Source organism: Dermacentor andersoni, chromosome 6 (assembly GCF_023375885.2).
Source record: "Dermacentor andersoni chromosome 6, qqDerAnde1_hic_scaffold, whole genome shotgun sequence".
Lineage (NCBI taxonomy): Eukaryota > Metazoa > Arthropoda > Arachnida > Ixodida > Ixodidae > Dermacentor > Dermacentor andersoni.
Genome location: NC_092819.1, coordinates 75,057,692 through 75,129,780, shown reverse-complemented (window position 1 = coordinate 75,129,780; position 72,089 = coordinate 75,057,692). Strand labels below are relative to the sequence as shown.

General features: G+C 45.8%; 2 protein-coding genes, 1 long non-coding RNA gene and 1 other non-coding gene across 4 annotated transcripts; 2 read left to right on the top strand and 2 right to left on the bottom strand.

Moving 5' to 3' along the window:
• The first annotated feature begins 2,647 nt into the window (after positions 1-2,647).
• LOC129382520 (putative deoxyribonuclease TATDN2) lies at positions 2,648-6,333 on the top strand. The gene is made up of 4 exons (XM_055066631.1): positions 2,648-3,238; positions 4,537-4,706; positions 5,221-5,350; positions 6,148-6,333. The coding sequence occupies exons 1-4, from the start codon at positions 3,032-3,034 to the stop codon at positions 6,331-6,333; spliced, it is 693 nt and encodes a 230-aa protein (XP_054922606.1). The 5' UTR covers positions 2,648-3,031.
• Positions 6,334-25,902: 19,569 nt separating this feature from the next.
• On the bottom strand, positions 25,903-32,519 carry LOC129382370 (uncharacterized). The gene is made up of 3 exons (XR_008610440.1): positions 32,431-32,519; positions 28,323-28,463; positions 25,903-25,970 (listed from the first exon to the last, which is right to left on the bottom strand). It is a non-coding gene; the product is annotated as an uncharacterized lncRNA (long non-coding RNA).
• A 547-nt stretch (positions 32,520-33,066) lies between these two features.
• Positions 33,067-48,330, bottom strand: LOC126522968 (lipase member M-like). The gene is made up of 5 exons (XM_055066630.1): positions 48,223-48,330; positions 44,348-44,573; positions 35,655-35,769; positions 33,150-33,300; positions 33,067-33,072 (listed from the first exon to the last, which is right to left on the bottom strand). Exons 1-5 carry the CDS (start codon positions 48,328-48,330, stop codon positions 33,067-33,069), a joined length of 606 nt encoding a protein of 201 aa, XP_054922605.1.
• An 8,712-nt stretch (positions 48,331-57,042) lies between these two features.
• TRNAM-CAU (transfer RNA methionine (anticodon CAU)) lies at positions 57,043-57,114 on the top strand. Its single transcript has one exon. It is a non-coding gene; the product is annotated as a tRNA-Met (tRNA).
• The last annotated feature ends 14,975 nt before the right edge of the window (positions 57,115-72,089 follow it).

Below are 72,089 nucleotides of genomic sequence, written 5' to 3'. Positions count from 1 at the left end.
GAGGAGGTATACTGCACTTGAGTTAGGTTATACGCATGTCCCTCTTACTTATTACTGGTCAAGAAGCATGCTAACCATCAAGTGTCATCAGAGCGTGGTATTGAGTTCACTGAGAATGCTTCGGCTACAATTAACACAAAGCAGATAGAAAATTCCCCACTACGGTAGCAGGCTTGGTATCCCTTTTCAGTTTCCTGACGCATATTTGTGAATCACTTATTACAGCGAAGCTCTTTATGATAATCAATATCATATTCGGTTTTTATTCAGATGATTAGAAAGTTCACAAGTTGTTAATATAAAGAAGGAGGCCACGAAGTCAAACACGGCAATGGGACCATTTTTAGAATGTAAGCGTATTAAAACATAAATTACAGCAGTTTCAACAAATCGTTAGCATGGAAGAATTACAGGTTTTATAGTATGATTAGCATGACTGAAGAACTACATGCGCATAAATGTCATGAAACAAAGCAATGTAACATAATCTCGCCGACTACTAAAAAAAGTAACAGCGTAAGTGACGTGACGAACACAGTGGTTCATACAACCACTCTTTCAGGGTGCCTTCATTTGATTTTAATTGTCGTGCCATTAGGTTCCTGTTTGATGTCCTTGCCTTGCATATACGTTGGAGTTAGCGAATTATACTGCGTTCGTGTGTAATCTTCTATGGTTGTTTATTGAATTCGTGAATTTGAAAGTGTTTTTACATCTAATGGTAGTGCGTTCCAGAATGCGACAGATGAAAAATGGACGCTCTGCCTGCCATAATTAGTAGGTATTTTGGGTAAAATGAAATTCCTATTTATTGCAAACCTGGTGATATTAGTATTTATTAGAGAACATTGTGGTATCAAGCTGTCGCATCGTGCCTAATTGATTTGACGGAACAAAAGGGCACCTAGGTTATATTTAACGGGTTGTGTGACTGAAAGAATGTAATTAGATGGTAAAAGATACGAGGCGTTGTGGTTATATGGGCTAAATGTTTTATCCTAATAGCCTGATTTATGGCCAGCGTTCCGTGGATTTCCCGTGTCCGTCAACAAATATTTGTGTGCAAGAACACAGCTCCCAAATTTGATTAACATCGCTGCCTTCAATGAAAAAGCTTGTACGTCTCATCACTTGGATAAGTATTTTCAGTGGATTAGTTATTAATCGGCATTCTCTTCAATATCAGAGTACTTTGTGCAATATATTTTTTTTCTTGCTTACGGGGGTATGAGCCATTAATTATCTTACGTGACGGACACATTTCTCGTTGCGCAGGCATATAATAAGAGCGCTGCTGCGAGAATGTGTGTGTGTACTATAGTCACGATGACACACCGATCAGGGCAATAAATGAATATCCAAGTGATATCACGTATAAGCTTCAGCATAGAATGAAGCAACTGACACGAACATGGTGCTGATAAGACCATCGACTAAGGCACAGTGATAAAAAAAATGTGTGTTCGTTCGTGTTCCGCCGATCCAGAATAAATTTCTACGTGTGGTTCTGTCGTTATTCGGGACGTCCGTTGGTACCGCTCAATAGAAATAAATTTGCTTATACCTTTGATCTAAATGTGTGTCAACTTTATGTCGTGCGCAAAACAGTTTGACTGGTAATCCACCTTCAGAGCCGCCCTATGGCAGGGGTCAGTTTTTAGCACTTTGCTTGAAGTAAATAGCATGTTTGTTAGAGTCGTTTTCTGGTAGCCTACACATCAAAGTTTCCAATTATTGGCCTCGAAATATCACTGAAATGTAAGGGGCCCTTGAATCGGGCCCGCCGTAACGTTTGATCAAACTATGAGATGTATCCAACCATACCCCGTCACACTGTAACCAATCACCTGTCATATATATGATTTTATATTGGCTTCATGGGCGCCGCAATCTTGGAATGTTAGGCAAACTATTTCTATGTTTTGTTAGAAGTGACGTAACATGGTCATGAAACGGTGAAGGCATTTGTACTACTATGCTCGAACTTGCGAATTGACTGTAGCAACGTACACTTCGTCGTTAAAAGACAGAAAACAGCAGCGTAAATAGCCCAAGATGGCGGCTCCTCAATGCTTCCGTAAAACAGTCCATACTTTCTCAAGAAACATTCCACTGCAAGACTCATTGGGCTTACCTCTTTTTATTTTTCTGAGGACCCTCCATGGATTCCCTGCCTTTTTTGTTACCCCACCATTAGTTCCCGGTACCGTGTTCAGAAAGGAACAAGCAGTTCGTGCCTGCTTTCTCCTCTCCACTTTCGAGGTTTACTATTGGCTGTTGTCCCCCCGGCGTAAAGAAATGCGAGGAGGGGAAACCCCTAAAGCGCCACCTCCTCTCCCCCTTCGAACCTCTCTCTTTCCTGCCTATATATTCGCGGTCATCTGCACGAAGGAACATTCGCTACCAGATCTTTGGATTAGCCTTGTCGACAGTGCACGTCCTTCGACCACGTGTTTTTGTACACTGAACCGACTCGTAGTGGTGCTATCTTACGACGCAGCAGAGACGCCGTTGGAGACTGTTGCTCAGTTATTCACAGGTTAGTTTCACCTTACTCATTACCCTTTCTTGCTCCAATGCATTCTTTCAAAAGATGCAAATGTTTGATAGTCAAGTGACGCGAAGGTATAGCACCGGAGTAAATTAATTTGTTGAAGCAAGCCTTTTATTTCAGATTTACCTTTCTATTTCGATAGGCAACTGATTATCGCATTCTGAATTTTAGTGCCATGAGGTTAGAACATCGCTACCCAGCGCTAAGCGGTCTTAATTGTATCGGTAATCGGGAACATATGGGGAAGTCCTTTCTTTTTTGCAATAGCCCATTTATAGGAAACGTCCGCGCTTGTGAAGTAATGATTTTTGACGGCTTTCTTTTTCACATTGATTTATGCTTTCTTGTTTATGAGTGAGTAACAAGAGTAAGTTATGACATCCTTTGCCTGCAGGACACCAACACTTGTGCCAAGTGATTTCGTGCTGGAAACGGGAAGAGTCGTCCCCAACTCTCCCAACCTCGAGAACAGCCACGATGACGTCACCAGTCGTCAAGCGGTGGCCGTACACGATCTCTTCAAAAGTGGGCCTCATAGACACCCATTGTCATTTGGACTTTCTTTTTCGGAGAACGGCCCACCACAGTTCCTACGCCCAATTCAGGACGAGAAATTCGGAAACATTCCCCACGTGCTATGAAGGTTGCGTCGCCGTCTTTTGCGACCCCGCCACATTCAAGAAGGTACTATTTTCAATAAGCTAATGTATTCCGACGTCTTTGGAATGCGTAGATCACTGAAAGGCAAATTAGGCTGTCATGTAGTGATAGCCGGTAATCAATAATCCAGTTGTCGTTGTATGGATACACGGATAGCTTTAGCACATATCCTTGCTTTCCTTCGGCCACGTAGACGTTTTCTATAATATTGCAGTTGCCCTGGGAGAATTCGCGGGTCTGAAAAACGGTAACAGCTATTTCGACTACAGGTATAAATCGCCGCCACGAACGTGTGGATATGAAAGAGCTCACTCGAGAATATATGCGTAATGTCGCTTACGTTTTCCAGTATAGATAATGAAGAAATATAATGGTAAATTCGCAGCGCTTTATAAAGAGATAAGGGGATACTTCCTGTACGGAAACTGTCCAAGATACGCGAAGCGTTCTAAAGCGGTCGGTGTTGTGCGGAATTTGTTATTCGCAGGAATGATGCACATGGGGGTTAAATCGATGTGGGATGCGTTGTGCATTTATATATGCGTTAGCAGTACGAGCTCGCATATGCGCGTATATACATTCCTGAGTATACATGTTCCCACCACCACAACCGTTATAGAATGGTGCGCGCGTGTTCAACAGCGCTGGTTCAGAGAGATTGAACTTAATTGTTTTACAGCATTGAAAATGCACTATAATTTTCTTCTCTACCGTACATTGCAAACAGTGAGCAGCGTTCCTATATATATATAGTATCGTGCCAGTTACGAACTCGCACGGCTTAATGCATTCTTAGGCAGCGGAGGGGGACGGCTGCCCGTGCACGCGTATTGAATGCTCGAGTGGTTCATCCTCTCGTTTTGGGCCCTCTTTTGTCACCTTGAATCGTCACGGGTCGTGTTTTTACCAAGACGTCCCATACTGCTTGCTTTCCGCCTTTTAGTATAAGTTTAAGCATTTCTGGCCTAGGCTTACCGCCTCCTTTCTACCTATGGGGTATGGGGAACAGCGAAAGCGGACGGGTTCGTAGAATGTTTTGCACCGCCGCGCCTATTGTAATCGCGCGAAATGGGTCGTTTGTGACTGTACTCCGGATGGCAGCTCTGAATCGCGCGCATAATGGGATTAATTTGCGCATATCTCCCCCTGTATATTGGGAACAGGATTCTATGGTTTCACCAAGTAAGTTTCGGCCTACTCAGCATGTAATGCTTCGCTGAAATATTTGCCCAACTCTACGGTTAAGCTCTCCCGCAAATGCCGTATTTTTTACTCGCGAACTGAGGACTTGAAATTGACACCGATGTTTGCAATCTACGCAGCGCCACGTGTGGGAGGGACTCCTGTCCGAGGACGGTGTCTGGGCCGCTTTCGGTTGCCACCCACACATGGCCCGGCAGTACGATGAAGACATCGACGACGACCTCATCGCGGCCCTGGAGCAGCCAAGCGTCGTGGCACTCGGCGAAATTGGGCTTGATTATTCCAGCAAGTGAGTTCTCTCTGCCATGAATTTAGTGTGGGTGGATCTTAGGCTCACCGAGCTTATTGAGTGGGCGCCCGTTCCTCTTTTCTGTTTTGGAAGTAGTCGATCAATTCGTTTTCTCAAGAAAATTTTGACTACAAGAAAAGTGTTTGGAGTGCTGTTCTATCACAATTGCTCGACATTGCAGAGCGTAGCCTTCTTCATTTTGGGGGGCATGGGCGCACTGTGATTAGGTGCGGAATGCCAAGTTTAAAATAAAATGCTTGGTTTTGACATTTCAAAACGACAGGGTTGTAAAAGTGTTGTCATCCTGAATCTGTTTTAGTCTGTGAAGCTTGCATGATCAAAATTCTAGCATAAGCTTATTCCACGACTTCCCTGGTTGGTTGGTTTGTAGTAAATTAAGCTACAAAACAGATTTTTCAAATCAAGATTAGTGTGTTTCTGGATTCAGGGCAGGCGTAAACGGTGACAACTAATTGTATAGTAAGTCGCTTACCTTTGTGTTCGCACGTTGCAGGAACAATTGCGACCGGGCTCTACAGCAGCGCGTGTTTCGGCACCAGCTGAAACTGGGGAGGAATGGGCGGCTGCCCATTGTTATTCATTCAAGGGACTCCTCGATGGATACGCTGAGAATCCTCAAGGAGGTAATGCGGCATCTCTGCAGCACTGCTAGCTTGATTACTCCTTATTACAGGGATTATCTATAGACTAGCACGTTGTCTATACCCGAGCATTGTTATGACTCGTTGTACGGAGGGATTCGTGGCTTCTTAAAGCCTATCCGGAAACTTCAATGTCGGCAGCACTGCCTTGGAGCATGGCGTTACGGACTTGATTACGCCATTGCGTATTTTCTTGTTATATCTCCCAATTGTATGTAAAATTTGAATCAGCCAATTGTTCGGGAGAGGATGAGTCCCTCATTTTTACTAGAGCTCAGGGTAAGATAATGCCATACTGCGTGAAGTAACATGAGGCTATGGCACCGGTTTTTCACTTTCTTGTTTTACTTCGTAGAGCTACGGTAAGTACGCTGTCGGCGTACAATTCTAAGATTACGAACGTTATATCTAGATAAAATGTTTAACTTTTCCCGCCAATATTTCAGCACTGTTTCCATCGCTAATTTGTTCAAATAGTCGTACGTTGTGCACTCACAATAAATGCAGCACTTAACATACTCCTGCTTCAGGAGCGCGTTTTTTTGTATTCTCTCTAAATCTAACTTGTTTGGCGTTGGTCCTACCTGCTGGTCTGTTTTTATCAGCGAGAAGTGCCTGATATATTTCATCGTCACAATTGTTACATGACACCCACACACTCGGAGCATCGTCCGTGGCAGTGCTAACCGCTTGCTCCTATCTTTAGGCCCAATCTGATGCTGCCAGCTGACTGGCCTATACACCGCCACTGTTTTACCGGGGACTGGTCCGAGGCGCAGTTGTGGATGGACACATTCCCCAAACTGTGCCTCGGGCTTACTCCGCTGGTGGGATTCCCGAACGCGGGTCCGGTTGCTGAGGTCGGCCGCAAGATTCCTCTGGACCGGCTGCTGCTGGAGACGGACGCACCGTACTTCCTCCCGAAAAGCGTACGTGTCAACCTCTTGATCAGCTCCTATGGTTGATGGCCAAGTTCCGAGATATGGTTCAGTGTACGCGATGCTCATGGATTCTGCTCATGTCAGAGACCGCTTTTTTTTTCATTTTCATCGCACTCATTTGCAAATTGTATCAGTGCTATGATTGTATTGGCGAATGTAAACTGAATATCTTAAAGATCTTGTTATTTAAAGCTACCACACAATTTGAGTGGGAAGGATAAGTTCGGTCGCATGACGTTTAGTGCGGTTCACTGCAGCAACTTGGTGCGTATTAGAGCTCAGAATAAATGTACTGTGCTTATGCGATTAAAGAGAGAGAGAGAGAGACAAAGGAGAGGAAAGACAGGGAGGTTAGCCAGTGTAAGTCCCGGCTGGCTACCCTGTGCTGGGGAAAGGGGTAAAGGGAATAAAAGGAGAAAGAAGAAGAGGAAAAAAAATGAAAAACAAAGAAAATTGACACAGTAACGCGAAACTACGCGCTACAACGTTCAGAGGCGGTCACACAATTGGCATGTCCTTAAAAACTTCAACAAAGCCCTTAAGGCCTTGAGTGCCGAAGCCCGTCTGGACCAGTGTCCTAGAGCTTTTTCCTCTGTAAAGGGGCGATTGTCCAGTTTTGCGAGAGCGGTCACGAGCACTTTTCTTCGCACTGCGTAACGGGGACAGTCACAAAGGAGATTAAAACGCGCACATATTTCTGAATGGATAACCTATTGTACGACATGCTCCTTTGATAGTACTACGAAAGAAAGGGTGGTGTTTTAATTCCAGCGAACTTAATAACCGGGTCATCTTCCAACCACGAAGATGCCAGCTCTATTGATAGTGAGACTTTGCGCATGTATTGTTGGGAATTAATAATGATAACTATGCCTCGAAGAGCCATGGTGAGTGATCTGCTTTCCAGAGTAACTCTGATACGGCGGATGTTCTATACGCAAGTGAGAAAAAAAGTCACTAGCTGTCTGTCTCACCACGATAAGTTAATGAGGTAACGATTCTGTGTATAGCAGGCTGCATCTGTATGTTCAAATATCAGTAAGGTTGTACTAATTATAATCGAATGCATTGCACTTCCGAGGTCTGGTGTTGAAATGTTGGCTACGTGTTAGAACGGAGTAACACCGGTATTTCCGTGAAGTAACATAGCCATTCTTAAAGTAAAATGGGTACAGCGAAAGAAGATGTCGATAGAAATGACTCATTATAAATGATTACGTGCGAACTTGGTGAGTTAAGTGCACATTGAACTTGAGGTGTGGTTGTAGCGAGTACCCGAAAGTGGCACAATGTTAGGCTGGCGCTCTAATCTTTTAATAGAACGTATTCTCAATTTAACTTAAAGAACGATGTAGTAGTTGCTGAACATAAGGCTGACGTTTTCTTTTTTTTTGTTAGTGTGGTTAATGGGCTCGTTGTAGTTACGTAGGAGCTTCAAGGAGGGAAAGAGATAACTACAAGGCAGGGAGGTTAACCAGAATAACGTCCGGTTGGCGTCCGGGGGAATGGAGTAACTGAAGACATGCCGCTGGTCATAGCCTGCCCTGCTTTGCACTAAGCTGTGTGTGTCCTGTAGGTTAGCCCTCTGCGGATCACGGGTCACAGCCTAATAGTACAAGAGAGGAGGATGTTATGCTGATTGATGCTAAGCGCCCACCTTTACACTCGCATGAAAAGAATATTATTTCAGCTGTAATTGCGATAGCAATATATATTTATTTGCAACTTTGCAGCGCTATATAGAGCAGACGTGTGAGTAAACGTGTACATTTTCTGCACAGAACTCTGTAAATGAACAAGTGTCGTGTGTACACCCGTGAATATTTATTTGCAACTTTTGCAGTGCCATATAGAGCAGACAATCGAGCGAGTAAAGGTGTACATTTTCCGCACAGAACTCTGTAAATGAACAAGCATTGTGTGTACACCCGTGAATATTTATTTGCAGCGCTATATAGAGCAGACGAGCGAGTAAAAGTGTATATTTTCTGCACAGAACTCTGTAAATGAACAAGTGCCGTGTGTACACCCGTGTATATATATTTATTTGCAACTTTGCAGCGCTATATAGAGCAAACGTGCGAGTAAACGTGTACATTTTCTGCACAGAACTCTGTAAATGAACAAGTGTCGTGTGTACACCCGTGAATATTTATTTGCAACCTTTGCAGCGCTATATAGAGTAGACGAGCGAGTAAAAGTGTAAATTGTTTTCGCCGTGCCATTGTTATGTTAGTGCGCATGAAATTTCATGTGTTGCCAGCAAGAATGTAACCTGCCTGCAAAATGTTGTGCGTGAATTTTGCACACTCCATGTTTGTTAATCTTTTACATTGATGTATGCTAGTGAGTTTGGCACTTTCGACTCTAATAAATGTTTTACAAACAGTGGCAGACCTGTGTGTGTGTTTTATTTAAACGGTTTTTCTCCAATTTGGAGAAGCTTGGCAGAGCAGTGCTCCGCCGATCCAACTTCTTGCTCTTCCGAAGGAAAATCTACTCCTTGCAAAATTTGATTCGATTCTGCAACTGGCCATATATGATAAGGAGCTCCAGGTATTCAATGATTTCTTGTTTGAATCTGACCGCAATGTGCTCTTGATCTCTCACGTTATAATAAGCATCACAAGGATACTGGAATCAGTAAATTATTTGATTGGTGCAGCAGGCGGAGGAAGGACTTGGATGATTAACACATTTTTTGAATGTTCAATGCCTAGCGCAGGACGATTTATTATTAGCTTTCTCTTCAGTCGATTATTCCGTTAGCTTATTAGGTTGAAGCCCCATGAGCAAAATCAGGCAAACTTGAGTTTGTGTGTTTTGGTATGCTTGCTCACCGGCGCGGAAGAAGGTGACAAAGTCAGATACGGTTCCAATCTGTAGACCTTTTCATCGGGCGAGGAGGAAAGGGCGAGCTATTTCCTCCTCTCTGAGTTGTGCGATCCGGCACGGCGCTGGTTGAAAGTAGAGCTGTTGCGTGCTGGGGAACAATTTGGAGATGTTTTAGCTCGCCCTTTGTGAGGTTTATGCAATGTCCCTTCATACAAGGTTATCGCGGACCCAGCGTGTAGCCTGTCGGGGCGTCGGTCTCTAAAATATGCGGAAATGCATCTGTTGAGAGCTAGTGTGAACTATTTTTCGTGAATCGGTTTTATTTATACCAAGAGAACCGGCGTCTTTGAATTGCCAGGAAATGGAAGATCTGCTCAGTATCTGTTGGCTTGGCGTAGGAACTAAAACATAAGCGCGCATTCTCGTGCAACCCCGAAACTTCTTAGCGCCAGGCGCTATCCAATATTTCTGATACACCGGCATCGTTCTCAAGCATATCAAATCTAGTAGGCATGAAATAACTATGACACGTCTACGCTAGTGTCAAGTGTAAGTGCGATGACGCTGCTCTATACAGCGATCATTGCGGATGATATTAATCTACATGTATATGTTATGTATAACATACATGTATAAGCCATCTGCTTCGGTATTTCCTTTTTTACCCTGTCAGCCTCTAATATTGGGCTAGGATCGGATAAAAAGAATGCGATGGCTATTTGCGAGGGCAAAATTTCCGTACTACGGGTGAGTGCATCGTAGAGAACGGGACGACCAAAATTGGAAATAGAAATTTTGGTTGCCAATTACTCTCTCTCGAAAAAAAAAAAAAAAAGAAACGGGCCAACGCCGCAATAAGACCTCGCATGGTCATGCCGCAGAACGTTTATAGATTTAGAACCATTGATATCGCAGGCTTGGTCCATGCGCTATCTATAGAGTGAGCAAATATATCTGTAGTCCAGCATCTACTACTGCTTTGAACGCTGGCACAGTTCGTGAACGGTCGCATCGCTGGACAAGTGTAATTCACATTGTAAAGTATGCTACTATTACTATCCAAAACTATTTGATTCATGGGTGGAAACCACACCCCCTGAACGAAGTAGTCGCACAATGTAATCTACATATATGTGTCATAATATGTGTCACCTGAAACCGCCTTGCCGATGCAAGTACGTTCGGTCGAGTCCTTGGCGAAGGTCGTCCTTCACATAGGTGCGGTAAAAACCGGTCGACAATTTCGTTGCCATCGCGTAGAAATAAAAACAAAGAAACAAAAAACTCTACAGCTTCGGCAGTGTGACAGGTGATCACGGTGGGCCTGTGCCATTTTTCAAACAATAATATTTAATAACACTTTTCCTGTTTTATTACATATGATGTAATTTTCAAGAGAGAGAGAAAACATTTAATTGGACCATCGAGGTCGTTGCTCTTGAGGTCGAGTGGGTGGTGCCCTCATTCCAGGACTCCACTGGCCATGGCTGCTCGACGTACTTGCTGGACGAGAGCTTCTTGTCCCACCTGGGTATCGCCGGTCAGCTGTACCTCCCACCACTCAAATGACGTGCTAGGTATCTTTAATTGTTGAGGTTTGCCCCCGCACCCCCACGAGATGTGAAATAGTGTAGGGCGTGTGTCGCCGCACCAGGGGCAGATGCCGCGAAATGTATGTGGGAATATTTTACTGTATCTGTGTAGGTCTGGAAATGTGTTGGTCTGAATAAGTCTTAAAGCTACTGCCTCTTCAATGCTGAGCTTTCTGTGAGGAGGAGGATAAATCCTGCGGTTGAGTCGCTGGATCTCGAGTCGGTTGCAGTAGTTAGATGGCAGGGGCACGAAAGCAAAGGGTGGGGATTGATGAGAGGACTGGTATTGCCCCGCTCGGTTGATTAGTGCTCGAGCTAGGGAGTTCGCCCTTTCGTTCCCTTCCAGACCCGCGTGGCCCGGCGTCCACGTGATTTGATGGGATTCTTGCCGCCTCGGGCCTAAAATCTGAGCCACCAGCAGCTGTGTTCGTCCGTTGGTAAAGTTACAGCAGGCGTGCTGCGAGTCGGTAACGACATGAACTTCACCCTGTCATGTTGCTTTATTACTAGCGCCGCGGCTATGGTCTCAGCCGCAGCTGGCGTCTCTGCCTGACGGAGGCCGCGAGGGTCAAGGAGTTGTCACTCCCGTTCACGGCGGCTACCGCGAAGAGGCCCCCTACAGGGTACGCCGCCACGTCCACGTACGTTACGTACGAGTCACCCTTGAATTGTCGGCGCTGTCTGTTAGCGTGAGCCTTGCGTCATCCTTCATGAAGTTCATGACTCATTTGCTTCCGCATCGGGTTCGCCTTGATCTTGCCTCTGACCTCAGGCGGGAGTGATCGTTGCCCATCGAGGGCGCGGAGCTCCGTTGCCGTTCCGGTCCGGTGGAGGATGACTCTGCCCGCCGCCGTGTTCTGCAGTCTGGCTATTTGCGAAGCCATAACCGCGTCCGACAGCTCAGCGACTGTTTTGTGTTGTGTTGATCCCGAGGGCCGCTAACTTCTCATTTGAGGTGGTTACAGGAAGACCCAGGACCGTTTTGTACGCGTCTCTGATGATGGCATCGACTTGTTCTTGGTCGCGTTTCTTTAGCGAGTGGTAGTGATACGGCATGATATACGTTACTCTGCTGATCACCAGAGCCTGGACGAGGCGAAGCCTGTCTTCTTCTCGCATGCCCTTGCAGCTTCTTGTAATTCGTTTGATAATCCGCGAGATCTGGTTGGTGGCAGACCTTAGGGTTTGGATGGTGTGGAAGGCTTTCAGGTTGCTCTGGATCCAAAAACCCAGAATCCTAATCTTATTGCCTTCCGTGATCTTCTGGCCCTCAAGATAGAGGCCGATGGGGCCGGAGGAGTTGTAGATTTCTCCTCCGTGCACTCGGATTACCTCGGACTTCTCGGGCGCGCAACGCATCCCGCTCGCTGCCGCAAATCTCTCCACGGCCATCGCGGCCTCCTGAAGGGTCGCCTCTTTTCGCGCTAGGGAGCCCTTGGTGGCCCAGAGCGTGATGTCGTCTGCGTACAGGGCGTAACCTAGGTCGGGGATATTCCCCAGCTCTTTGGTCAGCGCTAGCATCGCGACGTTGAAGAGAATCGGGGAGACTATCGCGCCTTGCGGTGTTCCTTTGTTCGGCACGTCGATCGTATCCGACCGAGTCTGGACTATTCCGATGGTTGCCGTCCGGCCTCTCAGGAACGATTTGACGTAATTAAAGAAGGACTTCCCGCAGCTGGTGTCGATCAGTCCCTTGAGGGTGGCCTCGTGAGAGATGTTATCGAAGGCCCCTTTCAGGTCGAGTGCGAGCAGGAGGTGTTCTCCTCCCTTCGGGATGCCTTTGAGAACTTCTTTCTTTAGGATTAGGAACGCATCTTGCGCAGAAAGCCCCGGTCTGAAGCCAAGCATGGTGTGCGCCTCCAACATTACATAGAGGACGGGGTAATTTTCAAACAATGTTTGATTGTTGCACCGTATGTACGCAGCTGCTTACCTTGATCTTCTTTAGTTTTCTTTTGCGTTCCATTTTTCGTCCTTAACTTTTGGTCGTAGCTCTTCTACCTTTTTATCTTTGCGCCAGTATTTAGACGTACTGTTTTTCCCAGGAAGACAAAATAAAGAGTGAGTGTCTGACTAAACGTATATTATGATGATTCTTATTATTGTTGCTGTTGTTGTGGGGATCATTATCATCACTGGCAGTTAAGCGATAAGTCTTCGGAAAGCAATCTCATGTACGAAAAATGCATTATTCAATAGTTACCTGATACACATGCACGATTTCGACCAAGGAGTGTCTTGTATGTTCATGTCACGTTTAAGTAACAAAAAGAAAAAAGAATCAAGAAGGAAAAGGAACTTCGCACATGCTATTTTCAAATGCTTCGTGGGGTGTGCAGGCCCACCCAGACTGCGAGACGAACAGTTAGCGGCCGCGACATTGTTGCCAACACGAAGCACACGTGGGGTGCCGGAATGACTTGCATACTACATTTTTCATCATATTATTTTAGTTTCTTAATGCGGTATTTCGTTATTATTCGCTTCATAATTGTGCAACAGTTGACATATATATGATTTCGGAATTTACTATATCTAATCTCTCCTTCATTTTAATTCCCTTAAAGTCTCATTTTTTCGACGCCTCGTGTACCACCCGATTCATCACATATTCAGAAGAATGGGTTGCGTCATCTCGTCGTGGGAAACGTCTAGCCGGTGCATTACCATTGACAGTCATCATGAGGTAACCACCGCTGTAATTTTTGACATCCCTGACAGCACATCGACATAATGACGTTGGTGCTTCCCACCGAAATTGAGAACACCAAACATACCGTCACTTTCTATCTTATAAATAAACCGATTACCGTCAAATTGGCGAAAATATAGCTTAAATTTTGACAAGCTTCAGGGACGTTGGCAATTTCGTTTGATGATCAATTCGAGGAGAGACTTGATTCGCGCTTCTTGTTTCTGACTACGCTTTCGCAATACAAGTAGTGCCCCACTACAGGCCGTGCAAAAAAAAGTCGGTAAAGTGACATAGCCGACGATTGTACAATGTAGAACTAAATTACTATATTTCATACAGAACCACTATATCGTCGAGATTTATGCCCCAAAAAGCGCGACAAGCGGTTCAATCTCTTCACAAGTGACGCGGAAAAAGCGAAAAGACCGAATCAGATGTTTGTTTCTTCACGCAGAGCACGTTCCGATGTGATACTTATATGTGGCTATCCCACATACAATCGATCAGAGAGGTCAGTCGATTTCAAACATTGCAGTAAAGATTTGATTTCTTTGTGAGCTTGTGACGCACGGGGCAATGGTAAAAGAATCCTTGTCTTTAAACAGTCCACGACCTACCACCTATCCCGCTTAACACAGTTCGAAGGACCTCAAGCAGGAAAACAAAAATACTAGGTAGCCCGTCACGTGGTGTGCCAGCGGGGAACGAAGCGCGAGTTAGGTGCCTGGGTGCAGAACGCGCCTCATACATGACGCATTTCAACTTTACGTATGCTTGGAAAGTCATCGCAGGCGAGCCGTGTCCAAAATTGTCTATTTTTTTATAATATAACACGAAGGAGCATTCCTCAGTAAGAACATCTACATGGTAGGTCACGTCGTTCAATCACCGAGCATAAAGGCACAATTCACGGCCTGCGAACACCACAAGGACAAAATGCAAGGCGCACGGAAATCCGCAGTTAGCTTACGGTTGTTTGCATGCCTTGCTGGACTTTAAGCCAACTTCGAAATAAGAGCCACTTTGTTCCAACACTCTACAATAAATGTACAACGATGCTGAGGGGTTTAGGCGAAATGCCATAAAAAGCTTGAAGAGGCCTCGTGAAAGCATGTACATCACGATGCATTATGCAATAGCTTCCGTTACGGTCTACTAACTGAATAAAAGTGTTGCGGAAAATACTTTCAGCCCAATGTTACAGTTCAAAAAGTAGCAAGAAGGTATTTAAAAAATGTGCTGTCCCTCAAAAGAAACACTTTGTCAAAAAACAAAAAAAGATGTTGAAACTAAACAACCACGGGAGGGAGTATTGCTTTCGCAGGTTAGAAAGCCTTGAATAAACTTGACAGCGCGTGTATTTAATAATCGTTGACCATTCTTTACCTGTCAGAAGGGACTTTACCATTTACCTTTATTGCACGTACTCTGCATTAACTGGTCGTTTTGTTTAACGCCTACATTACAGTTGTTAAAAGCACAAATTTATATTAATACAAAAATTAGGTAGAACTCTCAGACCGTATAAAATAGGCTTATAGTTGGCGAGTGACACAATTCTTTTTAATCTTATTAGAAATTTTAAATATTGCCTGTCGCAGCACATGTCTAGCCCTTGAGTTGAACTACAAGGAGAAGCACCGAAAATTAGTGGCAGTAAATTAATAGTTAACAAAGTTTCAATAACTCAGATCATAAATATGCATGCCAGAGTACGAACTGGACTTCACGAATTGAAGCCGGTGCGTTAGCCATATTTGGAACTCTGAAGCTGGCTCAAGTCTTGAGTTATACTTACCTTAAATGTGGGGCAAAATACGTTGCCTTTTCGGTTAGATTTGTCTCGCACTGATTAAAAAGGCGTCTTGTGACAAGGTAAGCAAAACAGCACTACAGTTTGCCACACATTTGAGGGTGCTTCTTTCAAAACCCATTTCGCGTGGACGTGTTTTGCGAACTCGCCGAATTTCATCCATCTATTGAATGATATATATGCCACAAGATGATTAGTAAAAAAGTAAATAATGAAAATGTGCTACTCATCTAAGCGTTTATCGTGCTTTCTCTTAGAGTTACTGCTGGCTTCCTTGCGTAATCTACGTCATTCGGTCACAGAAGGTTCTTTGTGTGTGTGCGTGTGTGTCCTTTTTCAGTTCTATCGTTTTTTCTTTTGTAGGTAGTCGCTGACACTATAATTATGGCACAAAGTCCCGATCCTTTGAGCGTCCCACAAATATCTAATTACAGCATCTTCTATACGACCCGTTAAAAACGAGCGAAAGGCGTACCGCGGCTTTTCACGTGAAAAAGGAGTCTCATCACGTCGCTGAAGGCGTAAGTGTTGGTTGTGTGGTATCACAAACAACTGCAGAGCTTAATATTCAACCGGTGCAGTGGTTGAAGGCCGTTCACCGATCGTGTCGCTGTCCGATGCCAAATTGGCCCTTCCATTTGCTTGCTTCTCCCTGAGAAACGAAAGAAAACACGCTAGCGAAATAAGACACGCTATCGCCCTTTTGTCCCATCAATTGGTGATTGGACATGTTGTTGCAGCAGAGCCGCACTACGTGTATGCGCGTTTCAGCGGTATCTGGTGCCACGAGGCCGCCACAAACAAGTTTCGATGAAGTGCTGAGCTTGCTTTTTCAAAAACGCCTGCTGCACTCCTTGAGAATGGTAATCTTTGGCGATATTAAAAAGTGATGTAATTATTTACTTGGTCGCGCTTTCGGACAATTCAGGCTTCATTAATATGCAATGAAACAATAAACATGAGACACATATTTTGAGTCAGTGCTCCTTTAAGACTAAATAATGAAGGCGTGGAATACTATGTATTCCTTACTTGAGGAAAAATAAGACATTCATCCAATCGCAGCAATTGCTACAAAGGAAACGCATACGAGTGCCTCGAAAGAAAAGCCTCGTTGTTGAAGACAAATTCATCCTGGCCCGGGACTCGAACGCGGGACCACCGCCTTTCCGTAGCAGCCGCTCTACCATCTGAGCTAACCAGGCGGCTAGCAGATGGCAGGGCGAAGTCGAATTTGTCAACAACTCGAAGCGAAAGCAAGAGTCTGACGTAATAGTTCTGTGGAAACCCACAAGGTGGAGAGAAATGATTAATTAAGGGAAAATGAGACATCCACTCAACCGTAGGAACTCTTGCCTTTGCATCTAGTTGTTGGCAAATTCGACTTCGCCCTACCATCTGCTAGCCACCTGGTTAGCTCAGATGGTAGAGCGGCTGCCCCGGAAAAGCGGTGGTCCCGGGTCCGAGTCCCGGACCAGGGCGAATTTTTCTTCAACTGCGAGGCTTTTCTTTCGAGGATCTTGTACGGGTTTCCTTTGTAGCAACTGCTACGATTGGGTGGATGTCTCATTTTCCCTTAATAAACTATTTCTTCCCCCTTGTGGGTTTCCGCAGAAATATTACGTCGAACTATGTAGTCCAGTACAAAGGACTGGTCAGCTTTCGCATCCGCCCTTTCTAATGGACTTTGAATGATTTGGCTTCGTATTTTACGTGCAACATGGACAGCAATAAGAATAAGCTTGTACAAGATAGGCGACTAACGAATAAAAGTTTCATCGTGCAGTGTTATTTCGCTCAATTAAACCCTATTCACGACCCCGAATCGGCGTACTTGTGGATGACATCTATGGCAGCCTTGTGCAAAAATTCAGTGGCATTGAACCCAATAGCGAAGTCCAGGTGCCGCATGGTTGGTTGCGGAACGACGTGGTGGAGCACGACGTTGTCTCCCAGTCTGGAAACGAGGTAGTCCACGTCACGTGGGTCCGCCATTCGGTCTCCCTCGGACGAGAAAATGGCAAAGAGCGTCCTGATGCGCTCCATAGGATAGGCTGGGGGCGTTGCCTGTAGGCATTCATGCAAGGATTGAGGGAATTAATACACTTCGCATGCGAAAACACAGGAAGGTTATTTCTATATGTTGATTTTTCTTGCTCTTTAGTGATCCGCTTAGTGAGGAAGCTGTGGTGGCTAACTAACAACCCAGCGCGATGTACCAGTCAGGTGCAAGGAATAAAGGAATTTAGGTGCAAGTGTATACGAAAAGAACAGCCACATTGGTACGACCGATTAGGAGACGCAGTGGATAAGTGGCTTACATAACTGCGCTCACGATAAACAGACATGTCCCGTCGCCGTGTTCGTTCACATTCGCTCACAAACTTTAGCCTGATGAAAGGTACACCATGCCAATCCGCACAGGTGCCCCTACATATGAAGATATACTATTCATAAATGCATGGCAAGCGTACTATGACGTGGGGAAAAGAAGTGCCTGAAAAATGTACAGCGCTGCCAAATCTGAAAAAGGATTAACCCTTCTTATTTATTTCGCCAGCGTAATTTCCATGAAACTGTTGGAGTGAAGTGGTGTGTTGTAATTACTTCTTGTTTTCTTTTTGTTTTGTTTTTCGGGGTCAGATCAACAAATACGCTTAACTTTGAGAGCGATTCCCAAAGATCATGAGTAATTGAAATTCTGTAGTAGACTAAACGAAGAATATAAGCATCGGACAAGTGCGAATGTGTAATAATCTTCCCTGCTTCCAAGAATACCTACTATTCCACAAAAAATGGCGAAATCACTTGCCATGGACACATTTTTGTCTTTTCTTGCGTGGCGACTTATGATCTAGAAGAGCTATTTTTTTTTCATCCGCACGGGTTGCCACGTGGCTCATTACAATTGCGGTATAATTTTTAAGATTTACTGAATTTTTTTAGGTCGCATGTCACAGCTAGATGGCACAATTCTTGTCCGTGAGCTGGACTGTTCAAAGAGGCGGGCATTACTGGTGGTAAAAACCAAAACACATTTTAAGTAATTCAGAAAAATTCAGTAATTAACTTCTCAAATAATTGCTTTATGGCACACATTATAATTTACGAATCGCAGCCGGTGATTTCGCAAGACGTTTCTATTTGAAGTGAATTTCCAAGATGGCACAAGTTGCTGGATGTTGTTTCCCAAAGTGTGGGACGAAATACATGGGCGTTCCGGTATACAGAGCATTTTGTTACAAAAGTAAGTGGAAGAGCAGTGCAAAAGTTTGATGGTGCGTGTCCTTAAACTGCTGTTACTGTGGGAATTTATTCCAAGTGGAGACACCTTGCAAACTCACGGGTTAGAATTCGTAAATTTCAACCTGTGCCGTAAAGTAATTCATTATTAAGTTCATTATTTAAGTTTTGTTAATTAGTTGAACATGTGTTTGAATTTCCCGTGCTAGTAATGTCCGCCTCTTAGGATTAGTGCGAGTGTGTGCCGTCGGATTAGGAACTTTCTGGTCCCAGTGATGGAACGTGGTCGCCGGGGAGGGAAGTGTGTGGGCTGTAAGTGAAGAAGGCGAGCGATAGATCTCGTCAGCTGTACTTCTATAGTGATTGTGACCGGGACCCTGCGCCCAGTAGTCCTTGAGGGCGAATTGGGTCCGCGTGTGAGGTGTTTATATACTTTTTATAGCTGCTATCACATAGGCTCTTCAATCGAACAGTTCTAGCATAAGACAGTGTGTGTGCGTGTGCGCGTGCGCGTGTGCGCGTGTGCGTGTGCGTGTGCGTGTGCGTGTGCGGGTGCGTGTGCGTGTGCGTGTGCGCGTGTTTGTGTGCGTGTGTGTGTGTGTGTTTATATAACTGCTAGCAGCTGGCATGTCGAGGTGTGTCAGGCTGATGAAGGCGACCCATCCCCTATCCATCAGAACAACTGCTTAGTGTAGATCACAGAGCGTCTCCTAGCAACACGGATTTGTAGTGCACGAGATGGCCGATTACTTATGAGAAACTGTTGCTGTCCTGCTGGCGATAGACATTTAGCCGTTACTGATGGAACGCACGCTATTGTTTCAGTGAGGGCGCTGCCACATAATCCTATACAGTTAGCTTGCTAGAACGTCCCGCCCTCCTTTCCTTAAGCTTGCGATAGCTGGCCCGCGCAAATCACGTCAACGGGCCCTGAAAAATGGGCTCAGGAACAAGTCGGGCAACCTAGCTAAACTCCGTTGGCGACGACTTGGACTAAGAGACTTTCAGAAATAATGTTTATCCCTCTCTCACACTGAAGTGGCTACCCGACACGCACTTGCCGTACTCCTACTGCGTGTCGTTTAAGGATTTCCAGCACTCCAGGAAAAAAAAGAAACATTGGAGAAGAACGGATCAAATACCACCGGGCAGGAAGGAAGCTGTCGTTTTTTTTTCTTTGTTTTTATAGGGTGTTTTTTTTTTCCTCGAACCCCTGGAAGTGGCTCGAATGTCGAAATTCCGATTAGCCCTGCTTTGCGCATCATATATATTCTATCAAACGCAATTTTCCACTGACTGACAGCTAAACCGTGGGCTATTAATCATCAGCAGAGAGGCTACATTGGGGCTACGTAGGCATTGCCGCGTATACCAACGCATCCAAGATGACAGCTTAACACATTTACAGAACTTACTGTCATTCAGCACGTGGAAACAGGATTCTGTGCTTTCGCCATTCTTATTCCCAGTTTTTATTTATTTATTTATTTATTTATTCATTTATTTACTTATGATACCCTCAAGGTACATTGTTCATTACAGATGGGGGGAGCATAAGCAAAAAACAAAAAAGAGAATGGTAACAACACTTTTGGCATTACAATGCAGAACAAAGACAATTACAACATTCACTTGCAAGGGCATAATCACTTAACTTTATTTTCTATTGTGGCCCTAAAAAGGACAGCATACGTTAAGGGCACTAACGATGGCGATAATTTGTTGCATTCTTCACATGTTTTAGGACAAAATGGATGCGAGCACCTGACTGCGTTACAACGAAGTATGGTGACTTTCTATGGATGGTTCAAGCGGAAAGAAATAAAGGACGCTGGCAGAATCCAACGAGAACGCAGGGTGCTGTTGTGGTAGAAAATTTGCGAAAGAGTGAAAGACGGGATAGTCTTCTTCGAGAGGATTACGATGGGAGGTGCAAAATGCGCTTCATTTCTGTTACACTGGCGGTTCTGTGGCAGTTATTTGAATTGGACCTATCTGAGCGCCATTGGCCGGCCTCAAGGTATTGAGTTAAAGAAGTATGACCTGGGTCTACGCTGCGCACCAGAAAGACCCCTCGTTTGCCTTTCGATTGCCATATTTTGTTTCTTATTATTCAAAGCGACTGAGTTTGGACGCTTTTGTTTTGCCAGTTTAAAATGAGCGTCGCCAAGCGTTTTTTCTTGTTCAACATGCGTTGCCACATTTCTATGGCTCACCCCTTACAAGTTTTATCTGTGCGCGTCGGTACTACCTTTATGTGGTTATTTGTTTCTTGAGTTCTAAATGTGTGCGTAGTCCATGGGATTCCTTTCTTTTTTCATTGAAGTTGGTCTGCCTTATGCAGTAATAATAATAAAAGAAAACATATGCAACCGCGCAAGGTTGAAGTTCTGGTATTGTTCAATCAATAGCCCTGACTCTGCTCCAAACAGGCTCATGACCGGATTTATGATCACACAAAAATAAATAAAGCAGATGAGGAAGTTTTACCTGAGAGTAGCGACGTCTGTTTTCTTTGATACCGTGATCGTACATGATGAAATCATTGGCACGATATATCTGAAAGAAGTTTTCACTCGCATTTGGTAGCCTCTTAGAAGCTAGCGTCAAGCAAGGCCTATCTCCAATATATTCAATTATTATTAAATTCTGTAGTGTTTTGTGACAAAACGATTATCTGATTATGGGGGCAACGCCGTAGTGTCTGCCGCCGGATTATTTTCGGCCACCTGAAGTTCTATCATAGGCTATTTCAAAGTGCATTTTGTTATCCCGGTTTGTTATTGCGGCTATATGTACAGGCACATGAAATTGTAGAAACGAAAGAAATCGAAAAGAAGTGCACGTGCTTACTCGTCAAACAGAATCGTTCAATCCTATCAGCTTAATTCTTCTCGCTAATTAGAGGCGCGGAGGAAGGAAAAAAACTAAGGAGGGGCGCTGACGTCACACTTCGTGAAGCCTCCGTGACGCCGGACGTTGGCTTTAAGGCCCAACCACAAGGGAAAAAATCTTCGACGGATCTTCGACGTCGGTGGCGACCGGTCTCACACGGTGGCAGCCGGCGCCATTAAGAACAATGCGACTCCGGCTGACGCTATGTGAAGTATAGCAGGCGTGATTACTCAAGCCCCCAATTAAATTTAGGTAAGTTCCAATCCCTCTCAAGATCTCCAGGTCACCAACTCCAGATCACCAAAAGGCAAAATTCACGACATGCCACTAGAAATCCTGAAAACGGCACCGCTCGGCGCTCCAAATCTGGGCGAGCCAGTCTGCAGCTCCGACGTCGGAAGTGGCGATGTCTTTGCCAAAGTCATGTCGTCCGAGTATTGCGCTCTAACTTTGAAGGAAAGTTCGAAATGAACTCCGCAAATTAGACCATGAGGCCGGTCCCCCTACTACATTTGCGCGCTTTTGGGAAAGTAAATCTTCGCACTCTCATCAGTGCACTGCAAGAATACGCAGACGATCACTGGCATCAGACTTTGCGCACATCAGGACACATCGACCTGTGGCCAGCCCACCTGCAGTTCCCGAGAACATGCCGGGGTGCAAGGCAGGGCGCCCCGAGCTTCTCGCTCACCTGAGTTTGCCCGGCGGCAGTCAGTGAACAAAGATAGCGCGGAAGGCGCAAAAGCAGCACACAATAAAATGTTCAAATAAAGCGCCGTACGTCAACACGAAGAGTGCCTTCACACGCTGCTTCCTCGTTTCAAACACAGAAGACTGGTCTGTGTTACGCGCTAGAGCCGCTTATTGTTATAAATGGAATATCACAATACGGTGATTGCCCACGCCTTTCTAGGGCGCGTCACGGTCGTGTCTCCTCTATTGGATGTTGTGTCCATCCACCGTTCCCTCGCGGTACGACGCAAAGTGTTATAAATTGCAAATTATTTTAAAGCACGCTCAGTGCACATCTTGCACGCTGTGTAAATGGTTATGAACGATAATATAGTGCGTAATAAAAGTATACCAAATATTTTTTTCATGTAACGCATTTGTGCAGACAGCGCACTGGATGGAACGGCAAAACGGTAAACAAATGAAAGAAGGTAACAGTGGTTTGACCTTATAACTCCTTTTTCGGTTGTTGATAACGCAATGCCTAAGTGACGAAAACCAAAGAGTGAATCTATATAAACCAAAGAACCTGGAGGAAAGTCGAGGGTTCAAATTTATTTCTTGGTATATACCATTAGCTCATTCATCGGAGGACGTCACCGGAGCTCGCGGGGATTCCGTACTTTGCCCAACTCGGGCCATCCTGCAAATAGCACCCCTGGTCGTGGCTTGAGGAACCGTTTTGCTTTATTGAATAAGCTCAGGACGACCACTCACCGCGGCGGTGTGACGGGCCAAAGCACGCCGACGAGGAGGCCAGCAGAAGACGTTTACATACACTTACTCCTGCTTGAAGTGTATCTTCCTCACGGTGACAAAGCCCTGCAGTAGCCACCGCGAGGTGCCGAACAGTACGCGGGTATGCATGCGGCTAGCGTGCTGACCGGGCCCGCGACGTGCGATCATCGATCGTTTGATGTGGGCTCCGGCGTACGTACTCCTGTCAATCCCTGTTCACTCTTGCACCGCATCAGCCAACCTCCACTACTCTGCGCTCGTCGAGCTCACAGAATGGGTGTCTGTGGTAAGGAGAGTTCGTCCCTTGATTACTCATAGCCACCGCTTCTTTCCCATCCTTCCGCTCGGTTGTTTGCGTGCAACAAAGCCACAAATGCATCGTCCGCTATGAAAAGCCGGAACGCTGCACAACTACATCACAGTCGGTGATGGCACGTTAACACGAACCCTCCGAAGACGGCAGCGATACTCCGAGATCGTCCTTGGTCCCTGGCGCTATACGTGGCGTACAGCGTTGTATATGTGCGCTCGTTTCACGCTTTTTATTTCTTCGAGTTCCAACTGGCCACAACAACTGTGGGGAGAGAATGGTCTAGCTGACACGTTGGCACAAAAACATGGAGACTAACGCAAACCTGCACACACGGCGCCTCTGCGACGGCACGAAACCTACGGAGCAGCACGTGATTGTGCTGCTCCGTAGGTTTCGTGCCACTGTGCTCCGACAACGTGGCTACTACAGCGAAACATACCACGTGACTACCTCCATACCTTTCTCGTATAGCGCGTGGACGGGTAGGGCCTCTCCTCATTTTGTTTTCCTTCCTCCATGGTTACACACAATTGAGAGCCAAAAGGAGGTATAACATTTGTCAGATGTTTGTTAGTAGATAAATTGTTTAACATTTACCTAACCGAATAGGGCTAAGCCGCACTTTTACAGTACTCATTTTTGCGATCGTCGGAAGTGCGCCCTGCTTGCGAAGAACGATGTCGTAGAATTTTTTTAAAATTAACGTCATGACACTTTTCACGCGCGCCGTCTTTATTTCAATTCTTAGATTCTAATTGCCTTCCCGTAGCAACTACCAGAGTAGCTTTTCCTGCAGTCGTGCCCGTGCACACGTGGACTAACAGGTGGATTGTGACGTCAGACTGCGTGTGCCCAAATACCTCGTGGAGAGCTCGGTTGTGTGCAATATATACGCAGAAAAAGCACATGGAAATTCCTATCTAATAGGAGGGAACGACGAAATCGTCCTTCTCAACAAGCACTGCACCATTTCTGACCAGATTTGTTGCATATGAAAGAAAAAGTTCAAATCCAGGCACCGTACGAAGCAGAATTTTTATTTAAGCCTTCAGTTTCTTTAGAAACACCCCTGAAACATTTTGAAAAGCTCAAATACGAAGTGTGCAACTTTGTAGCTCGGCAATGAAAGATGTTAGGACAGTTATTTAAACTGAACCAGATAATACATTTGAAGCGGACAAAATTTGTGCATGATACACCGTTCCGAAATATACCACTTATTTATGAGTCTTACTTTTTCAAAGCCTTCGTAAACATTGTAACGATTCACGTAAGCTGTAAATCGATGCACCAAGTTTGTCCACTTCAGATGCTCTCAGGGATGCAGTTTACAGAACTGCGATGTCAACTTTTGCTAGACAGGTATACATTTGTAAACTACGTACTTCAATATTTTTTAACGTCGGAAATTCGGGAATTTACTTGAACAATTCCATTCCGTAAGTCAAAATCCTTCTTCCTGCAGCCACTATAGAATGCAACTTTCTCAAACGTAACATAATTTTTTTCTTTGCAATAAAAAAGCATTTTTGCGTTTTGCACGTACTTGAACAAGCAGAATTGGAGCTGGCCATAAGCCATAGCTTCCTCTCATGTCCAACATTTCATAGCTAGAGCACACCTGCGCTAAACCGGTAGCTCACGCAACTCCCTCTAAGTCTGCCTTTTAAAGAGTACCGCTGACACTCTATAATTGAACCTCGACTATTTGCGACAGCGGTTAATCGAAACGATATCTTAAATATTCTGTTTGCCCGTTATGTTTCCGAAGCAGTTTTGCTTCGGAAACATAGAAATGCAAACACATGAGAAACGCAAACTTTTGTGACATTCACTGATACTATTTGAATAAATGGGCGAAATATAAAACCTAGCGGCTATTAGACCCTAAAATATGATTTACGATTCTGAATTACAAGACGAACTCAATGAATGAATACCACCAAATAAAGAAAAATTGAAGCATGAAATGTACACCTATACAATTTCAGCAAAAACAGTTAACACAATTATGTAGGTTTGTCTAAAACAGAGAATTATGGCGTATTAGCACGCAACTTAGTTAAAGTTGCGACATTATTTACGAGAGTTCATCAAAGGTATTGCTCGCAATTTAGTGGTATATTTAAAAGCTATTCCAAGCTTGTGCGTTTTATCTTTAGTTTAGTGCGTTTTAGGTGCCTTTAATGATGCAATTTACAGAACAGTCTTTCGTTGCTAACTTACAAACTTAATGCTTTTTTTGTTTTATGTTTTCTAATTTTGGACGACTTACGTAAAAGAAAAATTATGACTAAAGAGAAAATCTGTTCTCATGAGACGGCGTACAAACTAAGCATTGTCAGATCTAAAAACTTTTTTAAGAAAAAAAAAAGAGACAAGCTTCAATAAAATTGTTTCAATAAATGCCCAATAAAACGCCTTCTCCTTTTTCAAGCTTTGTGATAGCGCTTGCTCGGGTAAATGATCACCTGAAGTTGCATTGTCTTCCCGTCGCGCTTGTATATTGCTTAGCGTGAAATTAATTATCAATGCTTATCTTGAAATCAAATGAACAAACAGCTGCACATGTGCAAGATACGCCTGTTCGGTGCCTGCAAATGCTTTTCACAGGGCACACAAAAGTTGGACGAATACGATTATTACGTGACTAAGGTGCACATGACCAATAGCCTAATTTCTATGGCACGGTGCTAAACCGATTCAGGTGGGCTAAAGTGCAATGCTGCCTACCTGGTGGTAATGGTGCAAGTTCTGAACGGTCGTGCCGATTGGGTAGTGGGCCCCGTACATCGGCATTCGCGTCTGAAAGAGATAGCCGATTAGCACAAACCTTCGTTCCTACCGAAGTGCCTAGCACGAAGTTTAACTATAGGCAGCTCATGGCACTCTGTTTTTGATCATGAGGCAGCGTATTCGACTGACGTCTAGTGAGACCACAGAACGAAGAGTTAGATATGCACAAGGGAGTATGATGCTCTTCGCACAATTTGCGAAAGAATGTGCTTGCTGGTAAACATAACTGATGCTATATACTTGCACTGCACGTTTTGCGACAATGAACGGATAGTTACGCAGGCAAAGAACGCAGAAAAGCGCTCCCGAAAGACGTCCCAAATTCTCATTCGCGTTAGATTAAGCTGCGCTAGAGAAAGCATAAACATATTATTTACAACCGGAAAATAAGACAACTTACCGTATTGATCGATTGATCGAATGCTACATTGACTCATTTTTCAGATATTTTTCTTATGCCCTGTTGCAAGCGACAGACTACCGCACGTCGAAGCCACGCAGATTCAGTATCTGTCTCTATCACTGATCTCCACTGTGATTCCGAAAAACCAAAAGCGCTGTCAAACTCTTCCGGGGTGCTATACTGGACACCGTCAAATTCCACCATATAGTCAATTTCTGTAATGGCGGCATTTTGAGCCAATCAGATAGGCCGTAGCAGCCCCTTGGGCCAGCCAGAGCTGACAAGATGACGGAATCATACAATATGACGGTATTTGAAAATGTCCAGAATAGCATCCCCGGACTACTTGGCGCAGTAACACCCGTGCAGAAGCTATATAGGGCCCTGCAGCATTTCCTTCATTGCCACAGAAAGTTGCCCGCGAGTTTAAAGTGACGCAGAAAGAAGTAAAGAGACTGAAAAACAATGATGTGTACCGTGCGTCCGTATTTCTGCATATACAGGCAGTGTAAAAAATTTCGGCATGGGGGTTCCGCGATAAAATTCGATCTTCGCCAAGTTTTAGCTTGCACCCATTAAAACAGTACATCACTATAGCTATGTTGATCGCTTACGCTACATATAACACACCTAGCGAGCTTTAAATTTAGGCAGCGCGCTCAGGCTCCGAAAATATTTAGTTTCTTTTTTTCTCAGATCCCGCATCATGCAAATTTTTGACTCCGTTCGTTCGTTCGTTGGTTCGTCTGCACCCTAAATTGATCGGTTCATAAAAGTCGCCAGACTCGCCATCAATGTTTTCACCAGGTCTTTTCGCTTCTTTACGCGTGTATTTAAAATAATTACGCCTCTCACCAAGTACCAAAAATGTCAAGAGGTCGTTTTCAATGTAGCGGTGACATTTTTGTCTACGCATCATAGGTGTAGGCAAATCGCACTGAATTAGACAAGGAAAGACCGCAGAAACAAAGTACACAAGTCGTTCTGTGGTCGTTCGTTGTCTAACGCGCTCCGATTTACCTAATACTCAAGGCCAACTGGCCTGAAAGTTTCCATTTTAGTGAATGCATACATCTATCGTTCAGCCGTGTAGTTGAGCATATCCTATGCATACACGTCTAGGAAAACTCCGTGTTTCAATGCACATGCAATATTGCACGCCCGTCTCAGTTTTCTGTTCTTGAATCGGCTGGGTCTTTCTACTTGCGCCTTTTCCGGTGCGTTCGACATGTAGTTTGGGAGGGCGGTCAGAGCACTGTAAGAGTCGTGAAAAGCGATAACTACACGAACAATAACTTCAGTATAGCTTCACTTTGGCTTTGTAGCAGAATAGGAGCCTAATTATCGTAACAGCGCTCCTTACGCCTACTTCTTAATTAAGTGCAAGTCCTTCGTTACTCTGTTTATATGTCACCATGCAACTTCACCAACTTGCCAAATTTGCTGCTGCTGTTGTTGGCCACAATAAAATTTTGTTACATTACTAAACCACCTTTGAAGATTAGCAGGAACGCTCAAGAGGGAGAAGTCGGATGTGTCATTAGACTCCTTTATTTTTGTCCTTCGCTCATTGAAAGACAATACGCACGCTTACAAGAGTGTCCTTAGCGTTATTCTATAGGTTCTCGTGATAATTCATGGGATGTAGTTACTGTATATGAAATATTGTACGGCCTATAAACGCGAACAAGTACTGTACTAGTTCATTCTTACAATTTTATTTCTACCTTCCCGTTCTAAAACTCGTTAAATTGTAGCAAACGAACATTTCTGGAGATGATTTATTTATTTCTTGGCGATGGACACATTTTATAATTTATTTTATTTATATAAATGTTTCAACATCAACAGCAGAAACAAAATCCACCAATTTTTTGTTCTCAACTTTTGTGCATTCCCCATTATTTTCTTGCGTCTCGTCGCTTTCAACACTTGTCGCACAGTAGCGCTATTCTTACCTGATTGAACTGAGAAGGACTGCTCAAGAAGGTCAACTCGATAAACGAGGTACAGAGAAGGCCGCCCAGAAGCTGGCATCCAACTGTCACCGCAGGATGTACGTTTACAAATCTTCCTTTTTGTCCAGGGTCCATTAACAGCTGCATCGAGGTGATAAGCACGCGCATTAAGGACACCTTTCTGCCCCCGTTGCGACAACTGTAGTTCTGAGGAACCGGCGGAATAACATTCTTCTAGACTCTAGAACGTTCAAAGAAGAAAGAACGATATGTGAGATGAATAAGGCAGTACTATATCAGAGCGCTTTGTGCGCCGGTAAGTACCCAGTGTGCATGCTAAGCTGGACACAACACTAGCCTTTGCCTATGGGTTCAATCATCTTTGAACAAAGCTTAAATATTCAAGTGAAATTAGGCTTAATTCTATTCAGTTCGAAGCCTTCTGACACTTAGGAGCATATTAGCTACTTTGCATTAGAAATTAATGCGATATCAAGCCCTCGAGCTCTTTTTCGCTTATCTTGAGTCAGTTGGCTCTCTTTTAGAACTTCAGCTGCCATTCGGAACGCAATGCACGCCACATAAAACGCCAGAAACGAGCACAAAACAAGTGGCCCAAGATGACTGACAACTTGGCTGACTGGGTCGCAGTAAGTGGGTGGGTGGACGGACGGACGGACGGAAGGATGGATGGATGGATGGATGGATGGATGGATGGATGGATGGATGGATGGATGGATGGATGGATGGATGGATGGATGGAAAGAAAGAAAGGAAGAAGTCCCAGTTTTGCCATAAAGGCAGACCATCGATTGTGATAGCAAATTAGTAGACAGCTGTACGAAATAACGATAGTAGCTTTATCGGGCGTATAAACTCATAAACCTTCGCTTACTAACTAAATGAACAAGGCTGGTGTTCACGCGCGCATATCTAGTGTATAAATGTAAACACATCTCAGTGGATGAGTGCGTGCGGACACACCCGCTGTCAAAACGCTGGTTTGAGGAAGAGCGGCAGCTGCAACGAGCGCATTGACCTTCGCGCTGCCTCTCGCTTCAACGCGAACTAAGTGGCGAAAACACAACGCACATGAAGCTCGCAGACCTTGGGGCGCCAAGACTGTACCCAATCGCTTTCACGATAGGGCCCGCGCGACCGCACCCTACGCAGCCGCCGCCGGACCAGTACCCTTTCCCCCGGTGCCTTACACGCGGTGGAAGACAGCGCGCTTCCTCCTCGTCTTCCTCCATTGCGCGCGCATTGTCAAGCTGCACTCCTCTGCTCACCCTCGCACGCTTTCACTCGCACCTACAGCACACGGCGCGCGGCCGCGGCATTAACGCACTTGGACTGTATGCGGAACAACACGGTGACGCCAACGGCGATGACGACGGCGGAAATGCGTCTGGAATGTCCATATAATTGCTATCGAAATAAAAAGGACTGGGAGACTGAAACATTTACTGTGGCTGTAATATCTAGCAATGATGCAAGCCGTGACTACAAGGCACTTTTGCTGACTAGCAACACAAACTATGCAGCAAGTACTCGTGTTTGTCCCTCTGTATATCCGAACAGAAAGCTGGATTATGCAATAGATATGATATTTAGTTAAACGTAAACCAAAGTTCCAAGAATTGCGTTCTGAACGACAGTTTGTACGCAGTTCTTTTAAAACTAAATGAATACACAGCAAAGCTAGTAAATTGCTCTGCGCAGTTTATTGAAAAAAAAGCACAGATTTTGCACGGAAGAACACAAGAAACGAAGTGCATGTTTGCAGACTTCGTTTCGTGTCTTGTTCTGTCTACGATCATCTCGGCTTTGGAAATCCAATTAGCTCCTCTACAAACTTGAAGGTAAAACATAGAGGGCATGTAGAAAACATCGAAATGAGATTCCATTGCACAATACAAGTAGGTGATGACGGAATATCCTGCGATGCCAAAGGATCATGCTCCAAATAGTATTTCCGAGACATCTGTGCTACTACACTGCAAATATGAAATCCTAAATACCGTCAAGAAATGCAAATGCGGAGGCGATGCAGGTACTTCAATATCGACTCCAGAACAAGCCGACCTCCTCTATTTGGTGCAGGACAAGGAAGAAAGCAAAGGAAATAGAAATCTACCTGTAGGGAGTAGAATAAAATTTGGTATTGTAAACAAGGCTAGCTTAATAAAGCATTAGGCTGAAGTGCAAGAGCGATAATAACTGGAATGTTCCGGTCAGTTCCGGCTTATAATAGGCCTAGCGCAGTATTGGCTGACAGAACCGGAAGTATTACATACGATCGCAACGGTTTGTTGGCAAGGAAATTTAAAGGGTGCCACACAAACGCACGCGCGCGCGCGCGCGCGCGCGCACACACGCACACACACACACACACACACACACACACACACACACACACACACACACACACACACACACACACACACACACACACACACACACACACACACACACACACACACACACACACACACACACACACACACACACACACACACACACACACACACACACACACACACACACACACACACACACACACACACACACACACACACACACACACACACACACACACACACACACACACACACACACACACACACACACACACACACACACACACACACACACACACACACACACACACACACACACACACACACACACACACACACACACACACACACACACACACACACACACACACACACACACACACACACACACACACACACACACACACACACACACACACACACACACACACACACACACACACACACACACACACACACACACACACACACACACACACACACACACACACACACACACACACACACACACACACACACACACACACACACACACACACACACACACACACACACACACACACACACACACACACACACACACACACACACACACACACACACACACACACACACACACACACACACACACACACACACACACACACACACACACACACACACACACACACACACACACACACACACACACACACACACACACACACACACACACACACACACACACACACACACACACACACACACACACACACACACACACACACACACACACACACACACACACACACACACACACACACACACACACACGCACGCACGCATGCACAAAATAGAAGCAGCGGTGGCATTTTCGGCGAAAAAAAGACGAAATGTGGAAACATTGAAAAATGTGGCACTTTTCTTCGAAGGCATGAAATTCGTTGCGCAGGTGAACAGCCTCCACGACTCACTGGTCCGCGAACGCACAGATATCTACAGCTGATTTCCAGGAGTGGTGGACTATAAGATCAGTTCCCTGACAAACACAGCGTTGAAATCGGGTCACAAAAAAAAGCGTCAGCTTCCTGCGCACATTTTCAACACAGCTAGCTTTTTAGCAGAGGTTCAGGGGCAGTACCTCAAGGAATAAATCGTCCGCTATATATCCTTCTGGCACCGGTCAATACGATGGCGAACATATTAATATCGAAAGCGGTCGACTAATCACGCCAGTTAACACCAGAAGAAAGCTTTATGCATTCTTTTCAAGGTGTAATAATGTCACCTTACAGAGACCCAAAAAAGCGTTTCTATTCACATCCAGTTTTTCGATTACGTGCAGCCAACCCTTCTCAATTAAAGTTAATTCAATGCCTGTTGCGGGCCATGGTACCACGCATGCGACGTCAGCAGCGGCCTATCCGCAGATAGCCGCATGTAGGGAGGTCACGTGGACATTACGTCATTCTGTCCTTTTCTTCGTGGGTGGTTAACATTGAGGAGCAGCAGCAGAGCCTCCGGCGGCAATTTTCCACACGACGGGGTTCTATATGGGCACACAGAAAATTTTGACAGAGTTCTAGACGAACTATCTGTTAATCTAGCTTGACTCGTTATTTTCCTTTAGTGTCTCTCAAACTACCAATAAGTGGCCATACCTTATCGCTTCAATTCGGCAGGCGATAGCAGAACAAAGTTATATTTAGAAACTTTATACTACGGCTGCGGTGCGGCGTTGCAGTATATTTAGGACAGTAAGCACTCACCGTGAGAAGCTGAAGCACCTTCAACAATAAAGGCATGGGAGACCCCATGCTGCCGACATTTGCAATGGGACCATAGGCTACGACGAGGTCGACCTAGAAGGGAAAGCACGCGATTCTGTGAAACGGGACCGATTTGAGACAGGGTGTTACGTGGACGGTACAGTATGAAAAAGAATGTTAGCCATCCATAAGAATCATTATCCTACAAAAAGAAATACGGGTTGATAAGAAAGACAACTTTAAAGTTGGGGGCAAATTCGTCCTTGTCGGAGGATCCAAATCGGCACAGATGCCTTTCCGAACAGTCACCCTTAACGACAGAGATAAATCATATGTTTGCGGCCCCTGCGTGGATTGAGAGATGCAAACTTTGTACTAAACTTTCGCGACTTACGAAAGAGCATTCGTGCTCAAACACCACAAAAATAATTTTCTCCAGATGTGACTCAAGTCGCGTCACCGGTTGTCTAGTGAGAAAACTTCCGCGTGTCACATGCATTTGAATAGGTAGACAACCGTCGGTGCCAAGTGACAGATATCTCTGCAAAAGGGAACATTCTGAAGTCGTCCAGCTCTCGATCTTTCCTTCGTGACGTAACCTTGGGAATACCATCCCGTGACGCGACGCGTATTGCTTTAGCGCTGCACCAAACGCAGCAGAAAGAAGAAACGGACAATACTAGTTCGTGAATGACTGTCGTAGTTTGGCGACAACTCACCTTGTCGTTGTACTCCGGCCGGGTCGAAAGCAGCACCAGAGCGATGGTCACACCCTGGGAGAGAGACAACAGCGTCACTTTCGATGCGCCGGTCGCGTTGAGCACGTGGTCGATACCGGCAGCCACGTCGTGACGCCCAATCTCGTCGAAGCTGCATCACGAAGAGCCGCATTTGCTTATAGGCTCCGACGGTGCGAGAAACTTGGCTACCGAAACCGTCCCAAAAATCGCAGTAGATAACTTTACGAAAGACACTAAGAGTAAGAACAATATATCGGTAGAAAGAAAATGTAAATGATCAAAAGCTTTCACAATAAATGGCGTACTGTTGCATCAATAAATAGGTGCATCAATAAATTTTTTAAAAAAATAGAAAGATTGCTTGGAGGGGAAAAAAGCACACTATGCATACTAATTGACATGAAGTTGTAAACATTTTAAACATATGGAGTCAGCGCACGCCCTGTGACAGACGGGAATACTTTTCACTCATATTGAAATAGTCCGTACAATAAACATTGTCCCACGAATAGCACTATTCACAAGCAACTATAGTTAGGTCACTGTCCAGCAAGAAAACATACGCAACAATTATAACTTCTGGTTGCCTATAAGAGAATCAACAGAGTCCGATAATTGTATTTTTTTTTTTGCCGACGAGGAACGTCTGCGTGTCTCTCGACGTCTAACAAATCGGGAACATTCGATGAGGATGACTTTTACAGAAACTGCTTGGCTGCCACATTGTACACAGTCTGAAGAGAGTCTTCTGCGTCGATGGCGACGTGAGCATGCTTCTAGAGCCCGTTCTGTCCTAAGGTTTGCCAATAAGCGTAACGAAAGGTCGATCTCGTGTAAAAGAAGCAAATTTGTCGATTCATCGAGCCACATGGTATTCAATAATTTGCGCCCGAGTCCCTGAAGTGCTGTTTCGGCGTCAATATCGATGCCAAACCGAACCTCCCAGACGACCGGACTACGGCAAAAAATTTCACAGGACGATTCATTTGCTTATTTTCCGTCACCCCTATTCAAATACTTTTTACGTACTCGTAACTTAAAAGGAAGTTATAAAGTTCACGAAAACCCATTGAGCAATTTTCTGGAGGTGTCGTAACCTAAATTTCGCTGAGGTCGCTTTACTTTTAGAAATATCGGGTGTCTGCTAAGGTGTCTCAGTACAGGGGGTGACGATCTTTAAGTTTTACGGGAAAAATCACCTGTAGCAGATATCACAATTCTTCCCCTTGAGCTAGGTTATTCGAAGAGGCGAACATTACGAGCGCGAGAAATCCGAACGCATATTCAATAAATTAACGCAATATTACTAATTAACTTGGTATTTACTTATATGAAGACATATTTGCCATTTAGGAATTCTAGCCGCTGAGTTCGCAAGACATATCTACTAAAAGGGGGCATGAGCACATTTAAACTTTATTTAGTGTTTATAATTGATTTCTTTGAACCTTGATAATACAGATCATTAAGTTAGCAGAAAGGAATGAATTTCGTTGTTTCCATTACGAACCTTGGCCAATCCGCCTAGTGGGTATGTGTCGTGAGTTCAAGACAACAACAACAACAACAACAACAACGACGACGACGACGACGACAAACGCAGCGCAATCTTGTGAAGAACATTTTCTATGCGATAAACATGATCTAACCTCCGTCAACCACAGCATTGCTCGTCTGGCCTCCGAAATGCATGTACAGATGCCACTACTCTCAGAGTCTGTGAGGAGAACAAATTGCCCGGAACTGTTGTTGTGCGATAGCTCGGTGGCTACGTTCGACTCCCGCATGCACATTACTTCACTGGTATTGATTCGGACTCCCGTGAAGGCGATTTTGGAGAAGTTTTGTCTTCACACTGGAGAAATTTCGAAGCTGGGCATGACCGTCGTGTGTCGTCGATGGTGACGACGGGCTCCGTCAGTGCGACGATTGGGTGGGCGGAAGGCAAAGGCGAAGCAAGTTTCGAGCACTTGAGTGCTGTCGCAGCAAGAAAAAAGAAATGAGAAAGAAAAAAAACTTCGATATTTTGGTACGGCCAGTCTCGTTGCAAGCTATTGCTAAGCACCCTTTGCATCGATGCACAGTTAGCGAAGCAACATGGCATCGCCCCAAGCGATACGCTTTGATCCCAATTCGACCTCGCTAACTGCTCTTCGTCAAGAGAGGACAGAACGTTTGTTACGTTTTGTCGTTCTTATTAATAATTTGGGGTGTCTGTTTTGACGCTGCTGGGACGATCAAAAGACTGGCGTGACAGTGCTTTCATTTCTACAGTGTAACAGTATTTAGCATTGCCATGGGTTCGCGATACCGAGCATTCTACTTAAAAGCCTTCTCCAGCAAATGCTTGCAATGAGTCCGTGGCAGTTTCGCGAGCGTTCATGTAAACTTCCGAATCGCTAGACTGAAACTGCCAGCTTTCCGTGTAAACCTTGACTGCGTAAAATTGTGCATCAATAGCAAATGCGATAGGGCGAGACTTGCCTCCATCGCCAGTACTCTGGGTCGCCTTTCGACAGCGTCTTGTGGTAGGAGTACGGGTTCGACTCCCTCGAGTTCATTGCCCACACGTCGAAACCGGCGTCGACGAAAAGGAAACCTGCAAAAGCGAAGACCGCACTTCTGTAACAAGGCTGTAGTGCGAGGGCCTGTCGTTGCGTTTACATTAGTTATACATCCCTCGGTAATAAGAGACTACACAAGCTTCTCACAAATATATACAAATTTACTAAAACATCGAGACCGCGTTACCTTCTCTAGCGCGAGGAACAGCAGGAATGTTCATACAGATGTCGAACCGCAGTCAAACAGCGACAATATGGAGAAAATATCTTATATGTACCCTAACTGCTTAGAAAGAACCAATCATTTCCTTATCGCAGCTAATGCAGTGGAGGTCTACTCCGTTAAAGCTCTCTTTAGATGCATTAATTTATCGTCGGTTAAGCAAATTTGAAACAAACGGGGCATGACTTGATGCATTCAAATGCAAAGGTTGACTGACAAACTTCAAAAGAAATCCACTTGACCTTCTTCACTGTGAGAAAAAGTTTCTATTCTTTGGCGCCTATTTTGTTCCCAAACGACTATCGCCATCTGCCTTGCTTGCGCGTTCTTTCTTCAAAACTCTGCGCTGGCTACCTCCCTGTCAAGACTGCACTTTGACAACACACATGCGCCGCTAGTGAAATGCAAAAGGGAAAGGCACGCAAATTAATGAAAAATCTTGATTGGTGTCCACATAAGCCCCAACTAGCGAAAATATTTTGAGACTGTTTTTACAGCGAAGCTGTATATGGCTAGCCAATTCGTCCGTCCGTCCGCCTGCCTGTACGCCAAATACTCACAAAAAAAAAAAATAGAGACAAAGAGAGGCGCACGATTAGCCAACACCACCTAGATAGCACAAGACCTGTTTACTCCGATACATGACGTCAGGCTACCTGGCCCAAAATTTCCATTGAAAAGGCTGGCGTCACGACAGTGGTGACGTCAAAATCACTGTTGCCCACTCGGGAGCATCCTCATTAGATTCTATGCCAGTCGGGCCAGCTAACATGACGTAATGGATCGAAGTGAAAGGCGTTGTGCTAGCTAGGTGATGTTGTATTAGCTGCGCCTAGTAACGTCGTTGTTCTCCGTCGCAGCCGAGCGCGCGCGCAGCAGTTTCTCTCCGGTGCCTAAATGGGTAGGCCACACGTCATACGTACTCACGAGGAACAGGCAGCTTTCGATCAGCAGCGCCGCGAGCAGAACCGGGAAGGAGCTCATCTACGCCGCGCCGATGCTGCAGCCCGGGCACAAGAACAGGCTCGTGCAGCCGCGCGCAAGCAGCATATTAGGGCAGAGGCTTGGGCGAGTAGGTCGTGGTTCATAATGGCAGAGTTTGCGTAGCGCACGAAACTAGGAAAGGAAGGACAGAGACGGGTACCAGAGACAGGCGAAAGCAGCAACTGCACACCGACGATCCGGCAGCCTATCAAGCCATCGTTTAATGAACCATCGGGATCAACCCAGCGATAAACACCGGTGCCGCACGTTTCAGATTCGCTGGTTAACCAGCTGCACGGAGTGCTTGGGCAGTGATTTTCTAATTTTCTTTCTTTCATTCGTTCATTTTTTTTTCAAATGTGACAATTGCGTAACACGGTACGTAGTCCGTACTCTGCGTAGGTGCTTTACGCACATTGGAAGGCAAGGCTCTTTTACGCGTTATAAAACGTCATGCCTAAAGTCCTGCAATGTATTACGGGGATAAGTACGTCAGCGTGTCAAACAAAATTGGCCGTATACATATCAAGGCATCACACTCTCAATGTAATGGTGTTCTTTCCAGTTGGGGCAACAACCCATATATGGCACTGAGACCATACGAAATGCTGTACTGGCCGAACCCTCAGTTATTGCTTCTATGTCTAGTGGTCACCGTCACGTGGTGACAATGCATTTATAATTCGCCCGGATAAGAGGAGATCGCGCTGCACGCTGGGAAAAGTTGCGCACTAACTATAAGCAATATCGTTGACTTACAGAAGCAACAGTTTCGTGGCTCGCGAGTCGTTGCAAACACATTCTCTCCAGCAGGACAATTGCATGACTAAGTTTAACGTATTTCGTTTTCTAGAGTGAAAAGATATGCTTAAACACGCATGAAAGTGAGACTTGTTAAAAATATTTCGAAGAGCTACCGAAAGGCAAGCTTGGTCCAACAGTTAACAGACGTATAAGTTGACTCACATGGATTTTACAATGACTGGCTTTCATGGCTCGTCGCTGTGACTTGTCAATGACATTGCATTGTTGTTATGGTAACCGGCATAGCTGGATGTCTGTTAACGGCTGGTCGCATTTCGTTATTTATTTTCCTGCTGGCACATAACTATTATTCTATGCAGCATAGGTGCTATGTCCTCCTAGCTATTAGTCGCACTGCTTACAGCAAATGTGGATGCGAACGCGTCACTTCTGTTAAATACGTTTTCGGCCCGCTTACCTTGCTGCCTGTTTTCAAGTTACTTTACTAAAACAATACCGCTTGTGAAACCGTGCACAGACCCACGCTTTGGCATAATGGTTGCATTGAATTAAATTAATAAGGTCGTCACCAGCCTACATTTATATCCACTGCAGGACCGAGCGCCTCTCCCAGCAAACTCGATTTACCCGTCTTGAGCTACCTCATTCAATATTGGGAGTGATAATTTCCTACTTTCATCACCTCATCTAGTTTTCTGTTCTCAACTTCATTTCCCCATAACAAATATTCTTATTGTCAGTGTTATTGATTTACAACTATTAAGAGCGCCGAAGGAATATTTTGAGAACCATTACGCTGGCACACGAAGACAAAAAAGACATGGGGGAAGGAAAGGGCTAGGAGGGGGTGTCACGAGGTATGATTGAAGCCAGAAAAAGTCAGCTCAACACGTGATCACGCCGCGATAACTTTTAGTGTCTGTCGTCACCGCGCTCAGCGCAGGCTCTGTCTAAAGGACAACGGGCGCGGCAGCAAAGTGTATCCGCCTCAATTGCACGTTGCTACGGATAGCACAGATGTGTAGTTCAAATAAGCGACATAAGTTGCGCAAGCACATTGAGATAGAGTGCGCGCAGAGGCATTTACAGAGCACTCCGAACAAGTGCGCGTCGTTTAAAACTTACCGCGGGAAGCAAGCGCACTGGGCCCACTTCCCGCGAGCACTGGGTCACGTATTGGGCTGAATTAATGAGAGCGAAACAAAAAAAATGCAGATCGAACGCGCAATTTGGGACACCACTTGAAGCGAAGCTGCCGTCAGGTGGTGGGTATTATAGACCACACGAATAACGGCGATGGTACAATTCTGTTGATTTTCATTCTTTGCAGCTTGAAAAATCGCGCAATTTTGTGCCTACCCACCAAAAAGGATACAACCTCGTTCTCATGCAATATTTATGCTTTTGCTATGCAAACACTAAGTCAGGCCGTTGAACAGCGAGGCGTCTGCACAGCAATTTCATGAGGACGGAGGCGATGGATGATGGTTGTCGAGGAAAGGGTGGGCAATATGCGACTCAAAGGCGGTCCTACAATGTCTTTTGTTAGCTCTTCCACGTGAGTCCTATGAACAACTCGTCTCGGCTTATACGAGAAACGCACCGTCATGTAATCGCGAAAGGGCACGACGTCGTGTTTCCGTTGCTGCCAGGTCATTACGGTATCTCCGGCAACGAACTCACCGACAAAGCTGCTTGGAAAGCATGGTAAAGAACAAACCACGTTTCTGTACCTTTATCGAGGATTCCCGCAGCCCAACACTTAAGCACGCTATCGCACCGCATGACACAGGAGAACTGGCACACACTTGAATTCGCTCACCATCGATTGCATTCTCTCGACCCGTCTATGCAACTGCGGCTGTTACCTGGGCTACAGTGAAGAGAAAAAACAATGCTGTGCCGCTTACGCCGGGGCGTTGCATTCACCAATGCATATACGTGTTTGATTGGAATGGCTGACAGCGCGCCGAGTGCAATGCTTGCGGTGTCGAGAAAACTATAGAACACCTACTGTGCTACTGCCCATCTTTTGAAAATGAGAGACATGACCTCAGCACAGCTCTAAATTGGTTGGATAGAAAACCATTCAACTTAATAAAGATCTTGGGACCATGGCATCGCATGTCGCAGCAACAAAAGGTCATAAAAGCGCTGCTGCGATTTTTGATGGCTACCGGATTGAGTGACCGTCTGTGATTCGGACTGAGCGACCGTCGGTGATATAGAGTAGAAAACTGTTACCACGTCGGCGATATCCACATTGGACTTTCTCTTCTTCTCTTAATCTGTCCCTGGCTTTTTCTCTTTCCCAAGTGTGGGGTAGCCAACCGGGCTCAGTCCTGGTTCAGCTCCCTGTCCTTCATTTACACTTCTTTCTCTATGTCTCTCGTCGAGGACAGAATTGGGACGGCACTGCCGCGCCGAGCGCGCTCGCTACGCGATCACAGCTTCGCGCTGTAGGCCGACCTGCTCTGCTCGAGTGTTGTTTGAATGTGAGCCTGCTGTTTTGTAGAACAGTACATACGGAATGTTCTCGGTACACTATATATACTGCGAAATCGAGCGCAGTCGTCACCACGCTTAATGTGAGTTGCTCCTGGCGTCATCTGCCAGTCATCAGTTGTACACGTGTGTGTATAGCATTGGTTCCTCGTCGTTGCTGTTCCGTTGTCGTTATGCACTCTGCATCACTTGTCGGCCCCTCCTTTTTTTTTTTTTTTGACGATGAACTGCGGCATTTGGCCTTCAGTTACTGCGTCTGCGCTGTAATAGCGTGTTTGTCATACCAGCGCGTGCTGCGTGTTAGGCCGCCCGCTCCGTTGGCAACAGATGTTCCAACTTTGTTGCTGTCCAGCGCCTTAAACATATCACGAAAGACGTTTGGTGACATTCTCAGGAAAGTAGGTGGTCACTGCGGTGTGTTCCTGCATGGACTGCTTTAGCAGGATTGTTGTAAAGCGCGCTCTGGAACGTCTGTTAGAACGGCCATGACCAAATAAGTGAGCAAAACAATGTTACATTGTCTAGTGCAACAGTGCTGACCTTCGCACGATAACTTTAATAAAAAGTGACTCCTCCCACCGTGACACAGCTAGCGTCTGTATGTTAGTTGGCTCAGCGTTAGCCTTTCTTTATTTGCTCTCGCAACGGGTAGCGAGCACATTTCGCGGGAGTGGTTTCGTCCAGTGATGACAATTAGTACTATCGCGTAGCAAAAGCAGGCAACAATTTTGCTTAGATCCCCGTCTTTCATATGTGTTGCTCTATAAACGCGCAATACCAATTTAAACCTAAAAGAAGTAAATTGAGAAGTTTAGGTTTGCCGGTACCTTACTGAAGAAGCATCTGGAGCGTTAAACAAACAAGCAAATATAGGGAGACGTACAAAGGCGCAAGAAAATGTTCACAGGCGTTTTTGCGTATTCATTTCTTTATACCATAATTTTTATTCTTACTCTGGTAAAGTGATGTTTCTAGAGTGGTTTTCGGTAGTTTGAAAGTCCATTGAAGAGAAATAGTCTGATGGTAGCCTAAAAAAAGTTGCCTTAGAACATGGTAATGAGATTTATTTGCAAGAATATAGCGTAAAGCATGTTATCTATTGTGGGGTCTTCGTGCTCCCAGGAGTACCGACCACCGCGGGTTAGAGCTTAGCGAGCCACAGGGCCGCGTCAGCCGTCAGCCTCTAGCGCCGCTGCGCGCGACCTCGGGCCACAAGGGGCTACCGAGGGACGCATGCCAGAACACAGTATCGCTCTAAGTTGACGGAAACCGTTTATTGTCTCCGACGGCATCCGACACTGCACGAGCGCCCGGTCCCGGGACGGCGGGGAACCAAAGGGGTCCCGCACCAAGGGCGAAAATACAGTCAGGGGCGCCTGTAGCACGTCGCTGCGAGAGCACAGGCTCAAGCTGGGACACGCCGCTAGGAAAAGTCCCGGCGGCTATGCTACTTGCTCTCGCGATAACCGATCGGCCAACTCGCGAGATCTCGGGCAATCTCCTCCGGCTTGGGCCTCCGATGAGTGCGGCTCGGCGTGGTACGACCTCGCGCGAGCACTAGGCACCCGTTCTTCGGCTTAGCGTCGGGATAGGAACAACACGAGGTACGCGCTCCCTGCACGGGCAAAGGCACCGTGCGTGAGCTCAGTCCTAGTCACAATGGTGTCGGCGGACGAGAGGAAGCATGTACGTACCGGGCGCCGTCCCAAGGAGAAAGAGAGCCGCTTTCGTCACGGCAGTAGCCACCAGGGGCCGCTTCGTGACGTCGCTAAATAAACGAAGGCAACGGATATATGGAAACACAGGAAAAAACCATAACAGTCAAGGGGAAGAGAAATGCAGCCATAATGAAGCACAGAGCGCTATGGGGATACAATAGGCACGGGGTCCTCCGAGGTATGTGGAAAGGGGTAATGGTTCCAGGACTTACTTTTGGAAATGCGGTTGTTTGCTTTAAATCAGGGGTACAATCAGGACTCGACGGGAACCAAAGGTCAGTGGGTCGCCTCGCATTGGGCGCTCACGGGACGACTACAAATGAAGCTGTGCAAGGGGATATGGGCTGGACTAGTTTTGAAGTGAGGGAAGCCCGCAGTAAAATTGAGTATGAAGAACGGCTGAGGAATATGGAGGAAAGTGAATGGGCCGGGAGAGTGTTCAGGTACAGGCAAAACATTGATTCACAGTGGAGGAAAAGAACTAGGAAGCTTACCAGCAAGTATGCGGCCTGTGGGGTGGGCAACACAGCAACAAAGAAGGTCAAGCGGAAAGTCAGAGAGGCTGAATTAATCTCATGGGTGGCGGCAATGGAAAAGAAACCTGCCATGAGTAACTACTTAAGGGGAAAAAACGAAATTAGGAAAGAAACCATTTATGATAACTCAAAGGGAAGCTCATTACTTTTCGAAGCGAGATCGGGATGCCTTAGAACACGCACCTATAAAGCGAGATATAAGAAGGCAGAAGAAACATGTGCTTGCTGCGGTAAAGCTAGGGAAACGACGGAGCATATTTTATTAGAATGTGAAGACGTCTACCCAGCGGTCGATTTAGGCACCACTGGCCTCCTTGAAGCCCTTGGGTTCAGCGGGAGCAGTGGTAAAGCAAACAGGTCCGCAATAGACATCAGTAAGAGGCGATTGGAGCATTGGTGGAAGAAAAGTAGGGAAACGACAAAAGACGGAGACGTACAAAAGCACAGTTCGCAATAGGGTATCAGAAAATTTGGACGTGGTAGTTCATAGTGGGGTCTTTTTTTTTTTTCATTGGTGAACTTAGGTATGATATTAGGCAGCATAGTAGTAAGAGCTTGGTGGCGCAAGCCACCGCCCCGTTCCAAAGGGGACGCTCATAACATCCATCCATCCATCCAGCTCCGCCCTCACCGCGAACCACCGCGAGTGGAGCGCCACCGCCGACAACTGGTTCGGAGCGAGAACGATGTGGCTCAAGAATTGCAGAACAAGATGAAATGCGCCCGCGCAATGGCGCGTCGAATTCCCCAAATCCCCCCACTATAGACGACTGCGAAACATGATAGAGCGTGGTGTAACTAATGTTCGCGATAAGCCACTTGCCAGAGAAACAATGGCATTTTTCTTGTCAGAATTGGTTTTTATACGTAACGCTAAGGGCTGACTAGAATTATGAGCGAAATGTGAGATTTGTAGTCAACTACAATACCGCTTATTTGACGCGAATGTTTGCGAATGAGCCCTGCAATCGTGCTTATCGATTGTTACTCCGCAGTATCTCATTTCCTCGCTCATTACGGCGCGATGTTTCATGACCGAGTCACGAGACTGCGAGTGCTGCTGTTAGATAAAAAAAAAAAAAGATCAACTTCTTTCAATAGAAAACAAGTTATATTTTGGGATTGTGCGTACCAAAACCACCACACGATTATTAGACGCGCCGTTGTAGAGTACCCGGATTAGTTATGACCACCTGTGGTTATTTAACGTGCACAGAAATGCACGGGCGTTTTTATTGTTCTTTCTTTCTATGTTTTCCATTTTGGACCCAGCGAAATGCCGCCGCTGTGGCCGGGGTCGAATTAACGTCCTCGAGCTTGGCAGTGAAACGCCATTGCCACTGGGCTAACACAATGGGTGGTTATACCGGGTGTTTCTTCCAAATTTTTTTAAGGCTTGCCTGTGGCAGATTGCATAATTCTAGTTCATGAGCTGGTCTACTCGAAGAGGCGGACAGTACTTGCACAAAAAATTGAATTGCACTCGACTAATTAACAAACATTCACAAATTAACTTTTTAACTAATTACCTTATGAGCCATATTGCAATTTGCAAATTTTAGCCATGAAGTTGGCAAGGCGGATCTACTTGGCACGAATTGTCAGGATGACAACCGTTTCGAGATAATTCCCGAACGTTGCGGATAAATCCATTGGCGTTTCAGTTCCAGTAATCTGCTGCAAAGACCGGTGATTGTGCGCTTGGCCGAGGAAAGAAAAAAATGAATGAAAGCTCGCTTGGGCTCAGCGTTGTGTTCAATTTAACCTTGGCCGGACCGGACTACAGGATGTCGAAAAAAAAATGGTTTTAAAATTAGGAAAGTACTGCTGTCGCGTTCCCGTAGCGAGTCACGTTACCCGCGACACTTATACGGTGGCTTGCCTGGGCTCTGCCAAGGATAATTGAGGAACCACATATCAGAGGCGGCCAGGAAGCTGGGCAGGAACAGGACGGGGGGGCGGCGACGTCCATCTCCATCCTCGGCCCGGGTCGGGGATGCACCTGGGTCACGGCCGCGTCGAATCCTGTCCACTTCGAGCACGTAGCCGTCGTCCGTGGTAGTGTAGCTGACCTCGCACGCGTAGTCGTAGTGCTTCACGAGCTCGCACTGCACAACGGTACAGCATACAGCCAGTAAACATACCTCGTTCCTGTCATTTCGCAGGCGAGAGATAGGGAACAACATTTTGAGACAAAAAAAAAAAAAACCGCACAAAAGTCGGTCTGAGGCAACATTCCTCTAGCCGGCTACTCTGCTCGGAGTCAGCGTGGTCATTTGGGCGAGTTGGTTGCGCCATTCGAAATGGTTTTCGCGCCACTAGACGCGGACAGAGAAAGAGGGAATAAAAGGAGCGGATAGAGTGGTGGGAGGAGTGACGACGGGAATAGGCAGTGAACAAAAAAATGAACGAAATTCTGCAATTTTACGAGCAAAAAAAAAAAATGATCTGATTATGAGGCATGTCACTGTGGGGGACTTCATGTTAATTTTCACCACCGGTTCTTTTTTTTCTTTAACGCGTACCTAATTCAGTGTAAAGGAGCGTTTCTTACATATCGCGGCCACCGAAAATGCGGCCACCGCGTCCGGTATTCGAAGCAGCGACCTCGAACTCAACAGCGCGACGCCATAACTATGAGGCAGCTTCACAATCCGCATGGTATATTTGTGCCACTTATTTTAGACAGAAGGAATTTTAGCGATGCCTAAACTTTATAAAAAAAAAAAACTGCATTGGAGCTTTAGGTTGCGCGAATGCGCCAGTAATACGAGTGTAAAGTGCAACTTTCCAGTGATAATGATAATAAATAACTGGTAGCACATCATGCGTGTTCATGAGTCGTCGATGCTTTAGACAGAGCCCTTTACAGGACAAATTAATCTCCCCTCACGTAAAGCATATGAGAAAATGTACAAGTGAAAACTATGGAAAGCAACGCTGTTGCATACGAGTGCTACTACGTCGAGTTCTGTAATGTGCCGCCAATACGGGTTGTGCATGGTTGAAGAACTCGCGCTGCTGTTAAAGACCTCGGAAGTTTCCCAGATAACTTGTTGGGTTACTTGTTCGATGACGAAATAGAGTTATGAACTTGTGGAATTTAGGACATTTTGTTGGCGGTAATGTGTATTAACTGCCTCCCAAAGAACTTGACTCCTAGGGTCACGAGAACTGTTGCGCCTGAACATGCTCACTAGGCTGTAGCCGATTAAATCAAACACGAATTGTCCGACTAAAGTGCTTACCAGGTCCCAGTCATGAGTGACGTAGAAGCAAAAACTATCCGCCCTAAATACAGTTCTAGAGCATGTGATGCTTAGGCGGTATAAGTTTCAGTATTATTCATTAAGAAAGTACAGGCCTGGTCCTGAAGTCCAGCGTATAGAAACATCACTCTCAAACCACGGTTAAATAAAAGGCGTAAGGCGGAATTGCTTTAGGAAGAAATTAGGATGGCACATGCATCGCGTATTTAGTGCCTAAACTTCTCGTGATGTAAATCCTATTTTTCATCCTATTAAAATGCGCTCGTATTTCAACTTCATTGTTCTATCAATGAAGGTAGCCCACTCGTGTATAGACGTCGATGCAGTCGATACGTTCTCTCTCGACGCAAGCTAAATCGCGCAATATTCTTATCCCCATCTTCTATGACTGCAGTACTTTTAAACAAAAGTAAAAATGCCGCTTAGATCACAATTAACGATTATATATATATATATATATATATATATATATATATATATATATATATATATATATATATATATATATACAAGGAACACACTATTCAGGGGCCGCATTCTGTAGCGGTTCGCTTTGGAACCGGTTCGGCGCTTTGTTGTCGTCATCCCTGGTGGGCGGGACGACAAATTTTGTTGACGTCACACAGGTTGCCAATCATCTGGAAAGGAACCGGTTCCCTGCTACGAGAGGAACCGCGGAGAAGTGGTTCGCTCGAGGGTCGCGCGCGGTGGCGAGCATGATGTCGAGGGTTGCTAGGGCAACCGTGGCTGCCGGCTAGTCTCGCGCCACATGACGAGCCGGTACCTAGACGAGACGAGACAGAGACGGCAATGGCGGCTCCTTTGGTTGTGCTGCTGGCGAGCGCCGAAAGACAACGACGCGACGAGAGGCAACGACGCGACGCGTTCGGCATGGTCGAAGAAGAGTTTCGAAGGCATTTTAGGCTCTCCAAAGACATAGTGCGACGTCTTTGCGATGAGCTGGAAGAACATCTCGGACCTCAAAGATTTCGTGGTGTCGATACTACGATGAAAGTGCTGTGCGCGCGGCGGTTTTTTGCCACCGGGAGCTTTCCAGTGCGTCGGGAATGAAGAAGCGATTGCACTGTCGCAGCCTTCGGTCAGCCGGATCATTACAGCCGTCGCCAAGGCCATTACGGTTGTGGGCAAAGAAAAAGGATGGGTTAGATTCCCATCCACGGCGCAACAGAAAGCCGCCGTCAGCTGCTGGCCCAACACACACGACGCCTTTGCTAGGTAGGGGTGCTCCTCGACAAATGAAACGAGTATTTCGCGCTGCCTCGCTGAAACATGAGGACCCAGCCGCCTGTTTTTGTGCGACGACATCGTTTCGGTTTCGGCGCGCGAACAAGTCCAAGACGTAAACAAAGCGAGGCAAGTTGTTTGCATAACGTATGGCACACCACCTAGCGACTAAATAAGAAAACAACACAAATAAAATTACAACTCCCAGTAGCCGTCAGCGCCGCAAGCTCACATTTATTACTGAAAATTATATTTGCAAGTGTTCTATACAAACCAATGTTTTTTTATCAAACCAGCAACATCCTTCAATTGCTTTACCGTCTCCCAAGTACAAACAAAAATGATGACATGATCTTCCGGCAGACCGCCGCTCGTTGATTGGTTCCCCTCACGCCACCCCGTTCCACTCTTTCTCCGAGTGACGTAATCCAGACGTAACAGCCAGACCGAACCGGTTCCAAAGCGAACCGCTACAGAATACGGCCCCAGCTCTTGAGAGACACTAGTACCTGCCGCGGTGGCTTAGCGGCTATGGTGGTGCGCTGCTAAGCACGAGGTCGCGTTATCGAATCGTGGCTTCTGGCACGTAAAACGGCAGAATTCAATTGAATTCTTCATAGACAGAGGCGACAAGTATGCAGCTACAAACGGCTCACGGACCACGCAACCCTCATGCACAATAAATGCATCTCCTTGTAATGGTCGAGGGTTCGTTTGCTTACAGGCTAAACCCCATGAGCGCGATCTTGTGCGCGACAGCTACGAGCGACAGAACGGGCCGTCGCTTGAACAGATCGCTCGGTCTTGTCGCGCTATCGCTCGCTCGGTTCTGCAAATATAGAATTCGTCGCTCGTCGCCCGGAAGTGCTATGAGCGACCAGTCAATAGCGCGAAGCCGGAACGGGATGTACATAACTCAAGTACTTCCGATTGTCGCACGAAACGAGCAAACGATTGAATTTTTATATGCGTGCAAGGATAAGAACCTACCGGAAGACCTTCAGAAATATTGTACGCTGCTTTTTACAGTAAAACACATCCACTTACGTTAATAAAGCACGCGTCACGCTAGTTTCGGCGCCTATATTGCTGCCTTCATACCGGCAACACCGGGGAGACGTCGCTCGAAGTCATCGCTCGCATGGGGTACGACTTGTAGGCGACGAGCGAACGCGACAGCCATCTCCACCGCGTCGCTTGTCGCTGCCGCGCGCAAGATCGCTTGCATGGGGTTTACACTTACGGGCGTCAAACCGGCCAGCAGTGCGAGTTCGTCCTCCGCGAACGCGCTGGGACGCAAAGTCAGCGCAGAAAGGGCGACGAGCCACGTGGCAAGGAAGCGGTACGACATCGTCGTGTGAGCGTTCCGTACGTTCAGCGCCCGGGCGACAGCAAGCAAAACGTGTGGTCGCAAACGAGAGGCATCTGCCTTTACGGCACATGCTGTGACAGTTAGCGTCGGGGCTCTTTCTCTATGTTTGTTGTTGTGAAGTGTTCTTGCACCCACAACCTCTTTAAGCTGACCCACATCGTCGGGACGCACGCGCCTGATATACATTTTACCCGCACCTCGCACACGCGAAAGCTTGCGTCCATGTTAACCCCCATTTCCTTGAGCACTATATTTTTGATTGCGACAGTAAAAATGCGGTGCTGGCGATGCTCCGCGCCATATAGGATAACGGTGTTTTGAGCCTCACATTTCGCCGTTCTTGTTTCAGCCAACATAAGGTTTGTCCTGCTCTGGTCACGCGTTTCGTCACTTCTCGTGACGCCTGAGGCAAAAAGGACGTTCCACGTCCGCCGCCAAGGTCTGTGAGTGGTGGCGCTGGCTAACACTCCCAGGGTTCTACTAGGACACATAAATACCCAATATAGTGGATGGGGAAACAGTGCCACGGTAGCTCAATTGGTAGAGCATCGCACGCGAAATACGAAGGTTATGGGTTCGGTTCCCACCTGCGGCAAGTTGTTTTTCATCCACTTTCATTTCCATTAATTTATCGTTTCTTTATTTCATTTATTCAGCTCAAGTAATTTCCCCTATGTTGCCCTTGGTGTCAGTGTTTGTTTGCTTCTTATTGTATGACTATCTCGTCTAAACATTCGTACCCTGCAGAAGCACTACAACGAACTGCTTCACTTGAACGCATCTCTAAAGCGCGCATTCCACTTGATTGTACTCTCTGAAACTTTGCTCAGTAACGTCTTTGACATTTCTTATCATATACCAGGCTACCAACTTGAAATGACAAGCAGTTCGAACTTGTTGTCACATCAGGTGCGCACTGCGCTGTCGCAGGGAGGCGTATATCGCTTTATATTAAATCATCAGCATCTTATTCCGTCAGGCGAGACATTGTCATTACGTCAGACTTATGTGAAAATTTGTTTATTGAAATTCAACCTGATATTAACCCGAAAGGCTGCCTATGACACATGACTATTAAAATAAACGCTGATAGGTGTCATATATGGGTCACCGCTTAACAAAACAGAAATGTTTTTGCAAGAACTTGGAAAGATACTTGAGACCTGCAATGAGCCTATAACACTCATGTCATGTTATTGGGCGATATATCAATATTGACGTCACCCTGAACGACTGCACTAATTGTACTGATTTTCGTACTGATATAGTCGCTCGCGAAAGCCGGTTGCAATTAATAACATCTGCCACTCGTATAACTAGCTCGCGACAAAGTATGCTTCACCACATTATGACTAGTCAACTATAACCAATGCTTATAACAGGCACCATCTCATGTGACATTACTGATCATTTATTTGCCAGTTGTTGCAATATCTCATCCGATTAATCAAACAACAAAATTTAAAGTCACACACGTAACTTAAATGAAGGTTTTCCACTTTTTAGCACGCGAAAACTGGCAAGAGATGTATTCTGCAGGATCTAGCTGAGGATAAACATAATCCGTTTATAAACATTTTTTGACGTCCCATGACGGTTGGAGAGATGGCTATCACGGTTACGAGAAGTAATTACAAACGCAAACCATGTATAACTACAGGCTTTTAGAGCTCCAATAATAACAAGAAGAAAATGCATAAAAAGTTAACGCGACAATCGCATAACGCTAACCTAGAAGCCAAGCATAACACTTACAACAACCACCTTATTAGACTTTTAGAAATTTCGAAACCTAAGTAGCTTACCCGTAGATCACCCATATAGCGCACCCCCATATGTGAGCTATGGTGTGAGCTATGCGGGTGAGCTATGGGGGGTGCTATGGATGAATGTTTGATTCAGTCGAAACCTCAGCAGTCATGCAGGCATTACGGAATCAGGGTCTAGACGAGCCGTATTCAAAAATACTGAAAGATATCTATAGCGGCTCCAGAGCCACCGTAGTCCTCCATAAAGAAAGCAACAAAATCCCAATAAAGAAAGGCATCAGGCAGGGAGATATGATCTCTCCAACGCTATTCACAGCGTGCTTACAGGAGGTATTCAGAGACCTGGATTGGGAAGAATTGGGGATAAGAGTTAATGGAGAATACCTTAGTAACTTGCGATTCGCTGATGATATTTCCTTGCTTAGTAACTCAGGGGACCAATTGCAATTCATGCTCACTGACCTGAAGAGGCAAAGCAGAAGGGTGGGTCGAAAAATTAATCTGCAGCAAACTAAAGTAATGTTTAACAGTCTCGGAAGAGAACAGCAGTTTACGATAGGTAGCGAGGCACTGGAAGTGGTAAGGGAATACATCTACTTAGGGCAGGTAGTGACCGCGAATCCGGATCATGAGACTGAAATAATCAGAAGAATAATAATGGGCTGGGGTGCGTTTGGCAGGCATTCTCAGATCATGAACAGCAGGTTGACATTATCCCTCAAGAGAAAAATGTATAACAGCTGTGTCTTACCAGTACTCACGTACGGGGCAGAAACCTGGTGGCTTACGAAAAGGGTTCTACTTAAAGGGACCCTGGAACGATTTTGACGATTTTCTACAAACGTACTGGGTCGTTAGAGTAGGTCCTTCTGATCATTAATTGACACATTTAAGTGCTTTGCGTAAAGCGTGCAATTTATTATAAGGTTTTAAAAATGCACATCGCTGCCGATCGCAGCACACTGCTCGGCGTAATTTTAAGCCGCCCCTACCCATATGACGGAAATCACCCATATGACGTCAGTGGGGCGAGCTATCCGATTGGCTGACCAGGGCGCGTGATCGACAATTTTTCCAACTTTATGGTAAACGAATGATGATCCTAATAGTTGGAATGTTAGTTATTTTGTTTTTATAAAAAGAAAGTAACATAAAGAGAATGCACAAGAACAATTTTTCGGTACACTTAAGCACTTCCGGCACACAGCAAGTGTCGTCTGCTTGTGTTACAGCGTGCTCCGTCTTTGACGGGAGCTCCGCCGTCAGTCTCGGTCTGTCTTTTCGCGAGCGCTATGATTCAACTTTGTTGCGTTGTGGACTGCAAACGTAGTGACTGACAATATGTCAAGCTGCGACATCGTGTCCCTCTGCAAGCCAATAGACGAGCGGACTGACAGCAGCGCGTCGGACTTCCGCTATCCAATCGGTGCCAGTATTTGCGCGATTGCGGCCGTCACTTTACACCGGAAGATAACTAACGCAATAGCGTTTCGCGAGTCCGGCATTAGGGTAAACGCAAGCGCAAGGCGACAAGGCCTTTCCGTGTCCCCATACATGTCGTTTCAGGGGATGAACAGAAGCGCAAATGTGAATGGTCTTCACGGTACAGCCACCTGGGGGCATAGACCTCAACCACACACAGTAGCAGTAACAAAATGTATTCTTCTTTGCTGCTGGTGTAAATTTTTCGCAAGAGTGTAATCGTTAACACGTTTTTGTAAATGCTTAAAATGTTTTACACTTGGTTAGAGCAATATTAGCTCTTTCTTTGGCTGATTAAGCTCTGCACCAACGGGTGGCTGGACCATGGAGAACGATCAAGCAGTTCACGTGCGTCTACGCTAAGGTTCCTTTATCAACTTGAGTTTATGCCTCCACCGTTCCGTCGGAACGTTCAGCTAGTGTGTGATTACCGGAATACCAGACACGTTCGGCGCTACGCCAGAATGCTCGCAACGCAAGCTGCTTCGATAGCTCTCACTTGGGGTCGACGGCCAAGCGGCTAGCGGAGAGGTTTCGCGTGGGCGGGGGCGGGCTCCAAAACAACCAAACAACCGGAAGTGGACGATGTGACGTCGCATCATGACGCAGAACCAGTGAAGGCGGAGCTTAGCCCCGATCGCTCGGCGAACGACTTGACGAGGCCAAGCATGGCCAGGGAGGAGGGTAACGTGTAATCGCTTGTAGCTCCATTAATACGTAACGCTTCACTTAAATTGTCGTGCGAATGTTCTACTTAACCTACGCGTCTACAAAATTTGTCCGAACTGTTTCAGGGACCCTTTAAATTGAGGACGACGCAACGAGCTATAGAAAGAAGGATGATGGGTGTAACGTTAAAGGATGAGAAAAGAGCAGATTGGGTGAGGGAACAAACGCGAGTTAATGACATCTTAGTTTAAATCAAGAAAAAGAAATGGGCATGGGCAGGACATTTTATGAGGAGGGAAGATAACCGATGGTCATTAAGGGTCACGGATTAGATTCCAAGGGAAGGGAAGCGTAGCAGGGGGCGGCAGAAAGTTAGATGGGCGGATGAGATTAAGAAGTTTGCAGGGACAACATGGCGACAATTAGCACATGACCGGGGTAGTTGCAGAAGTATGGGAGAGGCCTTTGCCCTGCAGTGGGCGTAACCAGGATGATGATGAAAGAGATGGTGGTGATGATGATGATTATGATGGTGCTTGATGTAGTCCCCATGGGGGTGCACTCATAGCGCACCCCCATAGCTCACCCCTAGCCTCCTATTCGCGCAACGACCGCTGGCTCTTTGGTCGTCCCAGATGTCATCAAGGCAGATCACCAGCTATGGAACTCCTCTTTGTGTCACGGTGCTTCACTGCACACACAGCCATCCCTTCCTTCCTCTTTTATTCTTTCTTTTCAACCTTTTCCTCACCCCCAGTGTAGGGTAGCCATACGGACGCTCGTCAGGTTGACCTACCAGCCTTTCCTCTCATTGCTATCTATAACTCAAAACATAAATACTTCAATTCAGAATTAACGCAAGCAAATAACGATAGCAAGGCAACGTGGGAAGTTTTTGATGAAGCCCTCAAATAAAAAAAAAAAAACAGAAAAACGACGGATAACAGTGTGCCACGAATTCTCAATGACATTACCTTTACAACTAATAGCATTGCTACATTCAATGCTTTTAATGACCACCTTGCTAATAATTTGCTACAACACGTGTACTTTCCTTTCTGGAGCGAAAAATCTGAGTTCCTTTTTCCTTCACCTGCAACCTACGATGAAATTTAGAAAAAATAATTATTGGATGGAAAACCGCGCAGTCAATAGGTGACGACGGCATGTTAGTAGAACTTATAAAGAGCTTCTCTACACTTTTTGCTCCACCCTTAGCGCACGTTATCAATGATAGCTTTGAAACTGGCAGGTTTCCTTCGAAATTAAAGGTCGCCAAAATTATTCCAGTCTTTAAAGATGTAACAAGATGAAAGCCTCGAATTACCGACCGATTGCCATTCTGACAGCATTCGTCAAAGTTCCCAAGAGGAACTGTTTCGTAGGCTCAATAATTTCTTTTCTTTAGATACATAGGTTATACACGTCTGAGAAATACGGATATAGGACGACAAAATCATCAGACCATGTCCTACTTAATATTGCTGGAAAAACTAAATTAAATAAAAATAGTAACTTACAAATGTATTTACGTTGACCCCAGGAAGGCGTTCAATATGCTTAACCATGGCATATTGCTAACCAAATTAGCACATTCTGGATTACGTCGGAGTAAATGATGTGTCACCATCACGATGAACAATGAATAGTGTTATTCCTCAAGGATAAATGCTAGGGCCATTCTTGTTCTTAACTTACATTAATGATCTGCCGTCCGTCCCATCTGAAGAATGTACCCTTTACGTAGGAGATACTAACATATTTATAACAACTAGAAACGAAAATGAACTACGCGACGAATCAACAGCAACCCTAAAAAGATTATTATTCTGACTTCATGCGAATAAATTTCTCGCTAACGGCCGCGAAAAGTAACTATGTCATATTTGCCCCTAAAACACTCTTTTTTATTTATTTTACGTCTAATGACTCGTTTGCAATAAAACACACCATTAGAAAGAGTCCGTACAAAATTTCTCGGTGTCCACTTGAACGCGCAGCTCTCATGGCACACAGATAGTCAGGAAACAATACTTAAGATTTACAAGAAAATACCTAATCTTTACAGGTTACGTTACAGTTTTTCGATAAATACATTGTTGCCAATATATTATTCTCTCAGACATTCGCACATTACATATGCTACAGCAATTTAGGGATTAACCTACCTGACTGCGCTGAAACTTTCAAAGTAGCACAGAACTCACCACTACGTGCGCTTCTTTTTATACAAAAACAGACTTAGTTTCAGGTGCTAACGGCCTACTTAACACGCGACCCATAACAATTCGAATCAATTATATAGTTTTACTACTTGCCCACAGACTTTTACGCAATGATGTTCTACGCCCGTCAATAATGTTAACATATCAAAAACCCACATGTTCACTAGGTTATACCTCAACCGTACCATTATGCATACCCTACATAAGGGTTAAATATGGATTATATTCATTTTCTTATATTGCCGCGAAACCGTGCAATACTTTAGCGTATGGCGTCACATCTTCCACATCATTTTATTTATATGAGCAACTTGTTCGCGTTAATCTACTTAATTTACTACAGTAACCACGTTATCGAAAAAAGGACGTCCTGCAGGTATTTGTAACAAAGCTATTGTAATATTTGTTTTTTGTTTGCCTTCTAATTCGCATGTAATGATCGACGTATGTTAAAAAACTGACCCCTAGTACAACCCTCGAAAGGGTTCTGAGGTCCCGCCTGTATAAAGATAACATGTGTATAATATACGTATAAGAAACAATAAAGATTCTTTGACTGATTTTTTGTTTGATTTATTGATTATGATAGGAAACAAAGAAAAAAAGAACCTTCCAGTAATTAATTCTCCCCAGTCCCACAAGGTATGCGACAATGACCTATTATATGTTTGATTGCTTCGGTGCTGTTCGTCATGGTGCAGCATTTGTAAGGGACGAACCGACACAGCGCACTTCTCACTCAATTCGAGTTCAATGATGGAGGCTCTCAATAGAAATTGTCTGACGTAGTTCTTCGTTGTACACGTTTAAGCAATAATTTATGAGACTAGTTACGCAGACTGGGCTTGACGAGCCAACCACTCGAGTTAGTTTATCTGCTCACAGTGAGACGAATTTTGTTCCCCTCTGCACACAGCTGTGGGAAAGGAGCGTATAAATTCTATAGAAGTGAATATGTGGGCAAATTAACACACGAATCGTATGCTAGGTAGATTAATGCGAATCAAAAATTAATAGACATATAACACGAGAACGCAACGACTGTATCCAAAGCTTTATTTACCTTCTCAGAAAGAAATTTTCAGATGTCGGGAACCCAAAGTCTTCAAAAAAAAAAAAAAAAAAAACTGCATTACGCAATTCAAGAAGTTATTTAGGCAAACGTGCCTCCTTACTCTTATGAATACAACCAGTCGATCAGAGTTGTGGATTGGGCTTGTAGGTGCGTCATCATGAAGGCTTTATCTATAATTCACGGACGAACATGCAGCACAAGACACACACACACACAGCGCCAACTTCCGGCGACGATTTATTTCCTGGAAATAACAACACTTATAGTTCTCGCGCTTTACGCCACAGAGCGCGTGCCCATCCCCAGTCCACAAGAAAGATCGTAAAACAGACCCGACAGTCACTATTATCGCGAACGTATGCGTAGAAAATGCACTTCTTTCTTTGATAGTGCCAGCGACGTCTTGCTTGCTCATGTATCGCCGTAAGTCTCAAATATTGGAAGCCCTTCCTTATCTCTCTCTCTTGCTATATTCCAGTCCCCCAGGTGTTCCCCAGGTGAACGGTGCACGCGCGCACAGAGAGAGAGAGAGAGAGAGAGAGAGAGATATCATTATAGACAAGGGAAGACCGCATAAACCAGAAGCAGAGGGCGCCGATTTCCAACTGCTTTATTAGCATAGGACACACATACTTACATAGGACACACATACTCGTACATAGGCACACGTTGTACACGATGAAATAGAGAAAACAATAGAACAGACCAAACGCTTGCGTAGAAAATTATCTTCTTTGCCAAGTAAGGAAACCTTGCGCCTAACGAGCTTTGCTTTATCTATTACGCAAGGCAAAACTAGCCCTAAATTTCGCTTCACGTCCTGGGCTCACCCCGCCCTCTTCGCAGAGAGAGAGAAATAATTTATTACAAAGGCAGAGAAATCGGCTTGAGCTAGCATGCTCTGGCCTGCTGCTATGCGGAGGGAAAGAAGGAAAGGGCACGCCTTCCAGGGAACCGTGGTAATACATGGCATGTTGGAGCCGTGCTGTAGCCACACGGGACCGGACTTGGCTCGAAATAAATCGTTTTCTGACTTTCTCACCCAAACAATTTTATCCGATTGGTATATAGGATTAGGAAATCGTGTCTGCGAGTCCAAATATAAGAAATTCATTTTTTACAAGCCAGCTTCATAAGCTCCTGCATAAATATAGACACGAGGTCGATGACAACTTCACGTATATAATTAGCATTTATTATTAATGGGAACGCTAGGCCTACGAAACAGCGGTCCCTGCTTAGTCAGTGCTCGCACTCGAGACACGTCCACTCGTTGTAGCAGTCACTGTCGAGGTGGCACACGGAAGTGCGAAAATTTGAGACCAGTGCTTGTCGACTGTGCGTGAAGGGCTTCCGTTGACGAGGAGAAAATCGAGCCAAAAAGAAAGAAAGAAAGAAGGGCATTTATGTTCGCAAGACTGGTTGGGTGCTCCACATACAAATAAAGCCGTAGTCAGCGCTATTCTCGTCCAGCAGAGTGGCGCAGTGGAAGCGTGCTGGGCCCATAACCCAGAGGTCCGTGGATCGAAACCACGCTCTGCTACATCTTTTTTTTTTATGTGCAAAAATTATTTTTTATTCGTGTCTTTTTCTAAACCAGAACGTTTTACTTCCACCGCTGTAAAACACGTATGCATGTGCGCAGATAGCAAAAAAAAAAAAAGTTTAAGAAAATATAAATAAATAAATAAAAATAAATAACACTAAAATAAAAACATAAAGACGTTTTCGCTAACCCAACGTTACTTTCAATACCGCTTTCGTTGGTTGTTTATACTTTTGGGACCTCTTGGTTATTTAGCCCTAGAAATGCCTATCATTGGTAGTACTTTATTTGGGACGCAACTACCTTGTAGGCCTAGTAAGATCTCTAGTAGGATTAACCTCTGTTCTTATTTTTTGCAGGCCTAGTTCACCGCGCGGCTAATTACGCGCTCGACGCAGAGACGCGAAGCACAGCTGCACGTAATCACGGTTTCACCGTGAACCGACAACCGGTGAAACCGTGATAACGTGCAGCTGTACTTCGCGTCTGTGTGCGGAGTGCATATTTAGCCGCACGGTGAACTAGGCCTGTAACTTATGGGACGCAAAACAGCTCCCGTGGCAATTTCGCGAAACTCTCCGTGTCCTCTTACTTCAAGTCGTCGTAGTCCTTCTTGCTGATAGGTTTTATTGCTCATTCAGAATTACTGTTCAGGAAAAGACCTCATTTCTGATTCTCTTTGATGTAAAATGATGTGAAATCTACATCCTTCTAAATTTGCACCCTTATAGTATATCTCTGAAATCCATCCGACTTGGACAATTCCCCTGAGTGGGTAGGCATGCCGCTGCCTTTAATGTTGTCACCATCATCATCGTATTCCTTAGACTGTTGTAATTATTCGAATTTCCTTAGTTTCCTCTTATTTACATCATCGCTTCCAAATATGGGTACCTTGATTCGCAATTGCCTTCCCGACATTAATAATAATAATAATAATAATAATAATAATAATAATAATAATAATAATAATAATAATAATAATAATAATAATAATAATATTATTATTATTATTATTATTATTATTATTATTATTATAGCTGTCCACGTCTCCTGTCTTCGCATAGTTTCTCTCTCCTTCTGTATGCGTATTCCATCGGGGAGCCGCCATTCCGTGTCTTTGGTGTAGTCCTCCTTAATATGTAGCTGTTTATGCAGTTGTTCTTTGGTTTTGGTTTTCTTTTACTTATTTTATCCCTAAGTTTTTGTTGTAGTTGTCTTGCATTTCTCTCTCTCTCTCTCTCTTTGTTGTTCTTTGCACCAGCACTCAGAGCTCAGTGTTGTTCTTGGGTACAAAAATAAGTTACTGATTGATTGACTGATTGTTGTTCAGGACGCTTTCAGCATTTTTAAATTGTTCTTCTTGCCACCCTCTTCTAGCCGACTGCAGTGAGCAAATGTCGCAGGTGAGTAAGAACCTGCGCGAGGTCTGACCACTTGCGTACATGCAGACTCCTCAAATACTGTAACTTACCACTCCAGCTATGAGGGATTGTCCAAGAAGTCCATGGTTATGGGATAAAAAGGGAAGAAGAAAGAATGAAAATGCTAAGCAAGATGGGAGAAAGAAAGTGGAAGTAGATGAAATAATGATAGCGACGTAGTACTTATAAAACAGATAAACCGTTAATTATAATTATTTTTTTTCGCAATTGAGAAGAGACAAGCGACCATTTTATTTGACCTCGCCAATGTTTCACCGCGTTCCACAATATGTTTTTATTTCTGGAACTTCCCCTCCGTCATCTTGGGATTTCCAGGATGTTTACCGTAGTATTTTAATGCGAAAAGAAAACCATTGCGAAGAAAAGAAAGAAATCGTAAGGACCCCGTTCTTTCTTCGCTTTGCGGTCCTTGATCATGAACGACAGCTCACTTTTTCCAAAGCGATTGCTCTCCTTACTTTCCACCTCGGAGGTGCGCCAGCCCCAACTAGCGCTTTCTTTATTTCTTTTTTTTTTATAGCTAGTTTCAGACGAAGCCCGAGGGACATTCTGATTCAAAAACCTGATGCGCATTTTGATGAGCCAGGTAGGACGTTATTCTGTTTATACCGTCTGTCTATTAAGAGACACGCTGTGCACTGCGACTGTGCGTAGTCGTTTCTTTCTTCTATATTACTTTTCTTTTTGCTTTTTTTTTACTTTTCGCTGCCAATAAAGACTTACAAAAACTTTAAATACTGTCATCTTTTTTTTTTCTTTACTTTGTGACGCGTAAATTAGAGCCCGCATCCGTAACTGCGTCTGCCGTGCCGGAGCGACGATTGTACATGTGCTTAACGAGGCCACTAAGAGGCAGTATGGCCGATTTACCCAGTTCGTACCAGCACCTGCCTTGCCGCATGGCGACGTAACATTCTCTCTCACTCACTGTGACACTTTCTCACTCTAAGGCAGTGCTATAGGATCGAACGTAACATGCAGTGTCTGCATTCGCTTCTTTTTTTCCCCCGTGTTCAACATCGCAATGTTGAACGTGCACATTGCTGACCGGACGCCGTTACGTGCAAGATGCCGAATACTAAAAACTTGGCAGCCTGTCCGGGTTTGTTGCTTGGCTCTCTGGGGGCGACGGTGAACGTATAGAAAGAAAAAAAAAGAAGAGAGAAACAACGCGTTACGACGTGTTCTCGGCTTCTCTTGGTGAACGTGTGAGGCGTGCCAAGTTTGAACACTTCGGGAGCAGCCGTGCGATGAACGCACGTTTATTCCACTGAGAACGGAGCGCACTGAGAACGTCTGACACACGAAATGTGTTTTCGCGCGCTGTTTACCAGCAGTCGCCGTAGAGCTGGCGTCGCAGTATGACGATAGTACGTTACGAGGTCCTTTTATTATTATTGTCCTTTTTTAGCTGCCGCTAATTTCTGAAAAAAATGGCCTGGAGCACATAGCGCAGTTCTAACCATCGATCTAAATTGCTCGGTGAGGCGGCCATTACTTCTACTGGAAACAGAATGCTGAATTATAGAATTAACATAATCGCGCGAGTTAACTTCAAGTCGATTACATTAAGGCCCATATTTCACTCTACGAATTATAGTTGGTGAGTACGCAAGGCATATCGACTTAGAATGAACTCTGAGGATGCAACGGTGTCGAAGTGTGCGCCGTTGTTCCATTTTCTCTTTTAAGATACAACGCTGTTCCATGCATTGATGCACAAAAGTAACTGGAACGCCAATGCATTTCGTCGGACACTATGAGAATTGTCATCACGAAACTGCCGTTGTTCCGAGAATTAGTTCCAAGTGGATACGCTTGGAACAACTGGTATAATGGATAGTGGATACAACTGGTATATTGACATAACGTAACTAATGAAAGGTATAATTAGTGTAAGATTGTTAATTATTCAATTAGGCAGTTAGATTTTTTTTTCGTCGGAGTGGTGACCACTTCACTGAGTAATTTAGTTTAAGGGATAGAATCGAGCTGTCTTTCCCCGGCAATATTTAAAATATTGGTGCGACTAAGAAATAAAAAACCCCGTGTACTAAACGCACTAGTCACTAAGGGAACACCCGAACGCTGGAAAGCTGTCGTGTTGAGAAATTGCATTGTATCTGGAGAAGATGTCTGATGGCACAAAATTTTTGCTGTTGATCCCTTCGTGTTAGACAATATCCTCCATGGATAGACATACATGAATTGTTTATAAAGGGGACACCAGTAGTCGAGAAATAGCAAAGATAGGCTTCTTCAGATCGAGAGCTCCTATCTAAATGTATCGGAACGCAGACATCATTTTGGTCAGTAGCTAGTGCACTAATTTTGATAAGGTTGGTTCCATTAAAAAAAAAAGTTAAAATCTAGTGACTGCAAGAAACACGTTTCTTATTTAGGCGGTCATTCCTTTTAATCCTTCAAAATAGCAAAGAATGAAATCAAAGCTTAACTATTGAGAAACCAACTCTTTAACTCCGCGATGAAATTTGATATGCCAATTCTTTAAACTGCAGCTAATGATACACATGAAGCGTACAAAATTTATGTATTATACACCGCTTACTTGTCTAATCAATCAGACAATTACCAATTGTGTAATCACAACGTCTAATTTGTGAGTGAGACCTTTTCAATACATTCCTAAACGTTGTAACAATTTCACGCAAGCTGTAATTTCATACAACAAAATTGGCTGCTTCATATCCTCCAAAATATGCAGCTTACAGAACTGCAATGTCTGTTTCTGATGCAGAATAATAGATTTGTATGAACTTCACGCTTCCAGTTTTCTTTAAATTACTATTTTCAAGCGTCGTTAAACAAAAACTTCAGTCCCCAAATAAACATTCCGCTTACCTCCGTCCCCATAATCTAACCTTCTCTCTCGAATGCAATAGATTTCCATCAAATTGGCCCAGCGCTCTTCTCGCAAAACATTTCTGCCTTCTACATGGGGCATCGGAGCTGGCCTTGAGCTAGAAAGAAAGAGTGATTGTGAGGAGAAAGAGGCGCTTTAGCTTCACTGGCATCGTCTACAAACTACATCCTCGCCAAAACAACCTTCCCACACAACCTTCGTGTGACGGGGCGCGCCGCTGCCGATTCAACCAACAACGCACACAGCTATCCTCAGTAGCCCTGCTGACGCGGAAGTTCGGTGGTACGCGGGCTACGATTTGTGTATAGCTTGCGCCATGGCGGGCCGTGTCTGCTGAGTCGGAGGGCCGCGAATTTACGCACTCCTCCAAGAACAAGGCAACGCACTCCTCCGAGAAAACGTGTCAAACTTCGTCGTGCGATCTTCGCACTTACAAATCGTCGCGAAGCAGCGGTCCTCGCAAACGCTGGAGAAACCTTCACCGCTATAAACTGACATTCCCGAAGCGCCTGTGATCCGCAGAAATGTTATTTACATTTCCTTTCAGCTGTGTGGTTAGCGTACCGAAGATTATGTATGCTGGAAACGTAGCTTCGGTAACTGACGGACACTGGAATCACATAACGGGAACCTGGAATACTGTCTTTTATTTTATTTTATTGAGCACGCATAGGTAACGTGCTATACAGCTGCCACTGCTTTTGCGCACGTGCCACGTTCGAGCTACTGCAATGTCGTGTTGAGTACCTGATATGCATAAATCTAAACCGATAGCAACCGCCTGAAAAAGAATTATTAATCAAATCTATATCGCTTGCATGTTAACTGTACGACATGGTCTTATAATATCGAATATGCTGATGATCACGCAAAGTCAACAGACAATGAAGCCAAAGCTTCCTTAGCTTCATTGTCTGTTGGCTTTATCTGGCCATGGTTAACAAAATCGAGCCCCTCGGTTCCCATTCTTCTCTCAAATATATTGATGTTATTATAGAGAATGCGGAAAATAATAGCTGACATTTGAATGCACCTAAATGAACTTCTTGGCCAGGTCGACTAGGGTGGTTATGCCTAACTACATTATAAGTAGCACACAAGTGGATGAGAACAACTCGGGTGGACACAGGATGAACGCCGAGCTGGACGATATGTTGCACGCTGAGTTGGACACAGGTTTAGCGCTTGTCCTGCGGCTTCCTTAGTCATCCTCGCCCACTCGAGCACTGATTATGATGGATCACTTTGAACTTACTCACTTAATAATCTTTCCACACTAAATACAGTGGGACTATAATGAATATAGCACGACGAGAGAGAGAAAACATTTATTTGCACCATCGAGGTCGTTGCTCTTGAGGTCGTGTTTGTGGTGTCCAGGACTCCACTGGCCGTGGCTGCTGGACGCACTTGCTGGACAAGAGCTTTTTGTCCCGGCAGGGTATCGTCGGTCAGCTGTAGCTCCCACCGCTCAAATGACGTGCTAGGTGTCTTTAAGTGTTGAGGTTAGCCCCCGCACCCCCACGAAATGTGAAAGAGTGTAAGGCGTGTGTCGTCGCACCAGGGCAGATGTCGCGACATGTTTGTGGGTATATTTTGCTGTATCTGCGTAGGTTTGGGATTGTGTTAGTCTGAATAGGTCTGAGGAGCCACTGCCTCTTCAGTGCTAAGCTTTCTGTGAGGGGGAGGATAAATTCATCGGTTGAGTCGCTGGATCTCGAGTCGGTCGCAGTAATTGGATGGCAGGGGCACGAAGGTGGAGGGTGGGGATTGATGAGACGATTGGTATTGCCCCGCTCGGTTGATTAGCGCTCGAACTAAGGCGTTCGCCCTTTCGTTGCCCTCCAGTCCCGCGCGGCCCGGCGTCCACGTGATTTGATGGGATTCTTGCAGCCTCGGGCCTAGAATCTGAGCCACCAGCAGCGGTGTTCGTCGTTGGTAAAGTTACGGCAGGCCTGTTGCGAGTCGGTAACGACATGAACTTCACCCTGTCTTGTTGCTTTATTACTAGCGCCGCGGCTATGGTCTCAGCCGCAGCTGGCGTCTCTACCTGACGGAGGCCGCGAGGGCCAAGGAGTTGTCTCTCCCGTTCACGGCGGCTACCGCGAAGAGGCCCCCTACAGGGTACGCCGCCACGTCCATGTACGTTATGTACGGCTCGCCCATGAATTGTCGCCGCTATCTCTCGACGCGAGCCTTGCGTCATCCTTCATGGAGTTCATGAGTCATGTGCTTCGGTATGGGGTTCGCCTTTATCTTGCCTCTGACCTCGGGCGGGAGTGATCACTGCCCATTGAGGGCACGAAGCTCCGTTGCCGTTCCGGTCCAGTGGAGGATGGCTCTGCCCGCCGCCGTGTTCTGTAGTCTAGCTTTTTGCGAAGCCATAACTGCGTCCGACCGCTCAGCGAAGGTGTTGTGGGTCCCGAGGGCCGCTAACATCTCGTTTGAGGTGGTGACAGGGAAACCCAGGGCCGTTTTGTACGCGCCTCTGATGATGGCATCGACTTGTTCTTGGTCGCGTTTGTTTAGCGAGTGGTAGTGATACGGCATGCTATACGTTACTCTGCTGATCACCAGAGCGAGGACGAGGCGAAGCGTGTCCTCTTCTCGCATGCCCTTGCGGCTTCTTGTTATTTGTTTGCCAATCCGCGAGATCTGGTTGGTGGCGGAATTTAGAGTTTGGATGGTGTGGGAGGTTTTCAGGTTGCTATGTATCCAAAAACCCAGAATGCGAGTCTTATTGCTTTCCGTGATCTTCTGGCCCTCTAGATAGAGGTCCATAGGGCCGGGGGACTTGTAGATTCCTCCTCCGTGCACCCGGATCACGTCGGACTTCTCGGGCGCGCAACGCATCCCACTCGCTGCCGCAAATCTCTCCACGGCCATCGCGGCCTCCTGAAGGGTCGCCTCTTTTCGCGCTAAGGAGCCCTTGGTGGCCTAGAGCATGATGTCGTCTGCGTACAGGGCGTAACCTAGGTCGGGGATATTCCCAGCTCTTTGGTCAGCGCTAGCATCGCGACGTTGAAGAGATTCAGGGAGACTATTGCGCCTTGCGGCGTTCCTTTGTTCGGCACATCGATCGTATCCGATCAAGTCTGGACTATTCCGATGGTTGCCGTCTGGCCCGTCAGGAACGATTTGACGTAATTAAAGAAGCGCGTCCCGCAGATGATGTCGATCGGTTCCTTGAGGATGGCCTCGTGAGAGATGTTATCGAAGGCCCCTTTCAGGTCGAGTGCGAGCAGGAGGTGTTCTCCTCCCTTCAGGATGCCCTTGAAAACATCTTCCCTTAGGATTGGGAAAGCATTTTGCGAAGTACAGCTGGATCTTCAGAGGGATATTATAGGGAAATGCTGGAGCAGTTTGTAGACTAACAGATCATTATTTGGAAATATGTTTTCGTCGGTAAGCGTTAGATTACTAGGAGCGATAATGACGAAAAAACTTGGACTTATTTTAGAATCTAGGACTTATTTTACAATTTAGCGCCGACAATTCAAGGGTGACCCGTATGCAACGTACATGAATTTTTTTTTTTTGTAAAAAAAAAATCAATAGGCCCCATGAGTTCGCGACATGCTGGTGCACGTAGGTCATGGCAGTGTTTCCCGCCTTCTTTCTTCCTATGTATCTTTTCTTTTTTTGCCTGCCATGCCTCTTCTAACGGTGATATCGACATTATTGCGGTACTGTACAGCACAATCTAACTTACACTAGGGCGTAAATTAGTTCGCAGTCTAGAAGAGTAATTTAGTAACATAGCATGGCTTGGTTCTCTCTTCGTGTCCCTATAAAAGCCTGTGATTTACCTACACTTTCGTTTTTTGACTTCAAGTTTTATCCAGAAGTGTATATATATATATAACACGCCCACGATATGAGATAAAAGGAGGCCGCGGCGCTTGCTTCGTGACATTCTGACTTGTGAACAATGTTCTCCAGCAGAAACAGCGCACAAGTGGCGAACCAATAGCCCAAATGTCGTACGCTTCTGCAAAGAAAGTCGACCCCAAATTCGAAATCTAAAACCCAGTCTGATCGTCATCGCAACAACAGAAGTTCTTGTTTTCTATGCAGCATTCCTTCATTTATGCACAACCTTGTTATGGTTGAAGTACAATAAAGCGTGCCCCTTATGCCATCTGCTACAATAATACAAAAAAAGAACACTTCTACGTATAATTCCGGACGCTAAACGCGTCTGCAGTGCCTGGCCGCGAGCGTGTGTTTACTTTATGATGGAGGACTCGCCGGAATTCATGGGCGGCACCAGACAGTTCCTGAAATTCCCACACATAAACGCGTTGCTGTTCTCGTTAATTGCTATCATGCGCTGAAGCGCCTTCCAGGGCGTCCCCGCGAAGTTCTATATACACCCACAGAGAGGATAAATTCTATTGCGCCAAAGCTTGCAGCGAAAAATTAAGCGCATTCCTCGTTCACGGAAAGGCCCCTTCGTCGTCAAGCCAGACCGCAACTCAGCCGACGCTGTAACTCGTGTGTAAGTTGACGATCCAAGTGACAAGGAAAAAGCAACAACATCGAGTTCTTGCTCGTATACAGAAGATCCACTCAGCGAACGCCCTTGGAAGTGCTTGCACGCTTCTTGATGTTGCCGCAACTTTCTGCGGTGTTTATCGTGCGACAGGTGAGTGGCAGCGACAGTGCGGCAACTATAAGAGCGACGTGGTCGTCTCCTGCAGTCTACTCCCGTGCTCGCATTTTGAGCGGTTCTCTTCGCAGCGTGGACTAAACGGCAAGTGGTGTCCTCTGCTTGTAACTGTATAGTGTCGATCCGAAAGAGGGAGGGCGCGAATCGTGCAGGAAGTAGCTGGGTTGATGTTGCCACGAATGGTTCGCGTACGTCTTCTGACCTGCGGTCTACATTCTTCGTGGCTCGAGGATATCGCAGTGTCTGTACCAACGCTGATCGTGACCGTGAGGCTCCGCGAAGTGACTTCGACGCCATAAATTCATGGTGCTCGTCCTGGTGAATGCCACTTAATCACGCTAAAACTAAAGTTACGTAATTTTCTAATCGATTGCTCTCGTTTCCTACCTCATATTATTTAGATGATAGCTCCGTTGAACATACGACGTGTCACTTACAAATATATCGACATTCAGTTCTGGCTCGACATAACGGTGAACCATCACATTAACCCAACTTTGGCTTCACTTAAACGCCTAGTCGGTGTGCTTAAGCCGTAACCTTCAACAGGCATCTATGCAGTTACGTAAGATCGCGTACACTACACTTACTAGCTCGGAGACTGAAGCTGCTTCCGCTATTTGGGATCCTGATCAAACATACTTAAGAAGTCACATCGACTAGCTTCAATATCAATCTGTCCGATTTAAATTTCCAGATTATTTGCGCTACTCCCGTGTCAAATCTGTAAATCAACGGGCCAAGATGGAACTTTCATCCAGCCGCCGTGAAACCGTTCGCCGTTCACTTTTTCACATACTATACAGTTACACATGTTTAAGCGGTGACTTTTTAAACCACTCGCAACTATATTTATTCACCACCATCATTTATGTAAGTTAAACGAATCACTTGTCGCATATTGTCTTTCGCCCGTTCATTAATACCTCTAACGACAATTGATTGGAATAATGTAGCATCAAACGTTGCAACGGAACCTGACTCTACTAAATATCAGGAACTATCGCGCGGCCCTGCCATGTAGAACTCAAGTATAACCCATGTTATGCATATTTTGGTGGTACTTTCGCACGTGTTTATTTATGTTGCTATGTTGCCATCGCCAATATTGTGTATTAGTATAATCATACCTTGATAGATTACCCTGTACCTTCTCGTTTTACTGTAGCACGTATATCCTGTATTTATATTGCTACTTTTTGTTATTGTTGTTTTGTTTGCGAACAATGTACCCTTCCATGAGGGCCTTTGGGGAATTATTAATAAATAAATGTAAAACATACTCAAAAAGCACTGCCGGAAACGATTCTTAATTTGCCATTTATGGTGATATGTATGAGAGGGATATATGCTGGCGCAATTGAAATCAAGGGTCGCGCATTGGACTTTGCGAATCATGGAGGTACGTGATTTTTGTGTCGATAGAGCGCCAGTGTGCAATCCATAGTAGTCAAGAAAAGTTTTGGATAATGTATTACACTGTAATACTTTTTCATCACCAAGTTTAATGGTGGTGCGTATCCTAACAGAACAACAGTTGTGGGTCTTTGGGTTCTATAGCGGTCTTTCCAGATAAATTCTGTAAGTTCAATTATCCGAAAAGCTGAGAAGCTCTAAGTTGACGACGTACGTTTCTCGTAGCAAATTACATAATTTCTTGCCACGAAACAACTAGTTCACATCCGTACGTTTGCTAAATACATGGATGAAGCAAAATCGCAGTTATAATAACGTGTGTGAAATAACAGTTGTATAAACAGATATCACGGCCAAGTATTAAAACAGGCAACCATTTCGCACGTTGTAACTTATTGCGGGTAAAGAAAATAAAAACAGCCATATTTGGGGCACAAGATACGTTCATTTTTATTTAACTTTTTTACTGATTATAGTGGACTTCACCTAAAAAGCCCGTTACTTCCCCGCACATCGTCACATCATATAGTGCCTGATGCAGTTATACTGGTAAGACATGTAATGAAATGAGTGTCGCAAGGTAATCGTGTTATTATTGTGCGGTTACGTAAGCAGTGAGCCTCAAATGAAGTCGCAGATTCGCGCGAAAGGCGAAGCATCGTTTGCGATAGCATATTAGCAGACAGCCATATGAAGTAAGGATAGCACTCTTATCGGCCGTATCAACTTGTAAACATTCGCATGCGAACTAAATTAACAAGGATGCCGTCCGTGCTTTCGAACCGCTGGCGTGAGGAAGTGCGGCAGCAGCAGTGAGCGAAGTGACCTACGTGCTGCGTATGACGTGAACGCAAACTGAGCGCCGAGAACACACAGCACGCACAAAACTACGAGCCGTCGACGCACCTAGACTCCGCACCCAGTGCAGATCGCTCTCAAGTACGGCCGCGCGACCGAACACAGCCGCCACATAAGCCATAAGCAGTTTCAGCCGGAGTAAAGCGCCGCCCCCTTCCTCCCCTCGAGTCGGCGCCTCGCAACGTTGGGCGCGTCGCACGCGACGGAAGACGCCGCGCTTTCTCCTCGCTTGCCTCCCTTACCCGCAGGCGACATTAAGCCGCGATCGTCGGTTCCCCATGTACCCTTTTACTCCCACATACAGCGTAGGGCGCGCGCGTCGGTATCACCTTTGGTATTTATACGGAACACCGCGGCGACGGCGACGGCGGCGGCAGGAATGCTCCAGGAGTATTTGCTATAGCAATAAAAATCTAATTTACAGTGTGCACCGGTATGTGCAAGAAATCGGCACCCAGCGGATATGGAAAGTCGCCGCCGCCTAGACCTTTCTTCTTCGTGGATGTATACCGATTCTTTTAATTTTGCCCTAGTGAAGCTTTAGGAGAAATGGAAATGGCATTAGAACGATTTCAACCGTGCAAGCTTATTAACCTCCTTGCGCAAACGCGTAAACTCAACAAGCTTCGTTCGGCAAGCAGGCGCTCAAAAATTGTCAAAGCTGGCCCCGTCGACGGCACCCTGTCAAAGATAACTATTTGGTTTTCAAGGATTCGTAGTTTCTAATTTTCACACATACATACTTTCCTTGCCTTCTGTGCAGTACCTGTAAGATTACTGCCATGTTTTGCAAGACCAGACTAGCGGGCGTGGCCACGTTGGCCGTGCTTACGCTGGCCTTCTTCGCCAGCACTGGTGCCCAAGCCTGTGACCCATCGGCCTGCTACTCACGGTGCGTTGGCGACGGTGCCGCGTCAGGCACGTGCATCGGAGGAGTATGCCAATGCAGAATCCACTACAAGCGCAGCGTCGAAAATTCCTTTGCCGAAGAAGGCGACTAGCGCGCAGCTCGTGTCAAGCCATGTCTGCCTGGAAATTCCGCCTACTAAAACACGACGAAGAACTTCTACACGCTTGGAGATAAAGTTGCTTGCCGTTGAGTGTGGATGCTCAAAATGAATGTTTCATTGGATATTGTTTTTCCATGTAGAGCTCTCTAGCATGTCATTACAGTTGGTTTACATTTTAAACAGTTAGAGCCTATACCTTGATATTTGCATGTCAGGGTATGAATTTCAGGATGCTACATACTGTCACGTGGCGGTGACGTTGAAGGACAGTAGCAATACTGTGGAAGACAAAGCTTTTATTGGGCGAACCTGTGCCCACAAAAGCAGGCTACACTTATAGCACAACGATAGCGGCGAACACATTCGGCGATCGTCGAAAATCTGATGAGCGGGTCAACCGTGTCGGCTTTTATACATCAGTCGTCGAATGTTCCAGAACAATAGCTGGGACCCGCGTATCTTCCACAAAGTTCTATATTATTCGCGTCGCGCACACATGCAATCATATTACACAAGGTTTGGTCACGGACAGCGGATGGAACCATCGATAACATTCCAGAAATTTCCTATACATGCAGGCGCGTCCTGCGCTGTGCGATAACATTTGTTAGGCGGTGAAGCGTGTCGCCCGACAAAGACAAGTACACGTGTCAATACCCCCCTCTTAAAAAGCATCGATCCGATGCTGCAAACACACGAAAGTAATAAAGAAGTACTCGTAGCAAAGAAAACAACAAAATAGGGAAAGTTCGTCAGCGTCCGTAAAAGGGTTTAAGACGCACCACGTGGACCACTTCACATCGCGCGTGACACCGCTGTTAATGCGAAATGCCGTCTGGTACGACCTCATAGTCCAGTGCGCCAATACGTCGGATGACGTTGTAGGGTCCGAAATAGCGTCGCAATAGTTTCTCACTCAGTCCTCGTCAACGTATCGGGGTCCAAACCCAAACACGGTCACCGGGCTCGTACTCGACGAAGCGTCGTCGGAGGTTGTAGTGTCGGCTGTCGGTACGGTGCTGGTTCTTGATCCGTAGACGGGCGAGCTGTCGGGCTTCTTCGGCGCGCTGGAGAAAGGTAGCCACGTCAAGATTCTCCTCGTCAGTGACGTGCGGCAGCATGGCGTCGAGTGTCGTCGTCGGGTTCCTGCAGTAAGCCAACTTGAACGGCGTGATCTGTGTTGTTTCTTGCACCGCGGTGTTGTAAGCGAAGGTTACATACGGCAGGACCGCGTCCCACGTCTTGTGCCCGAGAGCGGCTCGCAGAGCGGCCCCGGGCTGGGCCGGTGTATGGTCGGCGCTGCGGCGACAGGTAGCGGCCTGGTGACGGCGAACGGGACGGTCGTCGAGGGCTCCACTGAGTAGCGGCGAGGTAGTAGGCGATATCGCGAGGTCGTTCGCCAAGCTGTGGTCGCGGCGCATTAACGGCGAACCCTCGGAGTCCCATCTCCCGGTATGGGCATCGACGGTAGATGTGCCCGGCTTCTCCGCAGTGATAGCAAAGCGGACGGTGGTCGGGGGCGCGCCAAACATCAGTCTTCCTTGGAAGGCTGCGTGGGGCGATGGGTTGGCGAGCAGGCGGCGGGGGTGGTGGCGGACCACGGAACTGTGTCGTCGCTGGGCCCTGCCGTGGGCGCGGAGGGGGTACGTGACGACGCGCTACAACGGCGTATGTCATCGCTTGCGGCTGAGGCTGCGGCGATTCAGGGGCTACTCCGAGTTATTGTTGGAGCTCCACACGGACGGCGCCGGCAATCGAAGCCACTTGAGGCTCTGATGAAGGGAACAGCTTTAGTAGCTCCTCCCGCACGACCGCTCAGAAAGTCTCGCGCAGCTCGTCGGTGGCCAGTAACTGAACTCCGGCGCAATGTTTCGAGTTTGTGCGGCGGTTGAATTGTCGGTTTCGCATTTCCAGTGTCTTCTCCATGGTGGTGGCCTCGCGAAGAAACTCGTCGACGGTCTTCGATGGGCTTCGTACCATTCCGGCGAAACGTTCCTCCCTTACACCACGCATCAGTAGGAGAACTTTCTTTTCCTCGGACATTTCCGGGTCGGCGTGGCGGAATAGGCGGCACATTACTTTTGTAAAAATCGCGGTGGTCTCATTAGGCAGCTGCACTCGGGTGTTTAGTAGTGCTTGGGCTCGTTCTCGGCTTACAACGCTTGAGAATGTCTGCAGGAAGCCGCTTCAGAAAAGGTCCCAGGTCGTTAAGGTGGCTTCTCAGTTATCGAACCACATCCAGGCAGCGTCTTACAATGCGAAAAAGACATGTCGCGGTTTGTCGTCGCTGTTCCAGCTGTTAAATGCAGTGACCCTCTTATACGTCTCAAGCCAGGTTTCCGTGTCTTCGAATGTTGAACCGCGCAAGGTCGGAGGCTCCCTGGGCTGCTGCAGCACGATGGGGGACGCTGGGGCTGCCATTGGGGTTGCCTTGGCCACAATCTTCTTGGTCTTCTCAGGTAGAAGTCCGTGCTGCGGGGGCAGCTGTTGAAGACGGCGGCTTGCTCGATGGTCCGGGACTACGTTGGTTTTCTCTTTGCGGTCCAGGCTTGGATCACGGCTTGTCGGGGGCGTCCAGTACATGAACTAAAAGCACCTCCACCAGATGAATTTCTGGACGCTATATATTGTCACTTGGTGGTGACGTTGAAGAACACGGCAGTAATATTGTGAAAGCCAAAGCTAAC

Bases quoted from the DNA above. Each gene is read 5' to 3' on its own strand.
- LOC126522968 (XM_055066630.1), bottom strand. From the start codon at position 48,330: ATGTCGTACCGCTTCCTTGCCACGTGGCTCGTCGCCCTTTCTGCGCTG. The intron at 44,574-48,222 runs GTAAGTGTAAAC...ACCGTTGTGCAG, and splicing joins TGCTGGCCGGTTTGACGCCC to TGCGAGCTCGTGAAGCACTA. The intron at 35,770-44,347 runs GCAAGCCACCGT...TCGCTTTTGCAG, and splicing joins TTATCCTTGGCAGAGCCCAG to GTTTCCTTTTCGTCGACGCC.
- LOC129382520 (XM_055066631.1), top strand. From the start codon at position 3,032: ATGACGTCACCAGTCGTCAAGCGGTGGCCGTACACGATCTCTTCAAAA. The intron at 3,239-4,536 runs GTACTATTTTCA...CAATCTACGCAG, and splicing joins ACCCCGCCACATTCAAGAAG to CGCCACGTGTGGGAGGGACT. The intron at 5,351-6,147 runs GTAATGCGGCAT...TCCGAGGCGCAG, and splicing joins CGCTGAGAATCCTCAAGGAG to TTGTGGATGGACACATTCCC.